Here is a 72089-nt window from a genome sequence, read left to right on the forward strand (position 1 = left end):
TCAGGGTCCAGAGTAACGCTGAGGTCCTTCACAGTTTTATTTGAGATGACTGTACAACCATCAAGATTAATGGTCAGATTCAACAGAAGATCTCTTTGTTTCTTGGGACCTGGAACAAACATCTCTGTTTTGTCCGAGTTTAAAAGTAGAACGTTTGCAGCCATCCACTTCCTTATGTCTGAAACACAGGCTTCTAGCGAGGGCAATTTTGGGGCTTCACCATGTTCCATTGAAATGTACAGCTGTGTGTCATCCGCATAGCAGTGAAAGTTAACATTATGTTTTCAAATGACATCCCCAAGAGGTAAAATATATAGTGAAAACAATAATGGTCCTAAAACGGAACCTTGAGGAACACCGACATTTACAGTTGATTTGTCAGAGGACAAACCATCCACCAAGACAAACTGATATCTTTCCAACAGATAAGATCTAAACCAGGCCAGAACTTGTACGTGTAGACCAATTTGGGTTTCAAATCTCTCCAAAAGAATGTGGTGATCGATGGTATCAAATGCGGTCCAGGAGCACGAGGACAGATGCAGAGCCTTGGTCTGACGCCATCAAAAGGTAATTTACCACCTTCACAAGTGCAGTCTCAGCGCTATGATAGGGTCTAAAAACAGACTGAAGCATTTTGAATACATTGTTTGTCTTCAGGAAGGCAGTGAGTTGCTGCGCAACAGTGTTTTCTAACATTTTTGAGAGGAATGGAAGATTTGATATAGGCCGATTAGTTTTTTATATTTTCTGGGTCAAGGTATGGCTTTTTCAAGAGAGGCTTTATTACTGCCACTTTTAGTGAGTTTGGTACACAACTATAGAAAGCCATTTATTATGTTCAAACTTTCGATTGTTTTCTATCCAATACTAATAATAATATGCATATATTAGCAACTGAGACCGAGGAGCTGGCCGTTTACAATGGGCACCTTTTCATCCAAGCTACTCAATACTGCTCTGGAGCAACAAACCTCCCTTGCTGTCTCTGCCTGGCCGGTTCCCCTCTCTCCACTGGGATTCTCTGCCTCAAACCCTATTACAAGGGCTGAGTCACAGGCTTACTGGTGCTCTTCCATGCCATCCACTCACTTGAGTGGGTTGAGTCACTGACGTGGTCTTCCTGTCTGGGTTGGCGCCCCCCCCTTGGGTTGTGCCGTGGCAGAGATCTTTGTGGACTATACTCGGCCTTGTCTCAGGATGGTAAGTTGGTGGTTGGAGATATCCCTCTAGTGGTGTGGGGGCTGTGCTTTGGCAAAGTGGGTGGGTTTATATCCTGCCTGTTTGGCCCTGTCCAGGGTTATCATCGGATCGGCCCACAGTGTCTCCTGACCCCTCCAGTGTCAGCCTCAAGTATTTTGCTGCAGTAGTTTATGTGTCGGGGGGCTAGGATCAGTCTGTTATATCTGGAGTATTTCTCCTGTCTTATCCGGTGTCCTGTGTGAATTTAAGTATGGTATGAAAAGCCAACTGACATTTACTCCTGTGGTGATGACTTGTTGCAACCTCGACAACTATTGTGATTATTATTATTTGACCATGCTGGTCATTTATGAACATTTGAACATCTTGGCCATGTTCTGTTATAATCTCCACCCGGCACAGCCAGAAGAGGACTGGCCACCCCTCATAGCCTGGTTCCTCTCTAAGTTTCTTCCTAGGTTTTGGCCTTTCTAGGGAGTTTTTCCTAGCCATTGAGCTTCTACACCTGCATTGCTTGCTGATTGTAGTTTCCTGCTGGGTTTTTGTACAGCACTTTGATATATCAGCTGATGTAAGAAGGGCTATATAAATATATTTGATTTGATCTCTGGTACATCTTGGCATGCATCATTCAAAACTAAGTTGAAAGTTTGTGCAGAGCAATGGACATACAATGTTAAGAACACCATCTCTTGCCATGAGCTAGACTGACCAGGTGAATACAGTTGTAATGAAAAAGGTTTAGATTCACGCGCAGAACATGGCAGATGTTTATTACGCGGGCGGGGGAGCAGAGGCGGATGCCTACCTCGGGAGCGAGGTCCAGCAGGCTGGTCCGACGAGGTCGTAGACTAACCTGACGTTCTGTGTCGAGGCTGATGTCCAGTGGGTCTGTTCGGGGGTCAACCCTGAGGTCAGGGAGCAGGAAGAGCCAGACGGTTATGGTGAAATGCATGAATGATCTCTGGGGTGAGGATGTCCTGGTCGGGGACCCAGGACCGGTCTTTAGACCCATAACCTTCCCAGTCCACTTGGCAGTGGATGCGACCTCAGACATCCAACGGTGGGGGTTCACTGCAGGTAGAGGCTGGAGGATGGAGAGGACTGTAGGTGACAGGTTTTAACAGAAACACAAGGAAGGATGAGGAGATTTTATACTGAGGGGGTAACTGGAGGCAGTACGTGACAGGGTTGTTTCGATGGGTTATCTTGAAGAGACCAATGAAGCGAGGACAGAACTTTTTGCAGGAGAGCCGGAGCCGGATGTCACTGGTAGAGAACCACACGCTGTCAGGGGTGAAAGGGTGCCGTTGGTCGGCGTCGTCTGTCGGCAAAGCGTTTCTGGGTATTAAAGGCTTCCTACAGATACCGGTGAGCGGTCTCTCATACCCGCTCACTACGCCAAAACCAGTCGCCGACAGCGGGGATAGTACCAGGCTCCACCTCCCAGGGACAAATTGGGGGGTGGGTAATCAAGGACACACTGAAACGGAGTAACGTGGAGGGATGAGTGCATGAGTGAGATCTGAGCATATTCGGCCCAGGCCATATACCGACTCCAGTCGTGTGGAGAGGCAGAACATTCTTGGCAGAGGTGCTTCCCTATTTCTTGGTTCAGGCGTCCCGTCTGCCCGTTGGTCTGGGCGTGGTACCCAGAGGAGAGGCTGAGGGCGACCCCCAGTCAGTCACAGAAGGCTCGCCACACCTGGGAGACAAACTGGGGCCTGCGGTCAGAGACGATGTCCTCCGGAATCCCATACAGACGGAACACCTGCTGGAACATACATTCCGACCATTCTATGGGATTAGGTAAATAAGGAAGAGGAACCAGAAGACACATTTTTGAAAAAACGGTCTACTATGACAAGGATGGTGGTGTTACCAGAGGATTCAGGAAGGTATGTGATAAAGTCAACAGCTATGTGGGACCAGGGTCTGTGAGGGATTGGCAAAGGTTGAAGCTTCCCAGAAGGGAGATGAAGGCTTTTGGTTTGGACGCAGACTGGACAGGAGAGTGCGTAATCCCTTACATCGGATGCCAGTGAGGACCACCATAACTTTCTTGCTCGTGTAATGCCCGGATATCCTGACCCAAAGTACATGTGACACCATTGCATCAGTTGGGGTCTAACAGCTGCTGGTACATAACTCTTCCCAGATGGTGTCTCAGGAAGAGCCGGGTCTGAGGTTAGAGCTTCTTGTATGGCAGATTGAACCACCCACTGAACCAGTCCCATAATGCAAGAGGAAAGAAGAATTGGTGTAGGGTCGTAGTTACTGGTGAAGGTGAAGGTGAAACTGGTGGGAGAGAGCATCAGCTTTTACGTTTTTATTTCTAGGGAGGGGCCAGGAGGGTAACTTGAAAATGGAAGCGTGCGAAGAGAGCCCTGCGGGATTGTCTGGAGTTTAACCTCCTGGCCCCTCTGATATATTCCAGATTACTTTGATCTGTTGGGACGAGAAAAGGATGTTGTGCGCCCTCGAACCAGTGGCGCCACTCCTCGAGGGCCAGCTTGATGGTGAGGAGTTCTCTGTTCCCTACATCGTGGGATAACTTACTGGAGAAGAAGGCATAGGGATGTAACTTGGGAGGTGTTCCCACCCGCTGAGAGAGTATGGCTCGTACTTTTACTTTGGAGACATCCACCTCCAGGGTGAAAGGACGAGTCGGATCAGGTTGGCGAAGGACAGGAGCTGAGGTGAAGAGGCATTTCAGGTTGTTGAACGCAGTCAGGGCGGTATCAGTCCATTGAAGGGTCCGGGTATTTTGGCTGTTAAGGGCAGAGAGGGGAGCAGCAGTAGAACTGAAGATCCGAATGAACCGGCAATAGAAGTTGGAGAACCCAATGAAACATTGGAGTTCCTTAAAACCTCTTACAGTTACCCCCCCTACTTTGTGCAATTTCCGCCTGAAGACATACCCAAATCTAACAGCCTGTAGCTCAGGCAAAGAACCAAGGATATGCAAATTCTTGGTACCATTTGAAAGAAAACACTCTGAAGTTTGTGTACATGTGAATTGAATGTAGGAGAATATAACACAATAGATCTGGTTTAGATAAAACAATGAAAAAAAACTTACGTTTTTTATTTTTATTTTTGTATCATCTTTAAAATTAACAAGATAAAACAAATATTTAGATAGGATGATGGGGACAATTTCAGTGAAGAATATAAGAGGGCAACAGTACTTGTCCAAGGTTTCAGAATGATAACTTCCAAAATGAGTGTGCTACATGACATTTATCATGAAGTCACCCAGGTGTCCTACACAAGTAGCCCAAATGTACCCAAGTGGCCAAATTGGTGAAGGTATACATTTTGAAACAAATAACTATATAAAGAATAACACAAATGGTATTATAACAACCCTCCCAAAACAATTGAAAAAAAAAAATGAAAAAAAAAAAAGAATGGGAAAAAAATGAATTATTGATAAAAAAATATATGAAAAAGCATATATATATATACACATTTACAAAATAACATGGGTAACTATTTACACACTTTCAATATTTGGAAGACCCTCAGTCTAATCAAATCAAATCAATTTATATAGCCCCAGCCTAAAACCCCAAACAGCAAACAATGCAGGTGTAGAAGCACGGTGGCTAGGAAAAAGTCCCTAGAAAGGCTGAAACGTAGAGAGGAACCAGGCTATGAGGGGTGGCCAGTCCTCTTCTGTCTGTACCGGGTGGAGATCACAGTGGTTGTAGAGGGTGCAACAGGACAGCACCTCAAGAGTAAAAATGAACCGTTTAGGGTTCCATAGCCGCAGGCAGAACAGTTGAAACTGGAACAGCGGCAGGGCCAGGTGGACTGGGGACAGCAAGGAGTCATCATGCCAGGTAGTCCTGACGCATGGTCCTAGGGCTCAGGTCCTCCAAGAGAGAGAAAAAGAGAATTAGAGAGAGCATACTTAAATTCACACAGGACACCGGATAAGACTCCCATTCGGATTCAGTGTCACTGTGAAAGAAAATGTTCAGTTAGAATAGTTTCACATATGAGCCCTGTATCAACAGGTATAATAAACAGATATATATAGAGAGTACAGGGAACATAATGTTGAATATAGTATTATGACCTGATAGATCTACTGTCTCTATTATATTATGACAGACCAGCTAGATCTACTGTCTTCATTATATTACAACAGACCAGCTGTATCTACTGTCTCCATTTCACTTTGGCCATTGATGTGGTCCTGCCCTCTCCTCAACAGCCTCAAATAGGCTATTTCATGTGGGTTGGGGTGGGGCGGCAGACACATGCATCTCACATTTCATGACATTACATGTTTATTTATTGCTTCTAAAATTAAAAAAAAATCACAAATAATATTTCATATTATTAATTTCAACAAGGGCATTAGCATGATAAGAACGTACCAGTCCAAAACGATGTCCTCTCCCGTTCAAAAAATATTCCTCCACAATCGCTAAATGAATCGTCCTACAACAATCTGTCTCACCTTCCCAATCAATGTATTCTAAAGTTGTGTGTACATCTGTATATCTAGACTTAGATTTAGCTTTCCCTGACGTAGTCGCCATAATGATTGATATATAAACAGCTGAATCTGCGCGTTCACCAAACAATGCAATGTAATGTGTGTTTCTCCTTCCGGTATGAAACTTCAATAGTGAATGACTCACTTTACGCTGGAGCTTACTACATGGGTTGGTCTTGCAACACATAAACATGGCATATTGCCGTTTAGCTCAGCTCATTGGCTTTCTACCCTGCTAGATTTCAAGACGATCAGTGGTCATTGGGTTAAAAGACAGTCAATCAACGAAACAGCGGGCAAATCATTGGTGCACAATGATGTCATTACTTGTTGTCTTAAAAGTTTCTTTCAGTCAATACGTCCAGCAAAATGGCCCATCAGGTTTGATTGTGTTACAAACAAACCAGTTGATTGCAGTGAAACCAAACATGACTGGAACAGTCACGTTCTGTGTGGGTTATTTACCTGAAATGTGTCATCGAAAATGAAATGAGACAGAATTCACGACACAAGCGGTTCACAAAATGTTTTGTGTTAGGCTATAAAAATGGATTTTATCAAACAAAAGATAATTCATTGTGTAACAATGAGCATTGGAATTGCAAACAGACAAAGATCGTCAAAGGTAAACTATTTATTTTAATGTTACGCCAGTGCTGGTTAAAATGTTTTTTTTTCTTTTTATGGGCTCTATGCTCAGATAATCGCATCATATTCTTTCGCAGTAAATAATTTTTTTAATCTGACAACGCAGTTGGATTAGCAAGATTCTAGGCTTTCGATACATGTGAAACACTTGTATTTTCATGAATGTGTAATATGACTATTTATGTAGCGATCACCATATGTTGTGGAATTTCAGCCCGCTAGCGGGTTCCGTGCGCAGAGAGGTTAAGGACAGGAGCCACACCCCACTACCCTCCAAAAACAACTAACTGGCCCTGGTCTTCGTGCAGTCACATGTGGTGGGGTTTTATGCACACAAAACCAATGGAGTGGAAAAGACAACCAGAAACTGGCGGCCCCTCACATAACTACGGAGGTGCTCCCGAGCCGATCTAGGGGAAAAGGGAAAGGGATGCTCTACCCACGTTCACTGCCACCTAAAACAAAACACCACGAGCCTCCTATTGACACTCGCTGATAAGCCTGAACAGGAGAGGATTCCCACCTGAACAAAACCCAGAAAAACCCAGAGTGAATTGCTAACCAAATTTAGCTACCAAGCTAACTGAACCAAAAGAACACATGGCTCTCAACGCTCTCTTCAACACTATTGACCCAACCAAAACAGGCCGGCTCAGTCTGTTGCAAAAATGTGTGGACACAAACAACAGGTATATGCCAATCAAAAAGGTTCTTTATTGTAAACCAAAACTATTAACTTTAAACAAAGAAAAAGGCATGAGGTGTGAAAGTATCATAATGTAGGGTGTATGTAAAGTGCAGGGATGGGTGAATCTGTGTTTGTGAATATGACTGAGTGAAAACTACGTGAAACTACAAAGGAACAAACAAAACAGGATCATACCTGGAGGAGCAGAGAGAGAGAGAAGAGTGGTTAGTGAAGCAGTTTATATACCCCGAGCCCAGGTGGCTCCAATCATTAACGACCCTCCTCTGACTGCGGGAGGAACCACCCCTGCAATGGAGAGGAACCGCCCCTGCAATGCAGAGGAGGAGCCACAAGAAAAATAAATTCTTATTTACAATGACGGCCTACCCCAGCCAAACCCTAACCCAGTCGACGCTGGGCCAATTGTGCGCTGCCTTATGGGACTCCCAATCACGGCCGGTTGTGATATAGCCCAGGATCAAACCAGGGTCTGTAGTGACACGTCTAACACTGAGATGCAGTGCTTTAACATTAGGCTATAACTAAACAATGCAAATGGATTTCTGATTAGAATAATATTACTACACAGATCATACACTTAACGTTTGCTAGCTAACAGTACAGTACACTTTAACCTGAAGTGACACCCCATCCCGTGAACGGGACCGTTGTCATCATCTGACACTAATTAGCATAACGCAACGGACATAAATCTTCCTAGAAAATATTCCTATTCATGAAAATCACAAGTGAAATATATTGGAACACAGCTTAGCCTTTTGTTAATCACCCTGTCATCTCAGATTTTCAAAATATGCTTTACAGCTAAAGCTAGACAAGCATTTGTGTAAGTTTATCATAGCCTAGCATAGCATTATGCCTTGCTAGCAGCAGGCAACCTTGTCACAGATATCAGAAAAGCAATCAAATTACATAATTTACCTTTGATGAACTTCGGATGTTTTCACTCACGAGACTCCCAGGTAGACAGCCAAAGTACATTTTTTCCCAAAATATTATTTTTGTAGGCGAAATAGCTCCGTTTGTTCTTCACGTTTGGCTGAGAAATCGCCCGGAAACTGCGGTCACCACAACACCGAAATATATTCCAAATTAGCTCCATAATATCGAAAGAAGCATGGCAAACGTTGTTTAGCATCCATCCTCAAGGTGTTTTTCTAATATGTATTCGATAATATATCCGTCGGAACAATTCGTTTTTCACTATGACCGATTGGAATATTGGCTACCTCTGTATTTTACGCAAGAATCTCTCTCGGAGCCACCATGTGACCACTTACGCAATGTGGCCGCCTAAGGCTATTCTTCAACAGAAATGCGTAAAACTACGTCACAATACTGTAGACACCTTAGGGAATACGTAAAAAGCGTAAGCTCGTTGATGGTACATTCACAGCTGAATAGGGAGTCATTGGAACGCAGCGCTTTCAAAACCTGGGGCACTTCCGGATTGGATTTTTCTCAGGCTTTCGCCTGCAACATCAGTTCTGTTATACTCACAGACAATATCTTTACAGTTTTGGATACGTTTGAGTGTTTTCTATCGAAAGCTGTCAATTATATGCATATTCTAGCATCTTTTCCTGACAAAATATCTCGTTTAAAACGGGAATGTTTTTTTTTCTCCAAAAATGAAAATACTGCCCCCTAACACCAAGAGGTTTTTAACTTGCAATAAAAATGACTTTCTGACAATGTAGCTAGACTCTTACCCGTATAAGTGGATCAACGCTTTATGACAGACTGGACCCATTTAACTTGTTTGTAGCTACATCTTGTTTGGCCAGCATTGTGTAAAGTCACTCCGGTTCACACTGACCGTGGCATGTGCAGAAAGTAGCCCATCCTCTTTTCCAACTTATCTGTCGATAGCGCCTGCTAAATTCAGGGCATCAATGTTGTTCAGAAAAGTAGCAAAACTTTTGTAGTTCTCAATGGCTAACGTCATATCTTTCAAAAACGGCATGGTAGAAAAGACTATCAAGACATACTGAACAGCTCATGTTACATGTCAGACCAATCCAAAACCCATCTTCTGGCATGTCCGGCCCATCTATTATCTCAGCCAATCATGGCTAGTGGGAAGGTTCATGTATTTTTCCATGGCTAAACCAACCAGGCTCATAATTTAACAATTGTATTAGTACTTATGGATGGAATATGTGTTTGTTATTAAGGCACATGAAAGTTCACATGTTCCAGAAGGCATATCTGCCAAAAAAACATATTTTGATAAAAAGTAAATGTTTAAATGCCACTCCTGTGAAGTAGTGACATGCGACACACACCTAGTTTCCTGGAACGAGTCACATTTGGTATACTATTCCAAGCAATCTCACCTCCTCAATTCAATGTTTACTGTTTATTTCAGTTTTTTTTCTCCATATTCAGTTTAGATGATTTATTTTTGTTGACGCTTCCAGAATTGTGTTTGGCCCTCTCATGCATTTAGTCCCATCTTCTCATCCAAGAATGATATCTTTAATTTGTAAATGTTCACTTATTGTTTCAAGGCATGCCAGACGATCTCCTGAATGCAAAAATTAGCATAAAGAGGGATTGACTGTACTGTCTCAAAAGGTGCTAAACTGCTATTTGAATGGGGGAGAGTTGATGCATGTTTGAGTGCCACTTCATTTTACTGTTAAATTCAAAGTAATAATTCTAATGAGTAAGAACGTGTAAAAGTATCATATACAGGTTTTGGATCTTAATTTGATCAGCTTAGTCGCAGGCATAAAATAATCCTGGAGCAGGAGGATTTGATAAAATGTTTTTAAATAAGGGATCATTTCTTAAGGGCCATTTGTTTTGATAGGCTACAATATGCTATAGTTTAGGTGTCATAGTGGAAACCAATATATATCTTGTATTATTAAGCTACATAGATCGACAGTTGTTGATCTGTATGACTACATTTCAGATACATTTTTGTACATTTCAATAGTAGTAGGACCTACGGTAGTGGGACACATGGCTGGTGCTTTAGCATTTGAGTAAGTGAGAGAGAAAAATAAGAGGTTTTCAGTGAATTTATATTAATCCGAGGCTCATTTGAATGTCCTGCGGCACAGGAAAAGTGATCAAACTAAGATACCACATCTGTATTTACCACATTCTGAGAAGAGTAAATGTACTTGTTTCATTTCTACAAGGTTACATGTGAAACTAGTGCATATTCAATCTTCATGTTCATTGATGATCAGTCTTCATCATGGAGTATTCATCTTTTTTTGGGGGACAAAATGTTGTAGTGTTACCATGATATAGATAAAGTGCAGGGTAAACGCTAGATGTGTTTCATTTGTAAAGCACTTTTCAACCACTATGCTCATTTGTACTAGTCTAAAGAAATTACTATTGCTTAAACATACAGATGGTTTTCGCCTGCGCATACTGTATTTCCAGGGGCATTTCTATGAGAACCAGACAGCATGACATTCAGATTCAATCAAAACTTCTGTCACACTAGTGGCAGTGTCCATTATTATTCTTTCAGACTCTATCTCTTGTTACTGCCCATCAACATCCTCATTCTATGACAGCTAAGATGTGTTGACTTGTGATCAAATATATATATATTTTTAGCAAGACTCCTACTGCAACCTTTTTCCCAAGAGGGACAAGGCTGTTGTAGAAATGTGATGGTGAACTGCTATAATGATGCCATACTATCAAAAGCTAGTCAAAATGTACATTTTCAACAGATATCCCACTGCACATTATGTAACATACTGAGGCATTGTTTTGCATAATTTTGCAAGCAACACCAACTACACAGAGTAGTTCATGCTCGTGTCATAATAGGCATGGCTATATTGTGTTAACTTCTCTTTCATGCTTCCAAAATGATGAGACACGACAGTGAAACGCATTCATAAACAATGGCATACCGTGGGTTGGGTAAACAGATCAAGTGATGCTACCACGCTAAAGGACACTGACTCGTTTGAGCCTCTGACACGTAAAGTCTAGTTCAGTAATAATAATTAATCCGCCCAGCTGCTTGCCAGCTCGCCTGCACTTGCTATTGAAATCAATAGCAAGTACGGAACCGTTGCTTTCCTCTTTCATCAGACCCTGTCCTTTCAGAGCCTTTGCCCATCAAAAGGCTGCAGTCACTTTCTATTCCACTTTTTGCTGAAATAAATAGAACAATTATTTTCTCCCCTAGTATGTGTGAGTGTGCTGGAAGGTCACACTCATTTTGTGTCCTCATCTCAAATGGGAGAGTGCTTTAAGTTCTCTGTCAAAATGCAGGTCCCCTACCAAAACTAAACCGAATCACAGAGACTGTCCCCATTGAGTTCAGTTATGAGGAACCTCCATGGGTTAGTCTTCCATAATATTTCTTACTAACATCATCTAACTTGGCTTATGGCTTGCCAGAAAATATTTGACTAAATACAAAGTATGTGGATTGAGTCGATTTAGTGTGTATGTTAAGGAAACATGATCTGAAGTAGGGTTTTATCCAGTACAGCACTTCCCACTTCCCATGCATCCCAGAGGTCTCTACAGGGGGCAGCATAAGAATGTCATTCTCGGTCAGTTGGTCTACTTGTTTAAAGGCTCAACCTTCCCTAGACCATGTGTGTGCAGAAATCTTTTGAGGGCCTTCGTTAGATCAAACTCAACTATATTCAGAAGCTTAACCCTGTGGTATTTGACTCCTCATTAATGGCCTGAACAATTTAAGCGATTCCATTCCTTAATCAAATAATTGGTTTGAAGAGATAAGTGCACTCTCTGATTGAGCTCGGATGTTGAAGGAACTTTACGGGGTTGAGGAAAGAAGAAACTTGCCCTGTCTTTGATTGTCAGCCTCTTTTGAAGTCTGGTACAACCGGTCTCTCCGGTCCCTAGCTAGCTCGATGGACCGCAATCACCAATACTCCTGTAGACTTGAGAATACATTCTCCATCTTATTTCACGAAGGGATGGTTATCATGACGTCAACTTTTCCACTTTGGCAGTTTCCATGGGACTGCGACAGTTGCTAGGCTCATAAAGACGGAATGGCGGCCATGGGCTTTCCTCAAAGTCATCGTCCACAGGGATGTTCAACAGGAGAACGATTGTCTGTCACTCAATGCTAGCGACCTGTCTCCTTCATGTGAGAGGAGCATGGCAGTATGACACCGCTCAGTTGGAAATTGCCTGGATGGGAAAAGGAAGTGTGGGTCACTTTCCATTTGATGGGATTGGCTAACTGCTACCTCGTGAATGTTCAACCCTGGGGCTAAGAGAGATTTGAACAGTCACACACACTCATACTGTAGAATCCCCTGAAATTTTAATTGCACCACCTGACAAACCAAAAAAGGAATGGGGGTTGGGGGATTATTATTTTCCGTTTTCCAGTCATCTTCCCTGAACTAACCGCATGTCCCGATGTCACTGAATGTCACACTAGTTGGCGGAGTCGCTCATGGTGCGAGAGTATGTAATGAGAGACAGTGACACGGGCGCAGCGAGGAGAGACGAGCTGACACACCGGCCCGGGGAAACTCATCTAAATCACATTACCCCAACCCAGCCCTGAAGGCAAAGGATATTAGCCTATATATGTGTCAGCTTTTCTCTGCTTTTGTGTATGGTTCTGGAAATGCGATGAAAGGAGAGATGTGTGTTTACGGCATGATTTGGAACCTAAATTATTCTCCAATCGTTTCGTTTTGAACAGAACCACAATTGTTCTTCTGCTCCGTTCCACTATTCCGACCAGCAAAGTTCCAAACCAGTTCGAACCTCAAAAATGTAACGGTTATATAATTCCTTTCGTTTCCTTTTTTTAACCTGTAAACTCAACAGTTTATTTTACCTTTAGCTCATTAAATTACTTCACCAATCAGTTCAGATAGAGCAGCTTGCTATAGAGCTAGTTGTTTTACATGCGTGGAAAAACATGTGTATGGCGCAAGATGCGACTGAAAGGAGGAGGATACTTGAAACGCTGGGCATCTTGTTATGATATGCATTATCTGAATTAGGCCCACAGAATTATATGCTACTTACGGAAGAGCAGCTTCTATGGAGGAACTTTGAATGTCTGAACTCATGAGAGTTGGCTGGACCAGAGCTAGGTAGCTAACAAACCTGTGTTTTTTTTAATATATTTTTTTATTTCACCTTTATTTAACTAGGTAGGCCAGTTGAGAACAAGTTCTCATTTACAACTGCAACCTGGCCAAGATAAAGCAAAGCAGTGCGACACAAACAACACAGAGTTACACATGGGATAAACAAACAAACATACAGTAACATACAATAACACAATAGAAAAATATAAACAATATGTGCAAATGTAGTAAGATTAGGGAGGTAAGGTAATAAATACGCCATAGCGGTGAAATAATTCAAATGTAGCAATTAAACACTGGAGTGATAGATGTGCAGAAGATGAATGTGCAAGTAGAGATACTGGGGTGCAAAGGAGCAAAAAACCTAACAATATGGGGATGAGGTAGTTCGGTGTGCTGTTTACAGATGGGCTGTGTACAGGTGCAATATCGGTAAGCTGCTCTGACAGCTGATGCTTTAAAGGTAGTGAGGGAGATTTAAGACTTCAGCTTCAGTGATTTTTGCAATTTGTTCCAGTCATTGGCAGTAGAGAACTGGAAGAAAAGGCAGCCAAAGGAGGAATTGGCTTTGGTGATGACCAGTGAAATATACCTGCTGTGGTGCGTGCTACGGGTGGGTGTTGCTATGGGGACCAGTGAGCTGAGATAAAACGGGGCTTCACCTAGCAAGGACTTATAGATGACCTGGAGCCAATAGGTTTGGCGACGAATATGAAGCCAAGGGCCAGCCAATAGCCTACTGTGTTTGCAGAGCGGCATCATAATTAAAAACACGTCATACATTTTTGTAGTTAATAAATCCAATGTGAAACGTGATAACTATAGTATCCTTAACTAGCATTGAAAAAGTTAATCCATTCTTCTCAAATAAAAAATCTCTCCCCATCTGCTGAATAACGCTTGTTACATCAATAGCCTACTGTTGCCTATTCTACAGTAGGCTATTGGAGCAGGTAACACACACACACACACACACACACACACACACACACACACACACACACACACACACACACACACACACACACACACACACACACACACACACACAGGCAAAGATTTGCAGCTGGCAGGCACACACTAGAAGTTTCTGAGTGACAGACTGAGGGTTTTGCATAGGCCAGTGGTTCCTCAACTAGGGGTTATGACCCCATGTGGGGTTACCTGATATGAAAATGAGAATTCCCAAAATCCCCCAAAATTAAACACAATTTTTTACAAATATCATCTTTGCATCTCAAAATCATTGCAATGTGGTTAACCTTAAAAATCTAAATGAAAGTTATTGAAATATACAATTCAACCAAAGGGTGCCCTTAGATCATGGGAAAAGGCTGCACTTGGCCGTTGCACTTAATTCGGAATGATTCAAGTGCAACAGTGAAGTGCAGCCTTTCGAGCTGTCATGTGACTGAATGCTGCAAACAGCGCTTCACGAATCACTATGGAGGAGTTTTGGTTCCTGGCTCAAAGGGAATACCCTGCCGTCTCCCACAGAGCATTAAAACTCAAGGTACCCTTCGCCAGCTCATATCTGTGTGAAGCTGGATTCAGCAGTGCTCTCGTCTGCAGTAAAACCAAATACTGATCCGGGTTGGATGTGACAGCAGTGATGAGTTGCGCACTGTTGACCACGGCCCCTGACTTTGAGAAGCTCTGACGCGACATGCATCAAGCGCACCAATCTCATTAGCGGTGGTGAGATAATGATGCTTTCAAGACAACTGGGAACTCAGAATTTTTGGGGGTAAAAACATAACGTCAGTGATCTTCAGGTCAGAAAGTTTCCGACTAGGAATTCCGAGTCAGAGCAGTTGTCTTGAACGCACTGATCGGATGTCAGAGATTTCTGAGTTCCCAGTTCCCAGTTGTCTTTTAAATTAACGGTTCTGTTCCGGTACAGTCTAGATCAATTTCGTTCCCATTCCTCAAAATGTTTTTTAATTTTCTGTTTTTTGGTTCGGTTCCCTTAAACCCCTGGTTTACAGTCACATCATAGTGCCATAGCATTAGTGTATCTCATCAGGGGTGTATTTACTAGAAACAGGATGAAACGGGGAGGGACCTACCTGAATATGTCAAATAAGAAACTCTTTGTTTTCGTTAAACAACATTTTCTGTTGACTAATGAATACACCCCATGATAATAACATGGGTATGAGGAGAGAGGAAAATAGAAGAGGCCATTGTGTCCTGTTTAACTTGATGAATATTTACACAGGTGGACAACTCCAGTCCTGGAGAGCAGCAGTGTGGGCAGGCTTTTGGTCTAGTCCAGCACAAACATTGTATTCCAATAATCAGCTAATTTGCGGTCTTCTTCTTTTAGATCACAATTATTTGCATGAGGTGTGTTGGGGACAAACGTCTGCACACATTGTGCCTCTCTGGGCCCACCACTAAGCAACTTATAGTTTTTCTCAACTGCGTAAAGCATATTTTGGAACAATGTCGATTTTCAAAACTAATCAAAAAAGCAAATACATTCATCAAAACTATAAAATATTGGCAAAAACATGACTCCATGCAAAAAATTGACACAAATATATGTACCTTGAGTCAAGCCGAAAAAATTGAAAGTTAGTCTGTCAGGAAAAATAACATTTAATCAATTGATAATCTTTGCAGTCGCTATAACAGGTTGATCAACATTTTAACTATGAAAAGGTTCAGAGCTAAGGGCAATTATTTTTTATGCATACTTCACCAAACAATTTCATACACATCACATCAAATACTGTTCCTGATCAAAAAGAAAATGAAAAATATGCACATTGTCACTTATCTGTATCATCACAATCCAATTCCATGTATCCATGTCATACATAGGCTGGTCTGCTAATAGGTTAGTAAACTATCCATCACCAAGCAGAAAATCCATCCCTAACATACAGTGCTTTCAGAAAGTATTCATACCCATTGACTTATTCCACATTTTGTTGTGTTACAGCCAGAATTCAAAATTGTTTGAATAAAAAAATGTCTCACCCATATATATATATATATATATATATATATATACACACAATACCCCATAATGACAAAGTGAAAACATGTTTTCAGAAATATTGAAAATGAAATATTGAAAATGAAATACAGAAATCTAATTTACCCACGTGGGTGCCTTTCAGAACTCATTTTGAACCCCTTTCTGTTTTGGATGTCAAAGTGATTTTCTTTGATAGTTCCCTTTGTTGTGAGTGACATATTGAGTTTGTCTTGTCGAAACGTAACACAGCGTAACGTTTGGATTCACTCTTGTCAGGTGAATAATTTTCCCATAATCTCGGTTCCCTTTCAATTGCTACCATAGTTATGCATATGCTTTTCTTATTTGTTCCTTAAGAAACATATCAATTGTGCTAATTGCCATGAGTGTAAATGGTTAAGGAAAGGTGAATACAGTGGAGAAACTACTGATAACAATGGATAGACCACAACCTTCACCTAAGCAAAGCTCTGTATTGGAAGGTTACGATGTTGGAGATGACGATTTAGGAGTTACCCAAAGTTACTTCGAAATAATCCAACTCAATTCATGAAAATGAAAACTGTGAAACATAAGTTATACTTTCTAGATAAAATTATACAAAATATTTTCCCTTCCCCAAATAATTAAAACACACTGTTTCGCAATAAAGGTCTACAGTAGCCTCAACAGCACTCTGTAGGGTAGCACCTTGGTGTAGCCAGAGGACAGCTAGTGTCCGTCCTCCTCTGGATACATTGAGTTCAATACAAAAGGCTTGTGGTTCTCACCCTCTTCCATAGACTTACACAGTAATTAGGATGTCCTCCAACTTATCAAAGCTCTTGCAGGATGAACTGACATGTTGTCCACCCAATCAAAGGATCAGAGAATTAATCTAAACTCAGAAAAAAAGAATTGGCCCTTTTTCAGGACCCTGTCTTTAAAATATAATTTCTAAAAATTCAAATAACTTCACAGGTCTTCATTGTAAAGAGTTTAAACACTGTATCCCATGCTTGTTCAATGAACAATAAACAATTAATGAACATGCACCTGTGGAACGGTCCTTAAGACACTAACAGCTTACTGACGGTGGGAAATAAAGGTGACAGTTATGAAAACTTCGGACACTAAAGAGGCCCTCCTACTGACTCTGAAAAATACCAAAAGAAAGATGCCCAGAACAAGAACTGGCAAATCTGGTGCAGTCCTTGAGGAGGAGATGCACTGCAGTACTTAATGCCACTGGTGGCCACACCAGATACTGACTGTTACTTTTGATTTTGACCCCCCCCCCCCCTTTGTTTAGGGGCACATTATTCCGATTATGTTAGTCATATGTCTGTGGAACTTGTTCAGTTTATGTCGTTGTTGAATCTTGTTATGCTAATACAAATATTTACACATGTTAAGTTTGCTGAAAATAAACGCAGTTGACAGTGAGAGGATGTTTCTTTTTTTTGCTGAGTTTAGTACGGAAAGCATAAGCTACAGCTAGCTAGCACTGCAGTGCATCACATTTGGTGAGTAGTTAACTCAAAGAGAGAGAAAGACAATAGTTGAAGAAATGTATTTCTTCAAAATGAAGGAGAAGCGACAGAGCAAGAGCGCTAGCTGTGCACTACCATTAAAACGTTTGGGGTCACTTTGAAATATCCATGTTTTTGAAAGAAAATCACATTTTCTGTCCATTAAAATAACATCAAATTTATCAGAAATACAGTGTGAACATTGTTAATGTTGAAAATGACTATTGTACAGTGGCTTGTGAAAGTATTCATCCCTTGGCATTTTTCCTATTTTGTTGCCTTACATCCTGGATATAAAATAGATTTTTGGGTGGTTTGGATATTTTGATTTACACAACATGCCTACCACTTTGAAGATGCAAAGTATTTTTTTATTGTGAATCAAACAAGAAATAAGACAAAAAAACTGAACTTGAGCTTGCATAACTATTTGTGGTATGACTTAAAGAGTGCTGTATACCAGCGGAACTTTGTGGAGCCACCTTTTGCAGCAATTACAGCTGCAAGTGTCTTGGTGTATGTCTCTATTAGCTTGGCACATCTAGCCACTGGGAATTTTGCCCATTCTTCATGGCGAAACTGCTCCAGCCCCATCAAGTTGAATGTGTTCCGCTGGTATACAGCAATCTTTAAGTCATACCACAAATTCTCAATTGGATTCTCTGGGCTTTGACTAGACCATTTCAAGACATTATAATGTTTAAACGACCATTCCACAGGTGCATGTTCATTAATTGTTTAAGGTTCATTGAACAAGCATGGGAAACTGTGTTTAAACCCTTTACAATGAAGACCTGTGAAGTTATTTGGATTTTTACGAATTATCTTTAAAAGACAGGGTCCTGAAAAAGGGCCATTTCTTTTTTTTCTGAGTTTAGATACGAGAAGAATTATCCAATGATCAAAGTGAGCATTCTACTTATGAGGTTTCTATGAATGTGAAATTCCTTCCAACGATTCTGTTGAAAATCGCTTCTTAATCGGAAGCAAACAGAACAAAACGGGGATAAACATACTTGAATTTGTCTGCTAGAAACTATGGTTTAGAACTTTTGGACTACTGATTACACCCTAGATCAGCTAGATGCAAGCACCTTGATTACTCAAAATGTTCTCGACCTGTACATGTACATTGTAAACTTTAATTCAAAGGCTAGGTTATAGCAACCTCATGATGGGTATACGAAAAAAAATGGTATAATGTAATTGCCTAAACCTATCGATGTTTCACTGAGCTGGGTGAATGGAATATGAATGACAGTCATCCAATATGATGTAATTTAAATAAGGCCATGCTCATAAACAAAATAATCTTCCTCCCTCATCTTAAATGGCACCGACCCCCACTGCCAATAGTGTACATTAATTAACACCGATAGAGCCATTTACAATATTGTGCACTAGTATTTACTCATTGCTAGAAACAGTGAACACATTTGCACACATTTCTCTTCTGTGGAAAACAATGATTACATTTTTTTTTTTTGCTAAACACTTTACATTTAGTTTTGTGTTCATTCATCACAATTGTATTTAAAGTTTTGCAAACGGTGGTCTAAGATATGCAATCCCGGTACCAAGGCAAGAAAACTTCATACAAATGATCATACATACATTCTGCAAAAGTATTTGAGAAATTGATCATTGTTGTTCTGCTATAAGTACGTTTGACCACCATTCCAAAACACGATTGAGAAAAACTGTAACCTCATAAGGTTGTTACTTTCCCCATTGTGCTACTTACATGTTTCTGGCTCCAGCTGTTATAGATACCATACAGTGAATGCACTGACAGTATAGGCCACTCACATGTAAGATGTTGAAAATAGACACATTTGTTCATCTGATATGATTGACTTCAAAACAGTGGAAACAAAGGTGGATCAATTAAACTGGTTAACAGATTCTGTAATGGATCTCATCCTCCTCTTCTGAGAAGGAGTAGCGAGAAGGATCGGAGGACCAATTTGCAGCGTGGTAAGTGTCCATAAAGTTTATTTTAAATACATAAACTGAACACTACATAATACAAAACAATAAACGTGAAATGAACGAACCCTCGCCACGGGTCCCGAATGGACAGGAGATTCCGGCAGCGCCGGATGAATGGGAGATTCTGGCAGAGCCGGATTGAAGGATGAGTCCGGCAGCGCCGGACAGGCGGGAGACTCCGGCAGCACTCTGGCAGTGCTGGACAGGCGGGAGCACCTGTAGGGAGGAGACAGAGAGACAGCCTGGTGTGTGGGGCTGCCACAGGGCCCAATAGGCTGGGGAGACCTACAGGAGGCCTGGTGCATGGAGGGGGCACCGGATGGACCGGGCTGTGGGGGAGCACTGGAGCGCAGCCTTGGCAACACTCCTCCAGGCTGGAAACCCACTTTAGCCCGGACCCTCCCGAGTGCAGGCACAGGTTGAACCGGGCTATGGGTAAGCACTGGAGCTCTGGTGCATACCACTCACACCTCTCCCTTCGGCTCAATACCCACATTCGCCCGGCACGGGCTGAGTGCAGGCATAGAACGCACTGCACCCTCCCAGCGCCTTGGAGATACAGCACATAGCGCCGGCGCAGGATACCCTGGACCAAAAACTCAAAAGTGAAACCAGGCACCCTAAGTATGATTCTCAATCAGGGACAACGATTGAGAGCTGCCTCTGATTGAGAACCATACTAGGTCGAACATAGAAATCCCAAATTATAGAAAAACGAACATAGACAACCCACCCAGCTCACGCCATGACTATACTAAAACAAAGATATAATAACAGAACTAAGGTCAGAACGTGACAGATTCAGAGGCCTTTAATTGCTTTCTCAATCGAAATAATCAGCATTTCTTCTCCCCAATACCTGTCTCTGAGACCTTTGAATTTCAGTTAATCCCCCCAAGGCAGATTCTCCACTGCCAGTTTAAGTTTAATATCTTTGTGTTTTACTTGGAATTACATTGGCCTGCATCTGCCAATTGTGCACAGAGAACCTGAATGGAAATTTCAGCAACACTAGTAATCTGGAGTGACATTTATTACCCAGTAATGAGGCCCATTTTGGAAGCTTTCCAATGGTGAAAATATACCTGAGGGCTTGGAGGGATAAACTATGTCCTGATCTCACAAAATTTCAGTGGTGGTTGAGAGATAAAGTAAATATTATTTTACTTCTGCTAGCAAACGTATTATCTCATCTCATGTCTGCTCCACTTTTCTTAGGCATGAGCAAGGGAACACTCACAAATGGCAAAAAGCAGTTAAAGGAAGGATTTGCAGTTTTTTATTTAATACATTACGAGCATCCTTACATGTTCTGTTGTGAAAATACACACGCTAAATCACTTTTTCCCTTACCCCCCAAGATTGTGCAACTATCTCCCCAAGCTTCCTCTAATTTTGCAGTTTCCTACATTTCCCACGAAGCATCTCACCATTCAACTCGCTCACCCCTCTGCTATCCAAGTAAGGGTGTGTATATTAGAGATGGTTTGGGCTGTCATGTTTGTTTTTATCCTACTGCTTGCTGGAAGACAAGTCCCCTCTTGGGAGAAACATTTGCAGAAGAAAATGAATAACTTTGCGACATGTAAGTTAATTTTTTATTTATTCACCAAATGATGTTTAAATGTCATGCACGACTACTTTGGAGGTAAGACATTTTAACAACATCTGATAAAAATGTAGGACATGCAAGCAGCATGTGTTTCATATCAATCTAAACTTGCTAGCCAGCCAAGTTATTTGTACATTTTGATGATGAGTCGGTTTAGCTAGCTGGCTGCATGCAGTGTCAGTTTACCTAACCTATCTAACTTTCTCTTTATCAGAACTCAGGATAAGACCCAGATGCAGACAGCTAGAATCAGCCATGTTTATTGAGCCAAAAAGGGGGCAGGCAAAGACAGGTCAAAGGCAGACAGAGGTCCGTAATCCAGGGCAGAGTCAATAAGGTACAGAACAGCAGGCAGGCACAGTGTCAGGCCTGTCAGAGGCTCGAAAACGGGTCAGCGTCAGGCTGGTAGATAATGGCAGGCAGGCTCGGGGTCAAGTTGTAGAAACATCTCAAGGGTGATCAATGTAAACAGGATGCACCTGTTTTGAGTCTCCTAACAAAGGGTCTGAATACTTACGTTACGTGGTTTTTCTGTTTTGATTTTGAATACATTTGCAATCATTTCTAAACACTTGTTTTTGCTTTGTCATTATGGGGTATTGTGTGTAGATTGTTGAGGGGGGAAATGTATTTAATTCATTTTATAATAAGTCTCTAACGTAACAAAATATTTAAAAAGTCAACTCTTTGGCCTGAATGCCAAATGTAACATTTGGAGGAAACCTGGCACCATTCCTACGTAAAAGCATGGTGGTGGCAGGATCATGCAGTATGGATGTTTTTCAGCGGCAAGGACTGGGAGACTAGTCAGGATCAAGGGAGAGATGAACAGAACAAAGTACATAGAGATCCTTGATGAAAACCTGCTCTAAAGCGCTCAGGACCTTAGACTGGGGCAAAGGATCGGGACAAGTCTCCGAATGTTCTTGAGTGGCCCAGCCAGAGTCCGGACTTGAACCCAATCGAACATCTCTGGAAAGACCTGAAAATAGCTGTGCAGCGATGCTTCCCATCCAAGCTGACAGAGCTTTAGAGGATATGCAGAGAAGAATGGGAGAAACTCCCCAAATGCACGTCTTCCAAGCTTGTAGTGTCATACAGAAGAAGACTTGAGACTGTAATCGCTTCAAAAGGTGCTTCAACAATGTACTGAGTAAAGAGTATAATTATGTAAATATGATATTTCTGTTTTTTTAGATTAAGACTGTGACGTAACAAAATGTATATTTTTACAAAATACTTTCCGAATGCACTGTATGTCATCGTTTTGCAGGCCAGGAGTGTCCATATATCCTCTCCCCGCTAATCATTTGTTTGATTTAAACATAATGTTACTGTATTAGCTAAACCTGTTCACTTTACTAGTAGTATGAAGACATGTGGTGGCAAAGAAAGAAAGATGTCGTGGTCTGGTTTAAATAATCTCTGGTATTGTGTAAATGTCCGGGGTCGGTGACAAGGGTCCCGCACCAGAGGTGCCACCAAACTGGGGTGGAGCTGGGTCTGCGTCCCGCACCGGAGCCTCCACCGAGGATAGATGCCCACCCAGACCCTCCCCTATAGGTTCAGGTTTTGCGGACAAAGTCTGCACCTTTGGGGGGGGGGGGGGGGTACTGTCACGCCCTGATCTTAGAGATCCTTTTTATGTCTCTATTTGGTTTGGTCAGGGTGTGATTTGGGTGGGCATTCTATGTTTTGTATTTCTTTGTGTTTGGCTGAGTGTGGATCCCAATCAGAGGCAGCTGTCTATCGTTGTCTCTGATTGGGAATCATCCTTAGGTAGCCTTTTTTCCCACCTATGTTGTGGGATCTTGTCCTTGTATTGTTGCTGTTGAGCCCTACAAGGCGGTACGTTTAGTTGGTTCTCTCTTTCTTAATTTTCTGGTTATCATTTAATAATATGATTAAAACCTGTTATGGCTGCGATCCCCGTACAGGGACCAACATCAGGGGAAATTCCAGAGTGACAACTAAAAATACCACTTCGTAACATTAAACATTCTTGAAAATGCAAGTGTCTTACATTCTTCAAAATATTAGAATCTTGGAAAATCAAACTATGTTTTCCAATTTAAAATAGCTATTACAGAGAACAAATCCCATGCTTTTGTTTGAGAAGAGCAATCAACAACAGAAACATTTTCCGCCATGACAGTTTTTACACAGTCACATCTGAAGGTAAAATTATGACTTACATTCTGATATCAAATGTAAGATCAAATGAAGTGTCGTTTTCTTTGATAAAATTCATTTTTATAGCCTAAATCAAAACATTTTGTAAACTGTTTGTGCCGTGAATTCCATCTCTATCAATTTTTTACGGAGCATTCGGCGTGATTCGCCCCTGTAAACAATCGTTTATCTAGTCATGGTGGGTTTCAGTGCATTCCTCTGGATGTTTGCAACACAGCCAAATAACATTGTTTTTTTTGCGGGTAGTATTGGCCGAAGTGAGCTGATTTGAAGACAACGATAAATGACTACCTTACGCACCAATAATTTTAGCGAAGCTTCATTGATTGACTATATTTCTGCCCAATGACCACTGATCTTCTTGAAATCTAGCTGGGTAGATAGCCAATGAGCTGAGGTAAACGCCAGTATGTAATGGTTTGGGGTTGGACCACAATTCCTTGGTGGTAATCGTAGGCGCAGGGAACTCCATTCTCGCCTTGACGATCAGAGGAGTTGCTGTAAGGCTTTTTAAGGGCAGCTGTATTTCGGAAAGTTGTATTTTCTAAGATTTCATTGCAGATATCCTGGCGAATAAATAATGTAAAGCGAAGTCAAACTCTAAAGTGAAAAAGTGAAAGTGAGACAGATTTTTTGTTTGAGGAATCTTGGAGTGTTATGATTCAAACGAACTGAGGAGCTATTTCTGCAAGGACAGGACGTACTTTTGGACGGGTAAGTGCTAATGCCGTTTTATGAAATATAAAAATATATATATATTATATATATATATATATATATAAAATAAAAATAAATGTTTTGCAATGAAATGTGTAGTTTGTTTGTGTGTGTTGGTTTGTTTGGGGGTGTTTGTGTGTGTGTGTGTGTGTGTGTGTGTATATATATATGTATATACAACAATGGCCGGAGTTGAATGGAACACCTTAGTGACTGTTCCCTCTGCTCTATACAATCAATACACATCTGTTTATTTTATGTGATGATAAAAGGCTCATACAATACAAATATTTTTTCAATGTTTTCTTTCACAGTGATAGCGACTCCGACTGGGAGCCCCCGGTGCCCGCTCTACCTGTGCCCCCAGTGGTGTTCATATGCCACAGTTCATTACTGCAGACATGACTGTAAAAAAGGGCACAGCATGGAGGCGTCGTTGTGTTCTGTGTCGCATGAAATGCACCACTTGTTCAGTTTGCCTCTGCTTTATATCAGAAAGAGACTGCTATGGGACATGGCACAGGCAGCAAAATATTATGACGGGGACTTCCAAGGGGTGTACTGTTTTTTTTTTAATATTTATTTTCTAATATTTTTTTACGTAAATTCATAAAAAAATCCTACAATGAGATTTTCTGGATTTTTTTTATAATTTTGTCTGTCATAGTTGAAGTGTACCTATGATGAAAATTAGAGGCCTCTCTCATCTTTTTAAGTGGGAGAACTTGCACAATTGGTGGCTGACTAAATACTTTTTTGCCCCACTGTACACATCTGTGACTATAACTAACGAGAATTCTCTTAGTAGGTAGAATGGCCGGCATTTGATTGTAAGGAATTCTATGTCAGGTGAGCATAAGGACTTGAGATCCTGTATGTTGTTATGACTACACCATGAGTTGTTCATCATAAAGCATACAGCCCCGCCCTTCCTCTTCCCAGAGAGGGCTTTATCTCTGTCGGGCGATGCATGGAGAAGCCCTGTGGCTGACCCGATTCCGACAACATATCCCGAGAGAGCCATGTTTCCTAGAAACAGATGTCTCTCTGGAAGGCAAGCCTTGCTCGAATTTCATCTACTGGACATTGGCGGGTAGTATACTCGGGAGCGGTGAGCGATCTGCCTGTTTACGAAGCCTGACCAGAAGACAGCTCCGTCTGCCCCTTCTGCATCGCTTTTGCTTTAGGTCAGCTGCTGGGATTTAGATCCATTGTCCTGGGTGGTGGTCCGAAGAGAGGATCCGCTTCGGGAAAGTCATATTCCTGGTCGTAATGTTGGTAAGTTGACATTGCTCTTATATCCATAGTTTCCAAAGAGGCGACCATCTCTGTCGGCGCCTTTGTCACATGTACATATTACTTCGACTAACCGGTGCCCCCGCACATTGACTCTGTACCGGTACACTCTGTATATAGCCTTATTTTACTGCTGCTCTTTTATCCACTACAGCCCGTTTAATGATTTGTTACTTTTATTTCTTAACTGCATTGTTGGTTAAGGGCTTGTCAGTAAGCATTTCACTTTAAGTTCATTGTTGTATTCTACGGTCCTGGATGTGACAAATTAAAATTTGATTAAATACATTTGGGCCAGATAAATCACACCGGAATCGGACGGAGCCCGATCATCATCAAGAGATATGCTGCACCCAATGTCAGAGAGGTGTTTTTGGGACCACATCGTCTCTTTTGTCCTGCTTCATAGTCCTTGTGAAAGCATGTTTTCAAAAGGCTACATGGCCGACAGAGAAGTTCCTTACTTTCCCCACTTCCACTTGTCCCTTCCATTTATTCCCATAGTAATTCATATGGTTTTCATTGCAAATGAGAGCATAAACTGGGTCAAGACGCCAGCAGAGTAAGTAAACCTTTATGAAGAAAAATAAAGGTAAAATAAATAAGAACTCCAACACTTTTCACAGCACATTACTCAACATAAGTGAGACTCATGTCGCATACGGTAGGCCTACAGTATATCTAAACTTTTTTTTCCCTCTCTACATGTCTGTGAGCACAACATAACTGATATTGCAGGCAAAAACCTGAGGAAAATCCAAACAGGAAGTGCCTAAGAAAACTAATCTCCGTGTTTCATTGCATGCCTATACTCCATTTAAAGGGATATCAACCAGATTTATTTTCCTATGGCTTCCACATGGTGTGAACAGTCTTTAGACATAGTTTCAGGCTTTTATTCTGAAAATGAGCGAGAAAGATCACATCCCGTCATTGTATGGCTGGGTGCCAGCAGCATTTTGCATGCGCCAACAGAGTGGAGCAGACATTTTCTCTCTCTCTCCTATTGAAGAAGCTACAGTCCGGTTGAAATATTATCGATTATATATTGTAAAAACAACCTGAGGATTGATTATAAAAAATGTTTGACAGGTTTCTACGAACTATACGGATACTATTTTGAATTTCCGTCTGCCCTGCCGTGACTGCTCGAGCATGTGGATTTCTGAACATAAACGTGCCAGACCAAATGGAGGTATTTTGGATATAAAAATATTCTTTATGGAACAAAAGGAACATTTATTGTGTAACTGGGAGTCTCGTGATTGCAAACATACGAAGATCATTCAAGGTAACTGATTCATTTTATTACTTTTCTGACATTTGTGATCAATCTGCTAGCTGTTTGTAATGTTTTGTCTGCTAAGAGAGATGTCCTTACATAAACGCTTGGTATGCTTTCGCCGAAAAGCTTTTTTGAAATCTGACACGCCAGGTGTATTAAAAACAAGCCAAACTGTGTTTTGCTACATTGTGATTTCATGAAAATGAAATATTTTTTGTAATTTAATTTGAATTTGGTGCTCTGCGAATCAGCTGATGTTGACGAAAATGATCCCGCTAAAAGGATGGGTGCATCAAGAAGATAAAGGAGGGGCTCATGAGACCTCTGAGTCAGTGGTCTGGCAGAGTGTCTCAGTCTCGCGACGTGCGCTCCCCAACAGAGTTACCTCTCATTCCAGTGCTTTTCTTCAGACATAGGAAAATAAGGATGTTTTTAACATAAAACATCTATAAAGATTGATTCCATACATTGTTTGACGTTTCTAAAGGACTGTAATGGAACTTTTCGAGTTTTTGTCTGGACGAAGTGCCTGCGCCTAATGAAGATGGATTACTGGGCTGAACACGCTAACAACAAGTGGCTATTTGGACATAAATGATGGACTTTATTGAACTTTATGGAACAAATCAGTCATTTATTGTCAAACTGGGATTCCTGGGGGTGCCTTCTGATGAAGATCATCAAAGGTAAATGAATGTTTATGGTGTTATTTCCAGCTTCTGTTGACTCCAAAATGGAGGATATTCCTCTGGCTGTTTTGGGTTCTGAGTGCTGTTCTCAGATTATACTTTTTCCTTGAAGTTTTTTTGAAATCTGACACAACAGTTGCAAACCTGTTGCGACTCTAGGGGCAGTATTTTCATTTTTGGAAAAGAAACGTTCCCGTTTTAAACGGGATATTTTGTCAGGACAAGATGCTAGAATATGCATATAATTGAGAGTTTTGGATAGAAAACACTCTAACGTTTCCAAAACTGTAAAGATATTGTCTGTGAGTGTAACAGAACTGATGTTGCAGGCGAGAGCCTGAGAAAAATCCAGTCCAGAAGTGCCCCAGGTTTTGAAAGCGCTGCGTTCCAATGAGTCCCTATTGAGCTGTGAATGTGCTATCAACCAGCTTACGCTTTCTACGTATTCTCCAAGGTTTCTACAGCATTGTGACATAGTTTTATGCATTTATGTTGAAGAATAGCCGTAGGCGGCTACATTGCGCAAGTGGTCACCTGATGTCTCCCAGGGTGACTCTCGCGTAAAATACAGAGATTAGCCATTACTCCAATCGGTTCTACTGAAAAACGAATTGTCCCAACTGATATATTATCGAATAGATATTTGAAAAACACCTTGAGGATTGATTATAAACAACGTTTGCCATGTTTCTGTCGATATTATGGAGCTAATTTTGAATATTTTTCAAAGTTTTCGTGACTGCAGTTTCCGGGCGATTTGTCAGCCAAACGTGAAGAACATAAACGAGCTATTTCGCCTACAAAAATAATATTTTGGGGAAAAATGAACTTTGGCTATCTACCTGGGAGTCTCGTGAGTGAAAACATCCGAAGTTCATCAAAGGTAAACGATTGAATTTGATTGCTTTTCTGATTTTTGTGACAAGGTTGCCTGCTGCTAGCAGGGCATAATGCTATGCTAGGCTATCGATAAACTTACACAAATGCTTGTCTAGCTTTGGCTGTAAAGCATATTTTGAAAATCTGAGATGACAGGGTGATTAACAAAAGGCTAAGCTGTGTCTCAATATATTTCATTTGTGATTTTCATGAATATGAATATTTTCTAGGGATATTTATGTCCGTTGCGTTATGCTAATTAGTTTCAGGCGACGATTACGCTCCTGCATGCGGGATGGGGAGACAGTAGAGGTTAACTCTGCTGCAGAGGATACGTTCATTAAAGTTACCAGCCTCAGAAATTGCTACCAAAAATAAATGCTTCACAGAGTTAAAGTAACAGACACATCTTAATATCAACTGTTCAGAGGAGATTGCGTTAATCAGGCCTTCAGCTCAAATTGCTGCAAAGAAACTACTACTAAAGGACACCAATAAGAAGAGACTTGCTTGGGCCAAGAAACTCGAGCAATGGACATAAGACCGGTGGAAATCTGTCCTTTGGTCTGATGAATCCAAATGTGAGATTTTTGAGATTGAGTAGGTAAACGGATGATCTCCACATGTGTGGTTCCCAACGTGAAGCATGGAGGAGGATGTGTGATGGAGTGGGGTGCTGGTGACACTGTCAGTGATTTATTCAGAATTCAAGGCACACTTAACCAGCATGGCTACCACAGCATTCTGAAGCGATATGCCATACCATCTGGTGTGCACTTAGTGGGACTATCATTTGTTTTTCAACAGGACAATGACCCAACAGACCTACTGGCTATGTAAGGGCTATTTGACCAAAGAGGAAAGTGATGGAGTGCTGCATCAGATGACCTGGCCTCCACAATCACCCAACCTAACCCCAAATGAAATGGTTTGGACCACAGTGTGAAGAAAAGCTGCCAACAAGTGCTCATCACATGTGAGAACTCCTTCAAGACTGTTGGAAAAGCATTCCACGTGGAGCTGGTTGAGATAATTCCAAAAGTGTGCAAAGCTGTCAAGGCAAAGTGAGCTACTTGGAATAATCTAAAACATATTTCGATTTGTTGAATACTTTTTTGGTTACAACATGATTCCATATTTGTTATTTCATAGTTTTGATATTTTCACTATTATTCTACAATGAAGAAAATAGTAACAATACAAAAAAAACTTGAAGTAGGTGTGTCCAAACTTTGACTGGAATTGTATATAGCGTGTGTTTACCACATGGCCTCACATGTGAATCCTTAAAGAGATAGGTTGGGCTAATGCTTAAGAGGGTGTGAATGAAGCTGAATGGGTGTAGACAAAGTAGAGCTCCAAAAACATTCAAGGTCCAAAATCTCAAAAGTGGGGTTACAAGTTTATCAACTTTCAAATCAGAATACATTTCCCATTGTTCCTCAACTGCACTGTTTGATATACAATTTTCTTGTATACAATTTTCGAGTCTCTACTTCTATCAAATATTTTAAAAATCCTTTCAAATGTTGCTTCATAAGACCGAATTGAGGCGTTTGGTCACAAATATGCTTGTGTGTGTAAAAATCCAAATATAGCGATAGTTACTTTGATTAAGGTTTTGTGAGTGTGCGCCTGTTTAAAAAAGAGATTTGGCTATTCCTTAGTTTATTGTTGCATCGAAGCAGAAACATTTGTTCAAATTGTCCCTGTGACCAGGGATCCTACCTATCTGAAAAATACTGTCTCTAAAAGTTTACAGGATTTAGGGATATCATTGAAGTAATTTTTCATCATGTGGAGTGTGACACGTGGGAGAATTTATGATTTTATCTAAAAGTCTAATATCAGTTTTTGATTCTCTGACAAACAAATGGTTATTTATGCTGTCTGAGCCCCTTCAAACTATGCCAGACATTTAGCTTGACACCTTGCAAAAGGAACCAGCGTCTAATTTGTTGCAATCTTTCATCAGTCACCACAAGCAAGTGCCTATGGGAGAGTGTGCACTTCTCCAAAACAAAAACCTTCTTGAAAAAAGGTCTCCTCTGACATTCTGGCAGACAGAATCATTCTAATTTGGGATATCAAATGCCTTATGGTGGAACGAATCACTTGTGAGTATTGACAAGAAACATTTCGCCGGCGCCCACACAACAGGCAATGTTTGTATTCCTCTGAGAACTGTGTGCAATTTTTTTTTACTTTGTTAAAGGCTTATGTGTGATATGTGATATTTACAGCTGGTATTTTAGCATTTAAATCAATTGCAGTGCATTCGGAAAGTATTCAGACCCCTTGACTTTTCCACATTATCTAAGATGGATTTTTTTTAAATCCCTCACAATCTACACCCAATACCCCATAACAACAAAGCAAAAATGGGTTTTTCCACATTTTGGCAAAAAAACGAACAATTATCACATTTACTTAACAAATTTCCAATTAATGTCTAACATTTTTACTCCTAATTGCACACTCTGACATTAACAAATGTTCAATTAACTTTTTAGGGATAGGGGGAAGCATTTTCACTTTGGATGAATTCAGTGCCCATAGTGAACTGCCTCCTACTCTGTCCCAGATGCTAATATATGCATATTATAATTACTATTGGATATACATGATTATGTCTGTGACTATAACAGAACTCATAGGGCAGGCAAACTTCCAAACAGGAAGTGGAAATTCTGGGGCTGGTTGATTTTCAACTCATCGCCTATTCACATTCAAATAAGATATGGATCTGGTCGCACTTCCTATGCCTTCCACTAGATGTCAACAGTCAGTAGAACGTGGAATGAAGCCTCTAGTGTGATGTGGGACTGGATGACAGCTATTTGAGTCAGTGGTCTGGCAGAATGCCAGTTCCTGGTTATGCGCATTACTCATGATATCACCATGCGTTACATTACTCTGTTGACAAAAACGAATGCTCTGGTTGGAACGTTACTGGATATACAGTGGGGCAAAAAAGTATTTAGTCAGCTACGAATTGTGCAAGTTCTCCGACTTAAAAAGATGAGAGGCCTGTAATTTTCATCATATTTTCATCATTTTCATCATCAATTTTCAACTTCAACTATGACAGACAAAATGAGAAAAAAAAATCCAGAAAATAAAAAAAAGTGGTGTGTGCATATGTATTCACCTCTTTGCTATGAAGCCCCTAAATAAGATACTATGCAACCAATTACCTTCAGAAGTCACGTATATTGCATACAGGTAGACTGTATTTAAATAATTAAGTGTCACCTGATCTCAGTATACCTGTTCTGAAAGGCCCCAGAGTCTGCAACACCACTAAGGAAGGGGCACAACCAAGCAAGTGGCACCATGAAGACCAAGGATCAGGGACAAAGTTGTGGAGAAGTAGAGATCAGGGTTGGGTTATATAAAAAACATCTGAAACTTTGAACATCCCACAGAGCACCATTCAATCCATTATTAGAAATTGGAAAGAATATGGCACCACAACAAACCTGCCAAGAGAAGGCTGCCCACCAAAACTCACGGACCAGGCAAGGAGGGCATAAATCAGAGAGGCAACAAAGTGACCAAAGATAAGGGAGCTGTACTGCAGTGCCAGCTGTGCCATCAGAGACTCTGGGTTCGCATCCAGGCTCTGTCATAACCGGCCGTGACCGGGAGGTCCGTGGGGCGATGCACAATTGGCCTAGCGTCGTCCAGGTTAGGGAGGGCTTGGCCGGCAGGGATGTTCTTGTCTCATTGCGCACCAGCGACTCCTGTCGCGGGCCGGGCGCAGTGCGCGCTAACCAAGGTTGCGCGGTGTTTCCTCCGATACATTGGTGCGCTGGCTTTCGGGTTGGATGCGCGCTGTGTTAAGAAGCAGTGTGGCTTGGTTGGGTTGTGTATCGGAGGATGCATGACTTTCAACCTTCGTCTCTCCCGAGCCCGTACGGGAGTTGTAGCGATGAGACAAGAACAATTGGATACCACGAAATTGGGGAGGGGTAAAAAGGGGTAATTTAAAAAATATATATATATATATATAAAAAAAAATGATATGTCCGTCTAAAAAACTTCCATATGTTGGCTTAGCAACAATCAAATAGCTAAATGATCCATGACCTTCATAAAACAATTTCATATGTTAGCTTAGAAGTACAATAGACAAACAGATACTGTAGTAGGTCAAAGCTGTGTGCTGGAAAACCTTGGTAGAGCATGGGTGGAGTAGGCATTGTGGCGCTCAGGTGAATTTCCTTTCCTTTTTTGGCTTCAGACCAATGTATACTTCTCACTTAAAACATTTGAATGTTTTTATTTGAAGTAGGCATATCAAATATTTATTTTACTACATAGAGTGATTTTGAGTTACAGCTTTCATGGTACACATTCAGGTTGGACAAGCTCGACAGTAAATTGTGGCTTTGACCACGTCGAATCTATGGGAAGTAGAAAGTAAACAGGGACACGTACTCCCTATCACCACTGTAACATTTCATTAGATCAGTGAGTCTGGGCCCTGAATCATCTCATGTGAAAGTCAAATGAAGCCATTAAGGGAGTCTCCTCCACTCTTACTGAAGAGGGCTTATCCACCTCTTTCCCAGTTTCTATATAACACCCTCTGCCCTCTACCAACATCCTTCTCTCTCTCACACCTTCCCCACGTCCTCTCACCTTTCTCTCACTCTCTCTGTCTCTCAAAGAGCTGTACCAACACTGGGCAGTTGCTGCGGCCCGCCAAACAAGACCTATTAATCACCCTGCCTTATCTCAGCGCAGCCTTGCAAAATAGTTGTTTTGCTCGTCCATATTATCCCCCATAATGATGGATAGTAATCGCAGTTGGCGTCCGAGTAGGAAACAGGGAAAAAGGGGTGGGGGTCAACAGGAACATGCTCACCGATGATGGAAGAGAGGAAAGAGTGTCAGGAACAGCATCAGCTGCGCAGAAGCCCAGCTTTGAAGATAAACTCGCCTCTGGCCTTGAGCAGACGGACAGCGAACCGAAGACCCATTCTACCCTGGAAACGAAGCCCTCGATGGCATGGCCCATCTGTCTAGGCCGTGTGAATGCCTTTTGTTGCACACCCATTGACATATCCCTGCTATGTTTGTACTCAAATAAAACCAGGAGGCAGTGAGTGGTAACATTATCTGGGATCTCAGCAAGCAGGTCAAAGGAAGGGTTGACAATGTTTTAATTATTCTGTTTGATGCCAGGGTGGGTTTTTCTTCCCATGCCATGGTTTTACAGTTTGTTCCGTGTCTGCATAGTTCTCCATCTGGCTTGCTGGCTCCAGATGCGTCCAACAGACTTTTTTACGAATGGGCCATCTGGTCTAGTGCAGCAAGCTCCATTGAAGGCAAATATTCTGTTATTTTGGGGCATTTTTGACAATTCGTTCAAACCTTGAATGAATACTGAAAAGCATGGTACTGTTAAATGGACAAGTTCATCTACAGTTGAAGTCGGAAGTTTACATTTCCCTTAGCCAAATACATTTAAACTCAGTATTTCACAATTCCTGACAATTAATCCTAGTAAAAATTACCTGTCTTAGGTCAGTTAAGATCACCACTTTATTTTAAGAATGTGAAATGTCAGAATAATAGTAGAGTGATTTATTTCAGCTTGTATTTCTTTCATCACGTTCCCAGTGGTTCAGACGTTTACATACACTCAATTAGTATTTGGTAGCATTGCCCTTAAAAAGTATAACTTGGGTCAAATGTTTCTGGTAGCCTTCCACAAGCTTCCCACAATAATTGGGTGAATTCTGGCCCATTCCTCCTGACAGAGCTGGTGTAATTGAGTCAGGTTTGTAGGCAACCTTGCTCACACACACTTTTTCATGTCCACAAATGTTCTATAGGATTGAGGTCAGGGCTTTGTGATGGCCACTCCATACCTTAAGGGAACATTTTGACATTTGCCATATGGTTAGTGAGAAAGACCACATTGCAAATGTACGATCCCTTACTAGACGTCCGAAAATGTTTGTAAAATTTGCGGACGGCGTCGGGCCGTGCGGCATGGCCGGATCTTCCAGGAAGTCATGAAACAAACTCTCTCGGGACATTTGGTTTCCGTTTTATAAAATAATAAAATTTTGGTCATTTTTCCGCTGTTCCGGTAAATCCCACAAGAAGGCGAATGGAATCATATTGCAAATGTACAAAACATCACAAATCACGACGTGGCCTTATCTCCTAAACGGAAAATATTTCGAAGCCGAAACTTGGTGAGCATAGGTTTGGCATAATGGGCAGTTGGCCCCGAACAAGATGGCGTCTAGGCCTCAACGGTTGTTGAGTTAAGGCCATTTTTCTGGGATTAAAGGTCCAAAATGAAAATAGAGCAATAATTTTTTCGCTTCACGTCAAAGTAAAGGAACCTACCGTGTCAATAAAAAAAGAACAAGCCATTTATCTATCGTCATTTAAAAAAAATCGTACAATGTCAAATTGGTGATGTTCAAAAAATGTTTATTTTTAAAACAGTTACAGATCCAGTTGCAACGTGTTCATACAAATCTTTTTAAAGTGTGCTTCGGAGCTCTGTGAGATTTCTGTGATTTTCTGAAATAACACACACTCACTAAACCCTCCGTAAATTAGTCAGTTCTTAACATAAAGACTTAAAACTCAAAATTCTATAATTGCCTACCCCAAGGAGGATATGTGTTCACTTTCAGCTTCATGTGTAAACCGGAAGTGACTTAATATGGTGTCATACGTGCTGTTTCGAAGGGTTAAAAAGGTCAGATCTTTTCAAAACGTCATATGTGTGATTAGGCAACCCTCATGAACTGTAAGTCAGTCATTTCTCCAAACAGATGTCAAAGAAAAGCTCTCTCTCACACACACACACACACACACACAGCAAGGATGGAGTGACAAAGTGCGGTGCTTAAAGACACACAGAGCCTGCAATGGCATTTCCATATTCTCTAGGCCGTGCCGAGTTCAATGAGATGCCCCGCTTGGCCGTAGCTCGCTCTGAGTGCAGCGACCGTGAAAAAAGTAGGCCCAAAATGAAGCCTGGCCCTAAATGTCATTTGCTTTTGAGTGACAGTGAGAGAACCGTTAGTGTGAGAAGCACAATTCGACCTCAGGTATGTTCTTGAGGTCCTCCCGATCTGTGCAAGCCTAACCTTGACCGTGTGGCATTAACCCTTAACAGTTAATCAGGGTTTTTTGATCTCACAGATTACAATAACATCTCTCCCCATAGGAATACATTGCCTGCTCCTCTAAAGTCAACCTGAAGCCTATGTGGGTTATGAATGCCTTATGAACCTGTCTTCTATGACAGTCCATCAGGACACTATGAGGTCTACCTGTGTCGATTCTAAGCTTCCTGAAGCAACCGGAAGTGGTTAAAATCACCCTAAACGTGTTTTTCCATACCCAACCAGCAGTTTGTGATAAATAGTGCATTCAACCGTGTGTAAATCGGTCAGTTCTTAACGTAAACACTTAAAACTCAGGATTCTGTAAAGGTATACCCCAATCAGGATATGAGTTGACTTATAGCTTCCTGTGCCAACCGGAAGTGCCTTAATATGGTGTCATAGTGGCTGTTTCGAAGTGTTAAAAAGGTCAGATCTTTTCAAAACTTCATATGTGTGACTAGGCAAACCCCATGACCTGTAAATCAGCCATTTCTCTCATAAAATGTCAAAGAAAAACGAAATCACACACAGCTTGGAAGGAGGGACATATTGGGGTGCGTAGAGACAGACAGTGCAGTGCCTGCAATAGTTTCCTTTGTTAGAGCTAAAAAAGAACCGTCAGACCTAGAGTTCTGAAACTTTAGAAACCTGTTCTAGACCTCAGGTCGATAGTGCATGGTGAGTTACTTGGATCTAGAAGGTTCTCGGACCGAGAAACAGCCTCGTACATTTGCAATGACTTCAATTAATTTTCTCCATTACGAAAATGACGACATTTAGAAAAGTCTCAGAGACGCAAGACTAGGTGCATTGAAACCGGCTCGACCTACAGAGACGGACCCCAATGTTTCTGTCCGATAGCTCATTCAAGGACACCGTAGCAAGGCATGGAAAAAGTGGATTTTCAGCACCAATTAAGGTCTTGCTCGGGCACCGAAGGACCTATTGAGCCAAAACTCGGGATTCGGGGTCGCCTCACATATGACTAAAGTATGTTGATACAGTTCTTATACATGTGTAATTGTCACAAAACCCGAAACAATTTCGAAAAACGGTCCAGAAAACACTAAGGGTGTGTGAAGTTTTTTCAAAATGTTTGCTATTTCTGACTTTTGACTTCCTATGAAATCATATTGCAAATGGACAAAACATATGCCTTATGCACTTTTTTAAGGGGGTGATAAGTTTTTGAATTTTACTTTTGGATGTTGACTTGTGTTACATTTGCAATATGAAAAACCATGGTGGAGCGCACTCGCCACCTGTTGGATTTTTAAAGTGTTACACTTGGCATTTGCCATATGGCATTTGCAATCAACTTTGAATGAAACAAAGCTGAATTGAGTGGTATTGGACACAGTGTATATGGTTTGTCCAGTGCCAAAGACTTCCCATTCATTTTTATACATTTCAGGGGGGTGTTCCCTTACAATACTTTGACTTTGTTGTCCTTAGGCCACTTTGCCACCACTTTGGAAGTATGCTTGGGGTCATTGTCCATTTGGAAGACCCATTTGCAACCAAACTTTAACTTCCGGACCGATGTGTTGAGGTGTTATTTGAATACATCCACATAATTTCCCACCTCATGATGCCATCTATTTTGTGAAGTGCACCAGTCACTCCTGCAGCAAAACACCCCCACAACATGATGGTGCCACCCCCGTGCTTCATGGTTGGGATGGTGTTCTTCGGCTTGCAAGCCTCCCCCTTTTTCCTCCAAACATAACAATGGTCATTATGGCCAAACAGTTCTATTTTTGTTTCATCAGACCAGAGGACATTTCTCAAAAAAGTACAATCTTTGTCCCCATGTGAAGTTGCAAACCGTAGTGTGGCTTTTTATGGCGGTTTTGGAGCAGTGGCCTCTTCCTTGCTGAGCGGCCTTTCAGGTTAGGTCGATATAAGACTCTTTTACTGTGGATAGAGATACTTTTGTACCTGTTACCTCCAGCATCTTCACAAGGTCCTTTGCTGTTGTTATGGGATTGATTTGCACTTTTTGCAAAACAGTATGTTCATCTCTAGGAGACAGAATGCGTCTCCTTCCTGAGCGGTATGATGGCTGCATGGTCCCATGGTGTTTATACTTGCGTACTATTGTTTGTACAGATGAACGTGGTACCTTCAGGTGTTTGGAAATTGCTCCCAAGGATGAACCAGACTTGTGAAGGTCTACAATTATTTTTCTGAGGTCTTGGCTGATATCTTTTGATTTTCCCATGATGTCAAGCAAAGAGGCACTGGGTTTGAAGGTAGGCCTTGAAATACATCCACAGGTACACCTCAAATTGACTCAAATGCTGTAAATTAGCCTAGCAGAAGCTTCTACAAAGCAATGACAATTTTCCAAGCTGTTTAAAGGCACAGTCAACTTAGTGTATGTAAACTTCTGACACAGTGAATTATATGTGAAATAATCTGTCTGTAAACAATTGCTGGAAAATTGACTTGTGTCCTGCACAAAGTAGATGTCCTAACCAATTTTCCAAAACTATAGTTTGTTAACAAGACATTTGTGGAGTTGTTGAAAAACTCGTTTTAATGACTCCTTCCTAAGTGTATGTAAACTTCCGACTTCAACTGTATGTTAGTGCAGCAGTTCCATTGAAAGCAACTAGTTTTACTTTGGGGGAAATTGATGATTTGTCCAAACCTTGACTACAGACTCAAAAGCATGGCACTATTAAATTTGAAAGTATCCTATCAGTAATTAGCTGAATGTTGAGAATATTCCAGAATAGTAAAAAAAAATGTTTTGACCTTCATACATTGCCTTGCAAAAGTATTCATCCCCCTTTGCGTTTCTCCTATTTTGTTGCATTACAACCTGTTGTTTAAATATATTTTTATTTGGATTTCATGTAATGGACATACACAAAATAGTCCAAATTGGTGAAGTGAAATGAAAAATATAACTTGTTTAAAAATAAATAAAAAACTGAAAAGTGGTGCATGCATGCATACAGTATGTATTCAGCCCCTTTGCTATGAAGCCCCTAAATAAGATCTGGTGCAACCAATTACCTTCAGCAGTCACATAATTTGTTAAATATAGTCTACCTATGTGCAAGTGACACATGTTCTGTCACATGATCTCAATATATATAGAGTGGGGAGAACAAGTATTTGATACACTACTGATTTTGCAGGTTTTCCTACTTACAAAGCATGTAGAGGTCTGTAATTTTTTATCATAGGTACACTTCAACTGTGAGAGACGGAATCTAAAACAAAAAACCAGAAAATCACATTGTGATTTTTAAGTACTTAATTTGCATTTTATTGCATGACATAGGTATTTTATACATCAGAAAAGCAGAATTTTATATTTGGTACAGAAACCTTTGTTTGCAATTACAGCGATCATATGTTTCCTGTAGTTCTTGACCAGGTTTGCACAACACTGCAGCAGGGATTTTTGCCCACTCCTCCACACAGACCTTCTCCAGATGCTTCAGGTTTCGGGGCTGTCACTGGGCAATATGGACTTTCAGCTCCCTACAAAGATTTTCTATTGGGTTCAGGTCTGAAGACTGGCTAGGCCACTCCAGGACCTTGAGATGCTTCTTACGAGCCACTCCTTAGTTGCCTAGGCTGGGTGTTTCGGGTCGTTGTCATGCTGGAAGACCCAGCCACGACCCATCTTCAATGCTCTTACTGAGGGAAGGAGGTTGTTGGCCAAGATCTCACGATACATGGCCCCATCCATCCTCCCCTCAATATGGTGCAGTCGATCTGTCCCCTTTGCAGAAAAGCATCCCCAAAGAATGATGTTTCCACCTTCATGTTTCACGGTTGGGATGGTGTTCTTGGGGTTGTACTCATCCTTCTTCTTCCTCCAAACACGGTGAGTGGAGTTTAGACCAAAAAGCTCTATTTTTGTCAAATCAGACCACATGACCTTCTCCCATTCCTCCTCTGGATCATCCAGATGTTCATTGGCAAACTTCAGACGGGCCTGGACATGCGCTGGCTTGAGCAGGGGGACCTTGCGTGCGCTGCAGGATTTTAATCCATGACGGTGTAGTGTGTTACTAATGGTTTTCTTTGAGACTGTGGTCCCAGCTCTCTTCAGGTCATTGACCAGGGCCTGCCGTGTAGTTCTTGGCTGATCCCTCACCTTCCTCATGATCATTGATGCCCCACGAGGTGAGATCTTGCATGGAGCCCCAGACCGAGGGTGATTGACCGTCATCTTGAACTTCTTATATTTTCTAATAATTGCGCCAACAGTTGCTGCCTTCTCACCAAGCTGCTTGCCTATTGTCCTGTAGCACATCCCAGCCTTGTGCAGGTCTACAATTTTACCCCTGATGTCCGTACACAGCTCTCTGGTCTTGGCCATTGTGGAGAGTTTGGAGTCTGTTTGATTGAGTGTGTGGACAGGTGTCTTTTATACAGGTAACGAGTTGAGAACAGGAGGGCTTCTTAAAGAAAAACTAACAGGTCTGTGAGAGCCGGAATTCTTACTGGTTGGTAGGTGATCAAATACTTATGTCATTCAATAAAATGAATTCCTTAAAAATCATACAATGGGATTTTCTGGATTTTTGTTTTAGATTCCGTCTCTCACAGTTGAAGTGTACCTGTACAAATTACAGACCTCTACATGCTTTGTAAGTAGGAAAACCTACATAATCGGCATTGTATCTTTGCATCATTGTATACTTGTTCTCCCCACTGTATATACATATATATATACATACACACCTGTTCTGAAAGGCCCCAGATTCTGCAACACCACTAAGTTAGGGGTACAACCAAGCAAGTGGCACCATGAAGTTTAGACTGTTACTTTTAATATTTTGTTGCTTGTTAAAACTTCTTATGGTATAGGGGACGCTTGCGTCCCACTTGGCCAAAAACCAGGGAAAATGCAGCACAGCATATTCAAATAAATGTATACAAAAATAAAACGTTCATTAAATCACACATTTAAGATACTCAATTAAAGCTACACTCGTAGTGAATCCAGCCAACATGTCAGATTTTAGAAAGGCTTTTCGGCGAAAGCATAAGAAGCTATAATCTGATGATAGCACAACAGTAAACAAAGAGAGTAGCATATTTCAACCCTGCAGGCGCTACCCAAAACGTAGAAATAAAATATAAAACATCCCTTACCTTTGACGAGTTTCTTTTGTTGGCACTCCAATATGTCCCAAAAACATCACAATTGGTCCTTTTGTTTGATTCCATCGATACATATATTTGGCGCGTTTGATCCAGAAAAACACCGGTTCCAACTTGCGCAACGTGACTACAATTTCTCCAAAGTTACATGTAAACTTTGCCAAAACATTTCAAACTACTTTTGTAATACAACTTTAGTTTTTTTTTTTTACAGAAATAATCGATAAAATTGAAGACGGGATGATCTGTGTTCAATACAGGAGGAAAACAAACTGTACCTAGCTTTCAGGTCACGCACCGCTAACAAAGAGTCCTTCACTCTAGCCTCGTTCTGAACAGTGTTACTTCTTCATTACACAAAGGAAAAAGCTCAACCAATTTCTAAAGACTGACACCCAGTGGAAGCGATGGGAACTGCAAGAAGGTACCTTAGAAATCAGGATTCCCAATGAAATCATTGAAAAGAGAGTGACCTCAAAAACAAAAAATCTGAATGGTTTCTCCTCGAAGGTTTCACCTGCCAAAAAAGTTCTGGTCTACTCAGACATGATTCAAACAGTTTTAGAAACTTCAGAGTGTTTTCTATCCAAATCTACTAATAATATGCATATCTTATCTTCTGGGGATGAGTAGCAGGCAGTTGAATTTGCGCACGCTTTTCATCTCAAATTCTGAATGCTGCCCCCTATCCTAGAGAAGTTAACATAATTAATGAATTTACATATGAAGGGAGTTTCTGTAAGATTGCTTAGTTTTTTTATACTACAATGATAAGTCCTAAAATTGTCCCATGTGATGAAACTTTTTGCGGAATGTTAGACTGCGTCCAGGGGTTTTAAAACAGAGGTTGTTGCATGCATGTAAACTATATCACCAAAATCCAATACAGGGAGAAGCATTGTTCGAACAGTCGTTCTCCTATTTTCAATACTGAGGCATGATTTATTTCGATATAAAAAACAATCTTGGGTCTTAACTTCTTAGTCAGATGTCAAAAATGCGTTACAAAGGACAACTTGTTGTCAGTCACAAGTCACGACTTCACAAGAGAGCAGTTTAAATGTAAACATTTATTTTTATCAGAAATGCCTTCTCGAACATGTGAACTTTCATGTGCCTTAATAACAAAATTGTATGTCATCTGTAAATACAAATAAAATAGTTAAATTTTGAGCCTTGTGGGTTAAGCCACAGAAAAAGTCAGAAACCTTCCCACTAGCCATGATTGGCTGAGATAATGAGTGGGCTGGACATGCCGAGAGAGGTGTTCGGATTGGTCTGCCATATCAAAGGCTTTTGTCTATTTGAGCTGGTCAGTCGGTGTTGATAATTGTAGTGGAAATGTCCTGTATTTACCAAATCATGAGAGCAAACCACACACAAGTCAGAGTTATCATAAAGTCCATCTTTAATTATATGAGCTCCATCACAACCCTGTGACTCTCAGATCAATTCAGTGTCTATAAATGAATTCTCTGAGAGTCCTTACACATTGCAACTCATATCCTTTATAGCAAAGACACGCAAAGGCACACATAGCCAGACAGCATTGGCTATAAATTATCATTCAGCTTTGTCTCCTAAACTATGTTCTTATCTCGCTCTCAGGACCATAAAACAAAACCTCATTAACAGATATATATCGAATACACCCCTCCTGGACAAGATCACAGAGACACAGTGACTGGCACACAGCCATTGTGGAGCCAAGAGATAATTGGTTCCCCCTCAATCATCCTTTAACATGGTTTAAAAGATATGTTTACATACTGTATGAAGACAAGCTTGACCCTTCCCCTCTCTGCGGCCCAAGTAACTGACCCCATGACAGAGAACAGATAACTGCAAATGGACACCACTATAGTACAGAAGATACATTCTGATGAGAAGTAACTCACAAGCATATAATGAAAATAAAACATCTTATCTATGTTACCTTACTATTCTGATTATTCCCCAACATAATCCTGTCAAATGCGGCTGGTTTCAAATGTATTGTGTAGTGGAGCTGCATAAGTGTTCCTGTCATGTACTGTCATGTTGTGTCTTGTCTCTGTCCTTTCCCTTCACCCTGTCTCCCTCTGCTGGTCGTTGTTAGGTTACCTTTTCTCCCCCTCTTTCCCCCAGCTGTGCCTTGTCTCCTCCTAACTACCTCGTCACCCCTTTTCCCACCTGTTCCCTTTTTCCCTCTGATTAGTCCTCTATATCTCTCTCTGTTTTTGTTCCTGTCTTTGTCGGATTCTTGTTTGTTGTGTTTCATGCCTGAACCAGACTGTCGTCATGTTTGCTGTAACCTTGTCTTGTCCTGTCGGAATCTGCCGGTCCGTCTGAGCCTACCTATGTTTGGTAATTAAAGAAGCTCTGTTTAAGTTAATTCGCTTTTGGGTCCTCATTCACGCACCGTAACAGAAGAATCCGACCAAGAATGGACCCAGCGACTTCGGATCCTCTCCACTCAGCCGTCGGGATCCAGGGAGCGATGCTAGGCAGACACGAGCAGGAAGTGTCTGCTGCTCGACATGCCGTTGAGACCCTGGCCACCCAAGTCTCCAACCTCACAGAACAGGTTCACCATCTCCGCCTCGATCCACCGGCCACTTCCAGGGCTTTCGAATCTCCGGAGCCCAGAATCAATAACCCGCCGTGTTACTCTGGGGAGCCCACTGAATGCCGCTCGTTCCTCACCCAGTAGCACTGCTCGTGTCGCCTACGTCATATCTCTCCTTATTGGACGGGCTCGTGAGTGGGGCACGGCAATCTGGGAGGCAAGGGCTGAGTGTACTAACCAGTATCAGGACTTTAAGGAGGAGATGATACGGGTTTTTGATCGATCTGTTTTTGGGGAGGAGGCTTCCAGGGCCCTGTCTTCCCTATGTCAAGGCAATCGATCCATAACAGACTACTCTATTGAGTTTCGCACTCTTGCTGTCTCCAGTGGCTGGAACGAGCCGGCCTTGCTCGCTCATCTTCTGGAGGGTCTCCGCGCAGAGGTAAAGGATGAGATTCTCTCCCGGGAGGTTCCTTCCAGCGTGGATTCCTTGATTGAACTCGCTATTCGCATTGAGCGACGGGTTGATCTTCGTCACCGAGCTCGTGGAAAGGAGCTCGCGCTCTCCGTCGCCCCCCTCTCCGCATCACTACCATCTTCCTCTGCCGGCTCGGGTGCTGAGCCCATGCAGCTGGGAGGTATCCGCATCTCGACTAAGGAGAGGGAACGGAGAATCACCAACCGCCTCTGTCTCTATTGCGGTTCCGCTGGTCATTTTGTCACTTCATGTCCAGTAAAAGGCCAGAGCTCGTCAGTAAGCGGAGGGCTACTGGTGAGCGCTACTACTCCTGTCTCTCCTTCAAGATCCTGCACTACCTTGTCGGTCCATCTACGCTGGACCGGTTCGTCAGCTTCCTGCAGTGCCTTAATAGACTCTGGGGCGGAGGGCTGTTTTATGGACGAGACCTGGGCTCGGGAACATGACATTCCTCTCAGACAGTTAAAGGAGCCCACGGCATTGTTCGCCCTGGATGGTAGTCCTCTCCCCAGGATTCAGCGTGAGACGCTACCTTTAACCCTCACTGTCTCTGGTAATCATAGTGAAACCATTTCTTTTTTAATTTTTCGTTCACCTTTTACACCTGTTGTTTTGGGCCATCCCTGGCTAGTTTGTCATAATCCTTCCATTAATTGGTCTAGTAATTCTATCCTCTCCTGGAACGTCTCTTGTCATGTGAAATGTTTAATGTCTGCTATCCCTCCTGTTTCCTCTGTCTCTTCTTCACAGGAGGAGCCTGGTGATTTGACAGGGGTGCCGGAGGAATATCACGATCTGCGCACGGTGTTCAGTCGGTCCAGGGCCACCTCTCTTCCTCCACACCGGTCGTATGATTGTAGTATTGATCTCCTTCCGGGAACCACCCCCCCCCGGGGTAGACTATACTCTCTGTCGGCTCCCGAACGTAAGGCTCTCGAAGATTATTTGTCTGTAGCTCTTGACGCCGGTACCATAGTCCCCTCCTCCTCTCCCGCCGGAGCGGGGTTTTTTTTTGTCAAGAAGAAGGACGGGTCTCTGCGCCCCTGCATAGATTATCGAGGGCTGAATGACATAACAGTGAAGAATCGTTATCCGCTTCCTCTTATGTCTTCAGCCTTCGAGATCCTGCAGGGAGCCAGGTTTTTTACTAAGTTGGACCTTCGTAACGCTTACCATCTCGTGCGCATCAGGGAGGGGGACGAGTGGAAGACGGCGTTTAACACTCCGTTAGGGCACTTTGAATACCGGGTTCTTCCTTTCGGCCTCGCTAACGCTCCAGCTGTCTTTCAGGCATTAGTCAATGATGTCCTGAGAGACATGCTGAACATCTTTGTTTTCGTTTACCTTGACGATATCCTGATTTTTTCACCGTCACTCCAGATTCATGTTCAGCACGTTCGACGTGTCCTCCAGCGCCTTTTAGAGAATTGTCTTTTTGTGAAGACTGAGAAGTGCACTTTTCATGCCTCCTCCGTCACATTTCTCGGTTCTGTTATTTCCGCTGAAGGCATTAAGATGGATCCCGCTAAGGTCCAAGCTGTCATTGATTGGCCCGTCCCTAAGTCACGCGTCGAGCTGCAGCGCTTTCTCGGCTTCGCGAACTTCTATCGTCGTTTCATCCGTAATTTCGGTCAGGTGGCAGCTCCTCTCACAGCCCTTACTTCTGTCAAGACGTGCTTTAAGTGGTCCGTTTCCGCCCAGGGAGCTTTTGATCTCCTCAAGAATCGTTTTACATCCGCTCCTATCCTTGTTACACCTGACGTCTCTAGACAGTTCGTTGTCGAGGTTGACGCGTCAGAGGTGGGCGTGGGAGCCATTCTTTCTCAGCGCTCCCTCTCTGACGACAAGGTCCACCCATGCGCGTATTTTTCTCATCGCCTGTCGCCGTCGGAACGTAACTATGATGTGGGTAACCGCGAACTGCTCGCCATCCGGTTAGCCCTAGGCGAATGGCGACAGTGGTTGGAGGGGGCGACCGTTCCTTTTGTCGTTTGGACTGACCATAGGAACCTTGAGTACATCCGTTCTGCCAAACGACTTAATGCGCGTCAGGCGCGTTGGGCGCTGTTTTTCGCTCGTTTCGAGTTCGTGATTTCTTATCGTCCGGGCTCTAAGAACACCAAGCCTGATGCTTTGTCTCGTCTCTTCAGTTCTTCAGTAGCCTCCACTGACCCCGAGGGGATTCTCCCTGAGGGGCGTGTTGTCGGGTTGACTGTCTGGGGAATTGAGAGGCAGGTAAAACAAGCGCTCACTCACACTCCGTCGCCGCGCGCTTGTCCTAGGAACATTCTTTTCGTTCCCGTTCCTACTCGTCTGGCCGTTCTTCAGTGGGCTCACTCTGCCAAGTTAGCCGGCCACCCTGGCGTTCGGGGTACGCTTGCTTCCATTCGCCAGCGTTTTTGGTGGTCCACCCGGGAGCATGACACGCGTCGTTTCGTGGCTGCTTGTTCGGTCTGCGCGCAGACTAAGTCCGGTAACTCTCCTCCTGCCGGCCGTCTCAGGCCGCTTCCTATTCCCTCTCGACCGTGGTCTCACATCGCCTTAGATTTTGTCACCGGACTGCCTTCGTCAGCGGGGAGGACTGTTATTCTTACGGTTGTCGATAGGTTCTCTAAGGCGACTCATTTCATTCCCCTTGCTAAGCTTCCTTCTGCTAAAGAGACGGCACAAATCATCATCGAGAATGTTTTCAGAATTCATGGCCTTCCGTCAGACGTCGTTTCGGACAGAGGTCCGCAATTCACGTCTCAATTTTGGAGGGAGTTTTGCCGTTTGATTGGGGCTTCCGTCAGTCTCTCTTCCGGCTTTCACCCCCAGTCTAACGGTCAAGCAGAACGGGCCAATCAGACTATTGGTCGCATCTTACGCAGTCTTTCTTTTCGTAACCCTGCGTCTTGGTCAGAACAGCTCCCCTGGGCAGAATACGCCCACAACTCGCTTCCTTCGTCTGCGACCGGGCTATCTCCTTTTCAGAGTAGCCTCGGGTACCAGCCTCCGCTGTTCTCATCTCAGTTCGCCGAGTCCAGCGTCCCCTCCGCTCAGGCTTTTGTCCAACGTTGCGAGCGCACCTGGAAGAGGGTCAGGTCTGCACTTTGCCGTTATAGGACGCAGACTGTGAGGGCTGCTAATAAGCGTAGAACTAAGAGTCCTAGATATTGTCGCGGTCAGAGAGTTTGGCTCTCCACTCAGAACCTTCCCCTTAAGACGGCTTCTCGCAAGTTGACCCCGCGGTTCATTGGTCCGTTCCGTATTTCTCGGGTCATTAATCCTGTCGCAGTTCGACTTCTTCTTCCGCGATACCTTCGTCGCGTCCACCCGGTCTTCCATGTCTCCTGCATCAAGCCCGTCCTTCGCGCCCCCGCTCGTCTTCCCCCCCCCCCCCCATCCTTGTCGAGGGCGCACCCATCTACAGGGTCCGTAGAATTTTGGACATGCGTCCTCGGGGCCGTGGTCACCAGTACCTCGTAGATTGGGAGGGGTACGGTCCTGAGGAGAGGAGTTGGGTTCCCTCTCGGGACGTGCTGGACCGTGCGCTGATCGAGGATTTCCTCCGTTGCCGCCAGGTTTCCTCCTCGAGTGCGCCAGGAGGCGCTCGGTGAGTGGGGGGGTACTGTCATGTACTGTCATGTTGTGTCTTGTCTCTGTCCTTTCCCTTCACCCTGTCTCCCTCTGCTGGTCGTTGTTAGGTTACCTTTTCTCCCCCTCTTTCCCCCAGCTGTGCCTTGTCTCCTCCTAACTACCTCGTCACCCCTTTTCCCACCTGTTCCCTTTTTCCCTCTGATTAGTCCTCTATATCTCTCTCTGTTTTTGTTCCTGTCTTTGTCGGATTCTTGTTTGTTGTGTTTCATGCCTGAACCAGACTGTCGTCATGTTTGCTGTAACCTTGTCTTGTCCTGTCGGAATCTGCCGGTCCGTCTGAGCCTACCTATGTTTGGTAATTAAAGAAGCTCTGTTTAAGTTAATTCGCTTTTGGGTCCTCATTCACGCACCGTAACAGTTCCTCTCAACTTTCTGAAGGATCAAGATTTGAAATCAGTGGAATTGGAGTATGATAAAGAGATGGAGAAAACACCTGTCTCCGGAATACATCTTCAAACTCAGGGCAACCATGGTATGCATGATGATGTATACATTTTCAGATATTAAACGTTTCAAATTTTGACAAAGTGGTTTAATTTCAAGCTAAAGTGTACTGTTAGTTAGCTGGCTCCCTTATTCATATTCCAGAGCCGTTTGCTTTTCTAGTTAGAGCCTAATGTTAGCTAGCTAATATTGAACCTGGTTTGTTAGCTTTCAGCATATTCATGCAGGGTAGTAACGACATGATTTGGCACTTTGTTCATTGTTGTTTAACTAGCAAACATTAGCTGGCTTACTCGTTAGCTAACCTTATGTGACGTGTGTGATCATACACGCTGTTTACTTAGCTTGCTAGCTACATGTCTTAAGCTAAAGTGTACAACATCCGTTGAATACTGCCGGTGTCAGTAAATGTCTGCAATAAAGGTAAACATATCATCAGCCAGAGTGTCAAGTGTTCGCTCTGAATGCTCTGAGACCAAAACAAGATGGGTGGGACTAAAGCTTTAAGAGGATGTAAATTATGCTGAATGGGTGTAGACAAAGAAGAGCTCTTCACTAGATACCAAAATATTCAAAGGCCATTTTCTCAAAAGTGAGTTTATAAGTTTATTAACGTTCAAAGCAAAATTACTTTCCTGTTGTTTCTAAAGAATGCATTGTATGATATACAATTTTGTAGCTCTGAGACTCTACTTTTATCCAATATAAAAAACACAGTTTCAAATTTTGCTACTTAAGACCGAATCCAGGCGTTGAATCACATATTGAGAAACAAGCTCTATTTGGGCTCCATTTGTAGCTCCAATTTGCAGGTCCTCAACGTCAACATTTCATGACCTAGAGAACAGCATGAGCTTGGTTTTACTTGTATTTAACACTAATGTAAGATCTGCAAGTGATTTCTGATTGGAATCTAAGTCATGCTGAAGTTCACAAATGGCCTTCTGCACCGAGGTTGCACAGGAATACAAAACTGTGTCTTCTGTATTAACAGTGTTTCCTATGTCATTAATATACAAGGTGAACAATAACGGACCCAAAATCGAACCCTGAGGAACACCTTTTTGATTCTCAAGAAATTCAGATTTAACCCCATATGTCAAGATGGCCTGAGTAATGTCGCTAAGATGATTCTGAAACCATGAACAGGCTATATATCCCAGACCTAGCATCTTCAGCAAAACAGAATGGTCAACAGTGTTGAATGCCTTTGACAGATCAATAAACAAGACAGCACAGCTTTTTTTTAGCTACCAAGGCATTATTTGACAACTGCCGTGGTTGCTGTGGTTGTGCTATGCCCAGGCCCTTTTAAGGAATGGTTTATATTAAAAATACAATTATCAGATAAAAAGGAACCAAGTTGTACATTAACCAAGGATTCAAGAATCTTAGCTAAAGGTAGTCTTTAGTCGCAGCACATAAGCAGAATTTCCATGCTTTTTAAATACTTCCTGTTAATTTCTTGGCGCACCCATCCCGTTAGCGGGATCATTTTTGTCAACAACCGCTGAATAGCATAGCGCCACAGTCAAATAATATTACTAAAAAATATTCACATTCATGAAATCACAAGTGCAGTATTGCAAAACACAGTTTAGCCTTTTGTTTTCCACCTGTCGTCTCAGATTTTGAAATTATGCTTTACAGCGAAAGCAATCCAAGCGTTTGTGTAATTTACCGATAGCACAACAAAACATGATGTACACTAAGCATTAAATAGCTAGGTCACGAAAATCTGAAAAAAAATCAAATTAATCGTTTACCTTTGATGATCTTCGGATGTTTTCACTCACGAGACTCCCAGTTACACAACAAATGTTCCTTTTGTTCCATAAAGATTATTTTTATACCCAAAATACCTCCGTTTGTTTGTCACGTTATGTTCAGACATCCACAGGAAAGAGAGGTCACATCAACGCTGATGAAAATACCAAATATTATCCATAATGTCCACAGAAACATGTCAAACGTTTTTTATAATCAATCCTCAGGTTGTTTTTAAAATACATATTCGATAATATATCAACCGGGTGTGTAGGTCTTTCAATACACCGGGAGAAACAATGGCCAATTTACTCTGTAGCGCAAAACTCACTCTGAGATCCCCTACCTATCCACTTACGCAATGTGATCTTTCACGCTAATTGTTCAAAATAAAAGCCTGAAACTATGTCTAAAGGCTGTTGACACCTTAGGGAAGCCATAGAAAAAGTATGGTTGATATCCCTTTAAATGGGAGATAGGCATGCATAGGAACAAAAAGGTTTCAAAATAAGAGGCACTTCCTGATTGGATTTTCCTCAGGTTTTCGGTTCTGTTATACTCACAGAAAATATTTTTACAGTTTTGGGAACTTTAGAGTGTTTTCTATCCTAATCTGACAATTATATGTATATATTCTAGTTTCTGGGGCTGAGAAATAGGCAGTTTCAAACGGGCAAGTTTTTTAGCCAAAAAAGAAAATACTGCACCCTACACACAAAAGGTTAATAACATTGTTAAATAAGAAATGTGGGCTACTGAGCCAGCAATAAAGGGAGATGCACACTTAAACAGTGATGAACCATCACCTAATGGACATGCTGAAATCAACACCAACGAGCAATAGAGAGGAACCACTATCACCGCCCGGCAATCCTGAGTTCAACGGGCCAGTCAATTGGCCATTTTTGCAGCATATTAGAGCATGTCAAATTCATGATGATAAATACAATTGTAAGACATTGCAAATGGACAGCCGTGCACCTGGTTACCTGAACAGGTTACTAGTAGCAACTTTTTAAAATGTTTTTATGTTTTAATGCCTGTTTTAATGCCTTTAGGTTGGTGAAAGGGGTCCATGGCCGGGTAGCACCCCCCACCTGTGCCCAAACAATAGATGCCCCTGGTCATTTTGGATGTTTAAAAAAAACTTTAATAAATGACAGAGTCCCACTTCTCTCTCATTGCACCAATGAGCGATAATTTTTGGATGAAAAACATTCCCGTTTTAAACAAGATATTTTGTCACAAAAAGATGCTTGACTATGCATATAATTGACAGCTTTGGAAAGAAAACACTCTGACGTTTCCAAAACTGCAAAGATATTGTCTGTGAGTGCCATAGAACTGATGTTACAGGCGAAACCCAGATATAAATCCAATCAGGAAGTGCCGCATTTTTTGAAACCGCCTCATGCCAATGACTCCTTATATCGTGTGAAGGAGCTAGGAGTCAGCTTACGTTTTCCACGTTTTCCCCAAGGTGTCTACAGCATTGTGACATCGTTTTAGGCATTTCCATTTGAGAATGGCTGTAAGAGACCATATAGGGTGAGTGGTCGCATGGTGTCTCCCGGAGAACGCCTTGCGTAAAATACTGAGGTAGCCATTTTTCCAATCGTTTCTTATGAGAAACCAACTGCCTTGACGGATATATTATCGAATACATATGTTAAAAACACCTTGAGGATGGATCCTAAACAACGTTTGCCGTGTTTCTGTTGATATTATGGAGTTAATTTTGGAAAAAAGGAACATTTGCTATCTAACTGGGAGTCTCCTGAGTGAAAGCATCTGAAGTTCTTTAAAGGTAAATGATTTAATTTGGTTGCTTTTCTTATTTTCGTGAAAATGTTGCCTGCTGCCAGCAGAGCTAGCATAGCATTATGCCATGATAAACTTACACAAATGCTTGTCTAGCGTTGGCTGTAATGCATATTTTGAAAATCTGAGATGACAGTGTTGTTAACAAAAGGCTAAGCTTGTGTTTGAATATATTTATTTCATTTGCGATTTTCATGAATAGGAAAAGTTGCGTTATGGTAATGCGCTAGAGGCTATGATTACGCTCCCGGATACGGGATTGCTCGTCGCTAGAGGTTAAAGATATAAGGGGGAACATACTGTAGCTGTATTCAATAAAGTTCACAAACCTTTCTCATGGTTTGTGTCTTGACGGATTTGTCAAAAATCATGTCACATACAGTGGCTTGCGAAAGTATTCACCCCCCTTGGCATTTTCCTGTTTTGTTGCCTTACAACCTGGAATTAAAATAGATTTTTTTAGGGGGGATTGTATCATTTGATTTACACAACATGCCTACCACATTGAAGATGCAAAATATTTTTATTGTGAAACAAAAAAAGAAATAAGACAAAAAAACGGAATTTGAGTGTGCATAACTATTCACCCCCACAAAGTCAATACTTTGTAGAGCCACCTTTTGCAGAAATTACAGCTGCAAGTCTCTTGGGGTATGTGTCTATAAGCTTGGCACATCCAGGCACTGGGATGTGTGCCCATTCTTCAAGGTAAAACTGCTCCAGCTTCTTCAGGTTGGATGGGTTCCGCTGGTGTACAGCAATCTTTAAGTCATACCACATATTCTCAATTGGATTGAGGTCTGGGCTTTGACTAGGCCATTCCAAAAAAATGTAAACATTTCCCCTTAAACCACTCGAGTGTTGCTTCAGCAGTATGCTTAGGGTCATTGTCCTGCTGGAAGATGAACCTCCATCCCAGTCTCAAGTCTCTAGAAGACAAACAGGTTTCCCTCAAGAATTTCCCTGAATTTAGCGTCATCCGTCATTCCTTCAATTCTGACCAGTTTCCCAGTCCCTGCCGATGGAAAAAATCTCCACAGCATGATGCTGCCACCACCATGCTTCACTGTGGGCATGGTGTTCTCGGGTGATGAGAGGTGTTGGGTTTGCGGTAGACATAGCGTTTTCCTTGATTGCCATGAAGCTCAATTTTAGTCACATCTGACCAGCGTACCTTCTTCCATATATTTGGGGATTCTCCCACATGCCTTCTAGGGAACACCAAACTTGATTGCTTATTTTTTTCTTTAATATGACTATTTATGTAGCGATCACCGTATGTTGTGGAATTTCAGCCCGCTAGCGGGTTTCGTGTGCAGAGAGGATAAGCAATGGCTTTTTTCTGGCCACTCGTCCGTAAAGCCCAGTTCTGTGGAGTGTACGGCTTAAAGTGGTCCTATGGCCAGATACTCGAATCTCCACTGTGGAGCTTTGCAGCTCCTCCAGGGTTATATTTGGTCTCTTTTTGATGCCTCTATGATTAATGCGCTACATGCCTGGTCTGAGTTTTGGTGGGTGGCACTCTCTTAGGCAGTTTGCTGTGGTGCCATATTCCTCCCATTTTCTAATAATGGATTTAATGGTGCTCTGTGGGGTGTTCAAAGTTTTGGATATTTTTTATAACCCAGCCCTGATCTGTACTTCTCCACAACTTTGTCCCTGACCTGTTTGGAGAGCTCCTTGGTCTTCATGGTGCCACTTGCTTGGTGGTACCCCTTGCTTAGTGGTGTTGCAGACTCTGGGGCCTTTCAGAACATGTGTATATATAATAAGGCCATGTGACAGATCATGTGACACTCAGATTGCACACAGGTGGACTTTATTTAACTAACTATGTAACTTCTGAATGTAATTGGTTGCACCACATCTTATTTAGGGGCTTCATAGCAAAAGGGTGAATACATATGCACGCACCACTTTTCAGTTTCTATTTCTTTAGAATTTTTGAAACAAATTTTTCATCTATGTTCACCAATTTGGACTATTTTGTGTATGTCCATTCCATGAAATCCAACTAAAAAATCAATTTAAATTACAGGTTGTAATGCAACAAAATAGGAAAAACGCAAAAGGGGGATGAATACTTTTGCAAGGCACTGTAGCCAACAGGAACAGAGTGAATAACACATTCATAAATGGCAAAACAGTAAGTCAAAAAATAAATCATTAGGTTTTGAAGTGTCTTTTCTGTATCTAGGAGATATAAGAAAGCTCAGGTTTTAAAATGTTTGTTTTTTTCTGACATATTTAACCCCTTATATTGTTGGCACAAAATTACCTCCATATCTTAAATTGCAGGTTGTAACGCAACAAAATAGCAAAAACGCAAAGGCTGAGTACTTTTGCAAGGCACTGTAAAACATTATTTTTCTGTCCTTGTGTTTATGGCAGTGTAAGTTGTCATTGTATCATATATTAAGCATTAATCATTCAATTAGACATTGAACTTGAACCCTGTAAGAATCGTGGTCTAGCTGTTGGATAGAGATCTCAGAAATACAGTGCCTTGCGAAAGTATTCATACCCCTTGACTTGTTCCAGATTTAGTTGTGTTACATCCTGCATTTTCTTACCCATTTACACACAATACCCCAGCAAAGTATTAACATGTTTTTGGAAATGTTGCTAAGTTATTGAAAATGAAATACAGAAATATCAAATTTACACAACCCTTTGCTATGAGCTCAGGTGCATCCAATTTCCTTTACATCCTTGAGCTGTCCACATGTGGCCATTTAAATTGTTTGTACATGATTGAGGAAGAAACACACCTGTCTATAAAAGGTTAACACATCCTTATGGGATATTGTGTGTAGATGGCTAAGATAAAAAAATATTTAATCAATTTTGAATTCAGGCTGTAACAAAACAAATTGTGGAATAAGACAAGGGTTATGAATATTTTCTGAATGCACCATATGTAATATTTTGGGTCTCCTTATGTTACGGGTGAAAACAGTTTTCTGCAACGTCTGTTTCCAACTCACACCCTCAAAAACCCTGAATGCAGCTCTCTCTCCAGATCCCAATCACCTGTTCACACACCTGTATGTAATTATCACACACTATTTAGTTCAGTTCTTTGCACCCCATCACTGTGAGGTATTGTTTGTTTTGTGACATGTCTTTCAAAGCGCTCAATTTCGCCCTGATTTACTCCTCCCGTGTACTATAGTTTTTGCCTGCCTCACTAACAACGCCTTTTGCCTAATCCCTGCCTACTGCCTGATCGCCGAGACTACATTTTTAGCCCTTTCCCTGCCTGTACTGTTGCCCTTTTGGGACCCACTGTGTATGACCTTCTGCCTGCCCCTGGACCCAGCTACCTGCCTCCTCCTATGGTCCTTTGCAATAAACATCTGCTGCACCCTGCGCTTGAAAGCAGCTCTCTGTCTCCCCTCATGTTCATTACGTTTTCATAGGCACACAAATCCACAAAATTGTATGTGATTGCAAAATTGAATGCTTCTAACCGAAAGTCATATTTCCTTGATATTTAAAACCTAAATTGATACTGTCATTAACGTGGTTCTTCAATAATTATGCATAATACTTGTTGGATGCGCATTTGGTGTCAAGCTGTTAAATTACACCGTGATATTTTCACACATCTTCTGATTTTCTGAATGACAGTCAAGTGACAAATAGCTGTTGTGATAGTGTATGCGATTCAACAACAACCCAAGTGCTGGCAAAAAAAGGTGTTAGCAAGGAATGTCCAAAATATTTTGGAATCTCATTCGTTACACCGGTGAAGACCGTTGTGCCTGGATCCATGTTGGATCTAATATCGCTTGATGTTGAATATCTGTCTGCATGATTTACAGCAGGGTCTCATTATATTTAACAGAGAAAGCATCAAGGTAATGAGTTCCTTGTTTTTGTGCCTCAGATTGGACATGAATATGGACATGAATATACATTGCTCAATTGTGTAGGATAGATTATTGCGCAACACACAACGCTACTCCTATAAATTATTTGAGATATAATGACTACAAATTACATAGGCTTCTTCTAAATGACAAATACATCTAGGTTTCCATGTTACACCTGCAATGTTAAACAATACTAGGGGCTTGAAACGCCTACTTGTATTTGGAGCTCAGAAATCCAAATAGCCAACTGAAAAAAAAGACCTACATTGAAAATCAGACATTCCCTCAAGATGATGCTTGAAAAGTCCTTGCAATTATTGTAGCCAATTTATAAGTTCTCCTGCTCCCTTATAATGATCCATTATTTCATTTTTGATCCGTTTTTGTGAGAGATGTGGCCATTTTGTTTGTTTCCCGCCATTTCTATTCAAGGGTGTTGCCGTACTCTGTGGCTTCAACTTGGCTTTCCATTCAAATCCTTCCATAACAAAAGGAACCTGGTTTTTGGTCGCTTTGTCTTTATAAAAGCAGCAATGCTGAGATTCAAATAGTGAGATTAGTGTGAATTCATTAATGCAATTTATTTCGTCAGGCATGTCCACATTGTTCTCACATTTTAGAATGTAATCATTTAAGGCAAATTTTATTTTATTTTTTTGTCACATTTTTGCATGTTTTTATTTTTGGGGAGCGGGGGATCTATATTAAGACCAATATGTACAATTATACAATTGTATAAAATTGAGGTCCATGACAATTACAATTAAGTCCCTGAAAATCCTTGAATCTGACTTACCAATGTCTCTATGAACCCTGCTTAAAATATGTATAGTTCTAGGCCTATGTTGTTGTATAGGTGGAGTTATGGGCCAATTTACATATATTCCTCTAAGTACACATAACGTGTAACGGCATAAAAATCTTTTAGAATTTTTGTTTCGAACTATTTAGAAATGTTGATCACATTATTTATATAAAGACCTTCTAACAAACATTGATTTTGAACAAAGCAACTGGGAAACTTTCGTTGTCACCTTAGCTCGCAACTTAACTTCCCACCTGGACAAAAGGAACACCTATATGAGAATGCTGTTCATTGACTACAGCTCAACTTTGGCCCCATTATTCATATAAAGTCCTTCTAACGAACATTGATTTTGAACAAAGCAACTGGGAAACATTTGTGCTCCGCACTGCCCTGGACAAAGGAACACCTATATGAGAATGCTGTTCATTGACTACAGCTCAGCGTTCAACACCTTGGTGCCCTCAATAAGCTAAGGACCCTGGGACTAAAGACCTCCCTCTGCAACTGGATCCTGGACTTCCTGACGGGCCGCCCTCAAGTGGTAAGGTTAGGCAAAAACACGTCTGCAACGCTAAGTACACGCCCCTCAGGGGTGTAGTTCCCTCCTGTACTCCTTGTTCACCCACGACTGCGTGGCCAAACACGACTCCAACACCATCATTAAGTTTGCTGACGACACATCAGTGATAGACCTGTTCACTGACAACGATGAGACAGCCTATATGGAGGAGGTCAGAGAACTGGCAGTGTGGTGCCAGGACAACAACCTCTCCCTCAATGTGAGCAAGACAAAGGAGCTGATCGTGGACTACAGGAAAAGGCGGTCCGAACAGGCCCCCATTAACATCAATGGGGCTGTAGTGGAGCGGGTCGAGAATTTCAATTTCCTTGGTGTCCACATCACCAACGATCTATCATTGTCCAAACACACCAAGACAGTCGTGTGGAGGGCACGACAAAACCATGTTTAAAACTTATTTTGGCTGCAATCCTGTTAATGGGATCGATATGACAACAGCCAGTGAAAGGGCAGTGCGCCAAAATCAAAACATCAAAAATCGAATAATTAAAATTCCTCAAACATACATGTATTTTATACAATTTTAAAGGTTATCTTGTTGTTAATCCCACCACAGTGTCCGATTTCAAATATGCTTTACAGCAAAAGCACCACCAACGATTATGTTAGGTCACCACCAAACGACAATAAACACAGCCATTTTTTCCAGCCAAAGATAGCAGTCACAAAAAGCACGAATAGAGATAAAATTAATCATTAACCTCTAGCGACGAGCAATCCCGTTTCTAGCGTTGGCTGTAACGCATGTTTCGAAAATCTGAGATGACAGTGTTGTTAACAAAAGGCTAAGCTTGTGTTTGAATATATTTATTTCATTTCATTTGCGATTTTCATGAATAGGAAAAGTTGCGTTATGGTAATGCGCTTGAGGCTATGATTACGCTCCCGGATACAGGATTGCTCGTCGCTAGAGGTTAATGAGGGGTAAAAACTTGGAGTATGAACAGTGAAAGGTGATCAGACTGTCCCAGGTAGGGGAGGGGAATGGTTTTGTAAGCCTCCAGAATATACATGTGGGTAAGGAGACATTTAGTTGGAATTTGGGAAAAACAGTTCAGATTTGAGTGGTTAGGTCACTGGCATGCCCCCATGAACACAGTTAGGACCTGGGATCATGAGACAGTCTTTTTCTGCTCTTCCGAATAAAACTCCCACCTTGAGAATTTCTCAACAGTCCTTGTTTCTCTCAATTACGAGAGGAAAAAGGTTGCAGACCAGCTTACCTCGATAATGAGAGGGTCAAGGTTTGAGACGATTGCTGAATCTTTTAACCATCCCACTTGGTTAAGATCTTAGACTATCGATACCGACAGAATAAGAACTAGTCTTTGATATTAATTACTAGTCTGCAGCTAGGAATCCGACAACCGCTGAAACATCTATCTACAACGACATGAATGAATGTCACTCTGAACTATCCATTCTAACCATGACAGAGAGAGAGAGAGAGGACAGACTTTCCAACAGAAACCAACTTTTCAACAGAGATCCCGACAACACACTGAGCGTAAATATATATATTGATTGCAATTATTCCCGAATGAGTGAGCGTTCATGTGTAAAGGATTAGCATTTCAATTGTTATAATTATCAACGGTGTGTTGTCTTATCTCAGTTGACCCCCACTTCCCTTTTGTACACCAAGCCGCGATGCCGGTTTATCCCACTAGGGAAACTCCGTTATCATTTCCTTGTAACTATCTATTGTTTGTTTATGCATGTCTCTGAATTACGTAGTAAGTAAATACATGATTTAAGACAATTGATACCTGGATAACTGATAGTGAAGACTGGGTTCGTGCAGATAAGCAAAAATTTACGATGTTTGCAATGAGACTAACGTGAGGTAAAATAAAGAATAAGTCATTAAGTTCTTGGCGCACCCATCCCGTTAGCGGGATAATTTTTGTCAACATCCGCTGAATTGCAGGGGGCCAAATTCAAATTAAATTAACACAAATATTTAATTTTCATGAAATCACAAGTGCAATATAGCAAAACACAGCTAAACTTGTTGTTAATCCACCTGGCGTGTCAGATTTCAAAAAAAGCTTCACAGCTAAAGCAAACCAAGCGTTTATGTAAGGACATCTCTCTTAGCAGACAATACATTAAACAGCTAGCAGCAAAGTAGATTGGTCACAAAAGTCAGAAAAGCTATAAAATGAATCGCTTACCTTTGATGATCTTCGGATGTTTGTACTCACGAGACTCCCAGTTACACAATAAATGTTCCTTTTGTTCCATAAAGATTATTTTTATATCCAAAATACCTCCATTTGGTTGGCGCATTATGTTCAGTAATCCACGGGCTTGAGCGGTCACGACGGGGCGAGACGAAAATTCCAAATTGTATCTGTAAAGTTTGTAGAAACATGTCAAATGTTTTTTATAATCAATCCTCAGGTTGTTTTTACAATGAGTAATCGATAATATTTCAACCGGACGGTAGCTTTTTCAATAGGAGAGAGAGAGAAAATGTCTGCCCAAAGCTGTTGGCGCATACAAAACTCTGCTGGCACCCAGCCATCCACTGACGTGAAGTGATCGTTCTCACTCATTTTTCAGAATAAAAGGCTGAAACTATGTCAAAAGACTGTTCACACCATGTGGAAGCCATAGGGAAAGGAATATGGTTGATATCCCTTTAAATGGAGGGAAGGCATGCAATGAAACAGGGAGCTTTCAAAATAAGAGGCATTTCCTAGTTGGATTTCCCTCAGGTTTTCGCCTACAATATCAGTTCTGTTATACTCACAGACAATATTTGGACAGTTTTGGAAACCTTAGAGTGTTTTCTATCCTAATCTGATAATTATATGCATATTCTAGCTTCTGGGCCTCAGAAATAGGCAGTTTTATTTGGGTACATTTTCATCCAAACATCAAAATACTGCCCCCTACACTTAATCAGAAGACTAATTGATCAGATATTAAAATATCTGTAAAGTTGTAATCTGAATATTTTCCTTGGTGCCCCAACTTCCTAGCTAATTACATTTGCCTGATTAGTTAATCACGAAATGTTAATTACAGAGAATATTTGATTAAAACTATAAGTCTTCAGTTAATGATAGTAAAGACACGACACAGGTTAGACAACTTCACCTCCTCAACCCTGAACCTGATCACCGGTGTGCCACAGGGCTTCATGCTGAACCCCCTCCTGGACTCCCTCTTCACCTACGACTGCTTTCCTGCACATGGGTCCAACACCATTGTCAAGTTCGCAGATGACACCACGGTGTTAGGCCTGATCAGTGACAACGATGAGTCAGCCTACAGGGAGGAGGTCATGCACCTGGCCTCATGGTGCGCTGACAACAACCTGGCCCTAAATGCAAAGAAAACCAAGGAGCTCATTGTGGATTACAGGTAGTCTAAAAGCTGCAGCCACGCCACAGTTTTCATTGATGGCACTGAGATGGAGCGTGTGCAAAGCTTCAAATTCCTGGGTGTCTACATCTCCAATGACATCTTCTGGACCCTCAACACCTCAAACCTGTTCGAAAAGGTGCAGCAGCACCTGCACTTTTTGAGGAGACTGAAGAAGGCCTGCCTGTCTCCAAAGATCCTGTTGAACTGTTACCGCTGCACGGTCGAGAGCATCCTGACTAACTGCGCCATTGTGTGGTTTGGCGGATGCTCCGTGTCCGACCGGAATACCCTGCAATGGGTAGTGAAAACCGCCCAGCACATCACTGGTGCCCAGCTCCCTGCCATCGTAGACCTCCAGTGCAAGCAGTGTCTGCATTGGGCGCTCGGCAACTTCAGGAACCCTTCACATCCATGCCACAAACTGTTTGCCCTCCTACCATCATGCAAACGGTACAGGTCTCTACGTTCCCAAACTAGCAGACTCAAGAACAGTTTATTTCCAGCTACTGTAACCCTGCTGAACTCTGTGACACGGCACTTGCCATATCCACTCGCCCACCGCTTAGTACTGCTTCTCAAGGATGTTGTTGCACAGCTCTCTTTGCACTCTTCACAGTACTACTGGACTCTGACATTGCTTTGCAAAGTCTGATTAAGGACATTCATTTGTACACCTCGGGAACCTAATTTCTGCATTTCAGTTGCATGCCTCCTTGGACTTTCAATTTGCCTTCATTGCACATTTATATATCCTACTTAATAACATACAGTGGTGCAAAAAAGTATCTAGTCAAAAAAGAAAAAAGATGAGAGGCCTGTAACTATGACAGACAAAAATAGAAAAAAAATCCAGAAAATCACATTGTAGGATTTTTAATGAATTTATTTGCAAATGATGGTGGAAAATAAATATTTGGTCAATAACAAAAGTTTCTCAATACTTAGTTATATACCCTTTGTTGGCAATGACAGAGGTCAAACGTTTTCTGTAAGTCTTCACAAGGTTTTCACACACCGTTGCTGTTATTTTGGCCTATTCCTCCATGCAGATCTCCTCTAGAGCAGTGATGTTTTGGGGCTGTTGCTGGGCAACACGGACTTTCAACTCCCTCCAAAGATTTTCTATGGGGTTGAGATCTGGAGACTGGCTAGGCCACTCCAGGACCTTGAAATGCTTCTTACGAAGCCACTCCTTCGTTGCCCGGGCGGTGTGTTTGGGATCATTGTCATGCTGAAAGACCCAGCCACGTTTCATCTTCAATGCCCTTGCTGATGGAAGGAGGTTTTCACTCAAAATCTCATGATACATGGCCCCATTCATTCTTTCCTTTACACGGATCAATCATCCTGGTCCCTTTGCAGCCCCAAAGCATGATGTTTCCACCCCCATGCTTCACAGTAGGTATGGTGTTCTTTGGATGCAACTCAGCATTCTTTGTCTTCCAAACACGAGGAGTTGAGTTTTTACCAAGAAGTTATATTTTGGTTTCATCTGACCATATGACATTCTCTCAATCTTCTTCTGGATCATCCAAATGCTCTCTAGCAAACTTCAGATGGGCCTGAACATGTACTGGCTTAAGCAGGGGGACACATCTGGCACTGCAGGATTTGATTCCCTGGTGGTGTAGTGTGTTACTGATGGTAGGCTTTGTTACTTTGGTCCCAGCTCTCTCATGTCATTCACTAGGTCCACGCGTGTGGTTCTGGGATTTTTGCTCACCGTTCTTGCGATCATTTTGACCCCACGGGGTGAGATCTTGCGTGGAGCCCCAGATCAAGGGAGATTATCAGTGGTCTTGTATGTCTTCCATTTCCTAATAATTGCTCCCACAGTTGATTTCTTCAAACCAAGCTGCTTACATATTGCAGATTCAGTCTTCCCAGCCTGGTGCAGGTCTACAATTTTGTTTCTGGTGTCCTTTGACAGCTCTTTGGTCTTGGCCATAGTGGAGTTTGGAGTGTGAATGTTTGAGGTTGTGGACAGGTGTCTTTTATACTGATAACAAGTTCAAACAGCTGCCATTAATACAGGTAACAAGTGGAGGACAGAGGAGCCTCTTAAAGAAGAAGTTACAGGTCTGTGAGAGCCAGAAATCTTGCTTGTTTGTAGGTGACCAAATACTTATTTTCCACCATCATTTGCAAATAACTTCATTGAAAATCCTACAATGTGATTTTCTGGAATTTTTTTTCTCATTTTGTCTGTCATAGTTGAAGTGTACCTATGATGAAAATTACAGGCCTTTCTCATCTTTTTAAGTGGGAGAACTTGCACAATTGGTGGCTGACTAAATACTTTTTTTGCCCCACTGTACATTGTACTAATTGCACATTTTTTGCACTGTTTTATTTGCCCATCTGGTCAGATGCTAATTGCATTTTGTTGTACTGTACTTAAATTATTTAAATGATATTTAAATGATGTTCTACAATGAGTGTACAAAACATTAGGAACACCTGCTCTTTCCATTACATAGACTGACCGCTTGAATCCAAGTGAAAGCTACACTGAGTGTAAAAAACATTAATAACACCTTCCTAATATTGAGTTTCATATCCCCCTGCCCTCAGAACAGCCTAAATTCATTGGGGTATGGACTTTAGAAGGTGTTGAAAGTGTTCCACAGGGATGCTGGCCCTTGTTGACTCCAATGCCTCCCACAGTTGTGTCAAATTGACTGGATGTCCTTTGGGTGGTGGACCGTTCTTGATACGGGAAACTGTTGAGCGTAAAGAATCCAGCAACGTTGCAGTTGTTGACACACTCAAAGAAGTGTGCCTGGAACCTACTACTATATCCTGTTCAAAGGTACTTCAATATTTTGTCTCACCCACTCACCCTCTGAATGGCACACATACGCAATCCATGTCTCTATTGTCTCTAGGCTTAAAAATCATTCTTTAACCTGTCTCCTCCCCTTCATCTACACTGATTTGTAGACATCAATAAAGGATCACAGCTTTCACCTGGTCAGTCTATGACAGAAAGAGCAGGTGTTCCTAATGTTTTGTACACTGTGCATGTTCATATATGCAGCCTTTAATTGAGTGAGCAGTACGGATGCTTACACCTCTCTCATTTTCAATCTTAAACCAAACTTCACATATGTACTTTAATAAATATTGTGTCTGGGGGATGGACGTCTTGTCTCTGCGGCAGTGTAATAAAATAGAGACATGTTCTTGTCTGTCTGAGTTCTACAACACCACAAGGAATAAAGACCATTATTTCACGAAGGCAAAGAAGTAAACTTGCTTCACAAAGGCGAAGAATGAGTGAACTTTACATTTTCTGTTTCCTTCCTCTCATATCCTCCCAGACATCTCCATTAATTGGCAGGGAGGCTGATCCTCCGCTGGTCTTCAGTGTGCCTCCACTGTGCTGCTGTCTGCAGAGTTATAAAATGAGTTGGGCTGGCTCGTTCTTTCTTTCTCTCTCTCCACCTCCCTCCTCCTCCTCCCCCTTTGCAACACAAGCAGGAGCATATTAAAAGGGACACGCACACTGAGACGGCCAGCTAATTTAGGGCCTGTGCCCAGTGGGACTCGAACGCCATGGTGTAAAGCAGCGGGGCCTCCAACATTAAAGACTGAGTTGCACGGGGACGTGTTAGGAAGACGTGCACCTAAAAACCCTCCTTCCTTAGTTTGTTAACCAAACATTCCACCCCGATATAGCCCCGTGGGCCAGGTCAGTGCGGACCAGCAGAGACGAGGAGATAATGAAGTCATTAGAATGAGCCGAGATTCGTCATCAGTAAGTCACAGTTGTTATGGGCCCAGTCTGCTTCGAGATGTAGTGGCCGCAGAAGGACAGGCAAGTTTATGTTTATTGTCATACATTTTGCCCTGGATGCAGAACTGAGCGCTTTACGCTTGTTGGCAAAGTAAAACTTGGTTATATTGTAAAAATGCATGTTTTTTCGTTTAGATTTTTGGTCTTAATTTAAGGTTAGGGTTAGGCATTAGGGCACTGGGATTAAGGTAAGGGTTAAGTTTAGTTAGTGACCACCCTGCAGCACTGCCTCCAGAACAAGATTAATGATGAAAAATGCTAATGTACAACAGGGTTTTCAAAGTGTGATTGCCCTGTCAGATTTGCCCTGTCAATTATTTATAATGTCCATCCCTCCCCTCATTTAGCTAGGGTTACACCGTTCTGTCAGTTCACAAAGGCCTGATTATCAATTTAGTTTGTGCTGACGTTATTCTTGTTTAAGGGTTACATTAGGGTAATAGGGTTCATATTTTAAATTCAGTCAAATTACCCTCATATGATGACGTATTATGCTCAAAAATCAGAAGTTGAGTAACAATGAATTGACCTTTTCCCTATTTTAGGCTGAAATCAATATCCAATGAAAAGCTTGAGTGGAAAACTTTTTTTTCATCACCGATAGAGAACAACATTGTTCGACAACACCCTTTGAATAATCCCTAACCCTCAGCTTATGTCTTGCCCCTCGTAACTCTCCATGCCTCAAATTCTCCAATACTGTATCTAAAAATATCTTGTTTAAACGGCATTATTTTCATTTCAGAGTAAACAAACAATGTGTTACGTCAAGACAAAGGACAGAAGAAGAGAAACAATGAAACAAGACAGCGTAGAGTTTTACCATAGGCTTCACACCTTGCAATGGCATTTGTCAGAACAACGAGTCGGTAAGGACAGGTTCCTATGAAGAATGACTCCGCAAATAAAGGAATGAATACATATCCTGCGTGGTGGCTAGACTGCAAATGATCCTTTGGGGGAAAGCTGAATCACACACACAGTGCTGATGGCCTCAGGTTTTGGGAATATGTCCATGTCATTTCTGTGCACAGACTGTACTGTGTCTGTATATTACCCACTGCCTTGTTTTACCCCAGAGGGGGTGTGGATGTGTTCAGAATGCACTGTAGGGTACATTTTTAGGCTATGATTCTGTATTTCAGTTAACTACAAAACATCAAAACGTGCCTTTTTTCTATGTTTGGTCACATATGACAATCCAGTGTTTATCTTTTACACTGAAGCAGACCTGGGAACAAGGTCAGAGGCACCTTTTGGATTGGGGATCCATTCCTGGGTGACAACCCATTTATAAATACGTGGTAGGGACGGTTTCCCAAACCCAGAATAAGCTTACTCCACCAGGACAAGGGGAAGAAAAATGGTCTTGCAATTACATAGTTAATACCAATTGACAACTTATGTAACAGTTACAACTGTGAAACTTGTACAGTGTATGGATTATTGTAATGTATAGGGTTTCTGTCTGGGCCATCCATCATCCAATCCTCAGTTTTTCACTCATTCTCAATTTAAACCGATGTTACATTTTAAGTGCAGGCAATTTGCAAACCATTTAGCTATGAGAAGAGTCACACAACATCTAGCACATTTTGTACATTTCATATTGCATAATCATATAACCTCGGGTGCATCCATTTATGAGCGGTGTACCATTCAGTGACTAAATACTGTATTGAATTAACTGTCTAAATGTATTCCACTTCATTGTTTGGCAACTCTGACAGTTGTCATTCAAAAGCAACATTCCCAGATGGGACTTGATATTTTTTTCTAACATAATGTTTATGTTTTGTGACAATCACTTAATTTGAGTGAAGCCGCAACACAAAGACAGGTATCGATCACAGAGTTAAGCTGTCCAATGTTTTGGGGGAGACTCTCTGGAAAGCAACATTAATGAGATTGCTTCCCCCCATGTTCTTACTGTTGATTCATTGGTATGGGCCCAGAAACAGAGACATTGGAGATGTGCTTTGGTAAGTGTGGTTTAGCATCACAATCGATGAGACAACAGAGCTTTTCTTGAGAGCTCTGGCTCTCTGGGGAAAACAAAATCGGATTTCGAGCAAATGCAGGAAAGCTGGTATATTGAGATCTAATCAAATCTCAAACACAAGGCCCTGTCTATTGACTAGATTCTCAAGGTAGAATTAACCAGTGTTTGCCTTGTTAGGAGACTGTCTGAAGGGAAAATGTAAAATATGGGGGGGGCGGAAAACGGCTATCTCTCTACTTATAATTCATAGGATGCATTCGCTCACGCAAGCAGATCACATCTGGCTAGAACCAAAATATCCACTTGTTTTTTAATCACGTACAATGTACGGGTGTTGACATTATCAGGGAGATATGGAGCCAGACTATGAATGTGGGAATAGGGTCATTTACCAGAACATGCCCATCATAAAACATTAATTACTGACAGTATCAGCACAGGATCTGCTCATGGATATCTATTTTCACAAAGTCATTCAAGGAATAATTGAGTGACTTCCCAATCCCAGAGCACAAATACAATGTGGGTTACTATCATTCAAAGACAGAATATAATATGGTATAATCCTTCTTGATCTAAATAGCTTTCTGCCAGTGTTTGTTCTATCTAAGAAGGCCTGTAATACGGTATAAGAAGGCCTGTAATACGGTATGGTGTTGAATGTTTAGGTGCACTGTAGCATTTTATTATACTACAATATGGCATGATGTGATATTGTATGGTAAGGCATAGAATGGTTTATGAACTGATACGCAAAACGACGCCAGATTTAAAACTTTTCATTTTTCCATTTAAATTAACATACACAATTCTTGCAACCAATGGAATGCTATTTATATGGGGGATACAACCTTCCCAGCTCTGTAGATTTTGCTGCTAAGAGACAGAATCATTCGATCATTTGTTTTGGTACTGTCCATATTTAGCTTGTTTTTAGTCACAGGTCCAGAAATGGCTGAAGAATTGTAATATTTACCTGGAGCTAACCCTGGAGACACTGCAGCACTACTGGGCGATCTGAAAAGTCATAGTCAATCGATCAATAATATAATAATACTTTTTGCAAAAATAATGATTTTCAATTTACAATCTGTAGAAACAATGAGAATATATATTTACAAAATCATATATCGGTGATTGAAAGTGATGCAGACAATTACCTTGATGGAAGCTACAATCTATCTGCAATATTAAAGCTGATCTACCCCCTACAACAACAAAAATGGCATAGAATGGTATAATATTATATGGGTACTGTTTGAGGTGTCCTAGTAAAATTAAATTGTGTGTGTGTGGCAGCCCAATAGTGTCTCTCGGGAGTCCACAGTGCTGAAGAGCTTTCTTCATATGTTTGTCCCTTCGGTGTCAGGCGATGCAGCCTTGCTACTTGTTACAGAACTCCCGCAGTGCTGCAAATTGTCTTACCCTCCCTTTCCAGTCTCTATAACCCAACTTCTCGCAAACACTTGCCACATTAAAGGGCCAATCTGCAGTTGCTAGATCCATTTTTGGATATATAAATTAATCATATGAACCCATTGATTCTTGAAGAATATAGCTTTATATGTGCCTCTGATGTCATACCCCATCACAACCATTGTTTTACTCAATGTTTTACTCATGTTCAGAACCCTTGTTTTACCCCAGAAGCTTGTTTTAATCTAATGTTTGTGGATGCAGTCCTTACATTCATAGCTCTGTCTATGAATTTGAGAGTGGTTACATTTCTGCAGCCCCATCCTTCAGCTTTTTACCGAAACAGGTGCAGGGAGGACACTTTGTTATTGTTTCAACTGCTGATTGCTGCTTTAACCTCCAACTCTTCCCCCCTTAATCCGTGGCCGTGTCCCCTCCTAAATTCGCTCAATTTGCCGGCTCTCCAGAATTTTGCTAGAAACAGGAGAGACCTTTAATTAAGTAGTCTCTCCAGGGAATGGCTGTATCCCGGGCTCTAATGAGAGCACAGGAGACTGGCTTCATTATCTCTCCCCCAATCCTCTCCTGGGCTTTCTCTCTCTCTCCTGTTCCAGGGACAGGCTGGCAGTCTGGTCCCACTCTCCTCCACAGACAAGCATTGTTGGATAGCCCCCATCCCAAGGGGAGAACAACGGCAAATAGTTTACGAACCAGTGGAGGCTATACACCACAACAACAGAAGCTCACTAGGAATTGCAGCACCCAAACGTATTCTTAGAAATATACTTTCATTGCTTGCTTGTGGTGCAGTCGTGCCCAAGACCATTATCGACAAGGGTGCATTCAAATATAGACAATGGAGATAGCTTAATGACAAAATCACAATGTCAACAAATGTATACTTTAAAGCTGCCATCTCACAGGTTAAAGGTTGGATTCTATCCGTATCGCATAAATATCACAGAAGCTCTGCTTTAAAATGTAAATGTAATTTCCTATTGCGCTGACATATGCAGCGTTTACCATGAATGCAGGGAACATTGCCTTCAAATTTGTATAGAGCTATAACATGAGTTTTTTCCGCAATAAAGATTGAATCCAGACAGCCCTGAGAGTGCACCCACAGTAAGATAGGAGCTCAAGTAGCAACACAACATTAACTATTGACTTGTGTTGGGAGGAAGGGAGGCTCATTAAAATATTCCCCTAGGTTACCAATCAAAGGAGTCCATAGCTCTGGGATTTGGCATCGCAAACTCACGGGGTTTCGCCATCGCGGATCGCACTCTTCTCCCGCGGTCCTTTCTCTCTCCCAGCCCTCCCCCTCTCTCTCTAACCATCCCACTCCTTCGTGGCCCCTGGCAAAGGCTGTTTATTGCTCTTTCTGATTGAAGTTTGTCTGCTATCGCAATCAACCCTCTGAAACAGGTCCCTCTGGTAGCCCTCGTCCGGGTTATGTAACTCTGTGTCGGCTATAACCTGAAGGGGAGTTCATGTGGTCACAGAGGAGTAGATGAGGGAGGTTGTGTCCATCACTCATTAAGTGAAGTTAACTCAAAGTTAATAAGTGATACTCACAGGAAGTTGGAAGAAATCGGGAATAACCTGCTGTAGGGGCAGCATTTTAGAATGGAACAATGTTAGTAGTTTATAGTGCAATGGTAAAATTTGTTCGGTGTGGCTATGCTTTTTATGAGAAACACACAATTAAGTGAATATACATTATGGTCTAATAAATCATTTACGTGATATGACGTGACCATAATAAATGTACCTTATTTGAAAATGTTCACATGAATAATAGACAAACATTGCTTCAACTGCATAACATTCAAAAACACTTTGAAGACTCTTCTTCTTTCAAATTAATTCTTCATACTGCTAATTTAGTCATTGACTGAACTTTGCCTTAGATATTCAATGTCTCTGAAGCGATGTTACATCTCGCCAACAATCAACGGGGTGCACATCTAACCTATACCCTTCAATGCAGAGGATTTCAGTAAGCAAGTTTGCACGAAACAGTAGTCTGACAGTACCCCTCAGTTTGTTCACACAAGGGATTTGTGATTTTCCCTTGGTGACACAACAACACAGAGGACATCGATGACAACAAAGCGTCTCAGTTGTCAAGTGATCACACCCGTCCTTTTGTGTTGACTGTTGGTGCTACGCGCCACATAATGCAACAAAGGTTTTCTGCTTCACAGTCTGTTGGCTAATTGCATCAAAGAGTTTGGCAACTGCGTTGTCTCGGCGTCTGCATTTGTTCAAACATCAAGGGGAACAACTCACGTTGGAACGACAGACAGATAGCATCTAGCGAGGTCTACTATGGGAATCAAAGTGTGACAGTGTTTATTGCCATAAACAAACACAAACTGACACTGGCTGCTGACGGGGAATTTGCTAAATTCCACTCTGGCACTTCATCGCTAAACCTCCAACAACAGGCTAGTAAAGACTGCTCTGAATAGAGTTTACTGAGAGAGGAGAAACGAGGGGGTGAAACCCTCCACGGTTCAGGCAGTTGGTCGAGCACACAGCAAGTCTAAGGGAACACCTCAGCTACAGACATGGGCAGTGGTAGAGGGAAACGATTGCTTTCTGTGTTTGCTCGCCCAACCATGTGACATGATTTATGTCCGAAACAAACAGAGTTAAATGTCCTGCTCCAACTAACCAGATGACCGACCAACCACAAGCCCCTACTGCTCCCCAACTCTCCTCCTTCAGCCCCTCTCTGACTACCTCCACCACCCTGGCCCTCCAAGGCTGCTGCTGATGAACGACAAAATGAACGACAGAATGGGAAGGAGGGATGGATGGAGAGTGTCACTTTTCATTTCCAACATTGGGGTAAGGTTGGGGCTAGGCGACGGCTATAGGAGGAGAAGAGGAGGGGAGAAGAGAGACGAGAGCGGCATAGTGTGGGATGTCAGGGTTGATGTCTTCAGGTGGGGACCTGATAGCATCTGGCAGACCCCAGGCCACAAGATAAAAAAAATGGTAGTGCCCTGGTACTTGGGCGCCCAGACTTAGAGAACACAGAGAAAATGAGAGCACAGTGTTCCCTTTGGCAGATAATTGTTCCTAGTTTGGGAGAAGCATCTGGACAATGCTGTCCCATGAGCCCCGTAGCTTGGCAACTCTCTTGGCCCGCAATGACTATAACAACGTTCCCCAAACCAACATCAGTGAAATAACGGTGTCCAATGCAGATGTCCACAGTATTGGGATAAAAATAGGAAGCAGGCCAGGGACAGTGACAACATGCTATGAGTAGTGGTGTTCCGTGCTGGGGCCTCGTGTGTGTGTGTGAGTTAGTGAGCTTGAATCAGACCAAGGGAACAACACAGCTGTCCCACTCAGGCTGAGCGACACAAACTATAGGTCAGAGAGGAGACCCTTGGGACAGCTTTGAGAAATCCATGGCAAGATCTTAAAACAAATGCAATCAGATGTCCTAGCATTAAGGGGCTCCTCTCAGGTGCATACTCCATTAAGTTAGACATCTGTAGCCCCATCTGGCCTTTGCTCGTCGTATATGAAGTAAAGCATTCACAAATATAAGTGGATACATTTTTTAAAACCTAATTCCTTAATGAGGTAGTTAAATAGGATATTCTGATTCTCCAATTAGGGCATTAATTGTGTACTGAAACTAGAGCCTGAATTCAACTTGTTACACTTTGTGGAGGATGAGAACAGGCTTCGTTGTAAATTAACCTCTTCTTTAAGATTATTTTTTTTAGATGTTATTTGTTTGCGTGCCTTTTCAGTCATTCATTGACATGCAGTATATGGGCCTTCAGTACATGCTGGTTCGTCATATTTCCTACACACCTAACTGTATATAGAGTAGTTAACAAAAGAGACATACATGACTAGTCTTTTTGTTGCGGTGGAGATTATGTCCCATTTAGAACTGACACATGACTATAGTGAAGAGCTCTCTGCATGTAGGCCACTGTATCATAGTGTAGTCTCATTGGTTTTAATTCAAATCAAATTGGATTTGTCACATGCACTGAGTACAACTGGTGTAGACTTTACCGTGAAATGCTTGCTTAGAAGCCCCAACAATGCAGAGTTTAAAAATAGTAACACAATAGGAATAAAATCAAATACACAAGAATGGAGCTATATACAGGGAGTACCAGTACCAGATCAATGTGCAGAGGTACGTGGTATTTGAGGTAGATATGTATATGAAGGCAGGGTAAAGTGACTAGGCATCAGGATAGATAATAATAAGAGTCAAATAAAGTGTTTTATATGGTTTGTTTATATAGACTAGTGAATGTGCATAGGGTCAGTGAACTATTTTTTAAAACTATTTTGCACCATCAAAATGTTGCCCCCAATCTTAGACGTAAAAAGGAGGATGAACATCAATTATTGATAGATGTATTTATTGAAGAAAAAGCTGTTGGAGGGAATATAGAGGCTACTCACTTTCATAATTTTTGGAACCATCCAAACGACAGCTTTTGGAGGTCAGTTTTATTAGTCATAACACTAAGATGGCTTAATGTCACGCCCTGGTCTTAGTATTTTGTGTTTTCTTTATTATTTTGGTCAGGCCAGGGTGTGACATGGGTTAATTATGTGGTGTGTTTTGTCTTGGGGTTTTTGTAGGTATTGGGATTGTGGTATAGTGGGGTTGTCTAGAAAAGTCTATGGTTGCCTGAAGTGGTTCTCAATAAGAGGCAGGTGTTTATCATTGTCTCTGATTGGGAACCATATTTAGGCAGCCATATTCTTTGAGTGTTTCGTGGGTGATTGTTCCTGTCTCTTTGTTTGTTTGCGCCAGATAAGGCTGTTTAGGTTTTCACGGTTCTTGTTTTGTTAGTTTGTTCATGTGTAGTTTCTTTATTAAAGAACCATGAATCAAAATAACCACGCTGCATTTTGGTCCGATCCCT

This window comes from Oncorhynchus mykiss, chromosome 26, assembly GCF_057628025.1.
Source record: "Oncorhynchus mykiss isolate SJ-2025 chromosome 26, ASM5762802v1, whole genome shotgun sequence".
NCBI lineage: Eukaryota > Metazoa > Chordata > Actinopteri > Salmoniformes > Salmonidae > Oncorhynchus > Oncorhynchus mykiss.